At 41.4% G+C, this 58578-nt stretch overlaps 2 protein-coding genes across 3 annotated transcripts; one reads left to right on the top strand and one right to left on the bottom strand.

Moving 5' to 3' along the window:
- The first annotated feature begins 24856 nt into the window (after nt 1-24856).
- tmco4 (transmembrane and coiled-coil domains 4) lies at nt 24857-46023 on the top strand. 2 transcript variants are annotated; one of them, XM_010898801.5, is made up of 14 exons: nt 24857-25164; nt 25972-26122; nt 30324-30498; nt 30843-30870; nt 30958-31087; nt 33118-33215; nt 33315-33458; nt 33553-33672; nt 35936-36100; nt 40259-40395; nt 40833-40917; nt 41312-41429; nt 41964-42081; nt 45144-46023. In XM_010898801.5, the coding sequence occupies exons 1-14, from the start codon at nt 25119-25121 to the stop codon at nt 45897-45899; spliced, it is 2271 nt and encodes a 756-aa protein (XP_010897103.1). In that variant the 5' UTR covers nt 24857-25118; the 3' UTR covers nt 45900-46023. The 2 variants fall into 2 exon arrangements, with proteins under 2 accessions (XP_010897103.1, XP_019907670.1); XM_020052111.2 differs by lacking the exon at nt 24857-25164 and adding an exon at nt 25172-25278.
- An 87-nt stretch (nt 46024-46110) lies between these two features.
- htr6 (5-hydroxytryptamine (serotonin) receptor 6) lies at nt 46111-58143 on the bottom strand. Its single transcript, XM_020051531.2, has 4 exons — nt 57567-58143; nt 57250-57473; nt 56474-56590; nt 46111-46707 (listed from the first exon to the last, which is right to left on the bottom strand). Exons 1-4 carry the CDS (start codon nt 58141-58143, stop codon nt 46354-46356), a joined length of 1272 nt encoding a protein of 423 aa, XP_019907090.1. The 3' UTR covers nt 46111-46353.
- Between the last annotated feature and the right edge of the window lie 435 nt (nt 58144-58578).

The raw sequence follows: 58578 nt of genomic DNA, 5'->3' as shown, positions 1-58578 counted from the left end.
TAGCCTGCTCAGTGCATCCACATGTGAGCTAACAAACTCATTGACTATACACAGACACTACTTGCAATTTAAAAAGCCACAGGTGTGGGAAATTAAATGCCATTTTAACCTGTTTGTGTCAACTTGTGTGTCTGTAACAAGGCCAAACATTCAAGGGTATGTAAACTTTTGATCAGGGCCATTTGTGTGATTTCTGTTATCATGATTAAAAAAACAGCCAAACAACTATGTGATAATAAATGGCTTCATATGATCACCATCCTTAAATAAAATATTTTTGGTATGATCAGTCATATTTCCAACATCAATGCCAAAATCTCACAATTTCTGCCAGGGTATGCAGACTTATGAGTACAACTGTATTTGAAACAGTGACAGTAAAGAAGATGAGATACTTATCGAGTATCTGATCAGTAGAAGAAGGAATAAGTTAGTAACAGGAGAGATAAAGTTTCAATAGGGGAATCTGATTGCAACCGAAAAGCACATTAAAACAAAAAAAGATAAATAATTACATTATTTATCCGCCAATCTGCTGGATGTCATAAGCAAGCCCATCGCCCTCACACTCACAACTCTTGCATACAGAACCTAAAACGCAGGTCAGCTCATGCACTATATTTGATTTGGACACCAGCCATAAATACAACTATAAATATGTTTTGAGGGGGAAGTCAAAGGGATTTCCCATCACTGGGCTGTGTTGAAGTTTTTTATTGCCAAAAACTGGCCAAGGTCTTCCTGACACACCCAGACTATAGTGTTTCTGCTTCAATGGATGTTGCTACGGTAATGGTGTCTGTATCCTGTGCATTACCAATCATGCAAGACATGTTATTTCATTTGTGTTTCTTGTCCGGTCCGAAGTGTAACACATAGGATTTCCAAGCCAAACATGGATGCTATATAAATTGTTACTTTTTAAATTGTCTACTTTATTCAGAGTTTTCATTAAACATTTCATTTTATGAAAACATCTTAAGAAGCCCCCTCAGGAAAAAACAATTGCAGGATATCCCACTATCCTTTGGGAGCCAGCGGCCCGAACAGCCTTTGAGCTCACAGGGAAACGATACATCATAAGACATCCTAAACAAATATGAAAGGTGACATTAAACAAAGCATACCGAACAGTGGATTGGTACATTTGGCACATATGCCATGATCAAACAATGTATTTTGAACATATTTTTGTCATCCTTAACTTCTGTGCTATAGAATTAACTGCACCTTTACAATTTTCATGCAGCATTTCACATTTCTAGAGTGGAATTTTACAGTTTTACATATAGCCAAATTTGATATATTGGTGTTCTCTCTAAAGCTGTGTGGGCTTTTGATTGTGTCAGGGAATGGTGAAATGTCTATCCGCAAAGTTCAGATCCAATAAGGTCATAATAAAAAAAAAACATTTGAAGGAAAAAATAAAAACAATGGGGGTGTTTTGCACTGAAATGGGGATAACATAATAGCCAGTTGAGTGTTGACACCTAGCATGATAATCCTTTTTCCTTCACATTTTCCTTCACATATGGACAACAGACACAATACTGTCATTATCATTGATTTAAATTGCATTCCAGGATTTTTGGTCACTGGTTGTAAAGGTGGCATTTTCAAGGAAGGACTTTTTTTACTACATCATATGTGCCGAGGTGTTTAATGTAATCATCATCAAAACCCCTTCCTTCTTGGAATGTCATGTCTAACTAAAGTATCATAGTGATTCTACTTATAGATTATGTATACCATAAGTCTTCAACCCTCTCCTCAACCCCAATCCTCCCCCCAGCCAATCTATTTGATGTATCCCAGAGCACACCTGAAACAACTTATTAACTAATTAACAAGCCCTTACCTTTTGAATCAGGTGAGCTAGTTCAGGGCTAAAACTAAACTGTGAGATGGCTGGGGGGTCCCCTGGAGAGGGTTGAAGACCTATGATGTGTACTGTATCATATACAGTATAAACAACATATTACACACCAAGGCCAAAATGGGAGGTTTAAATTGTTTTATTGTTATAAATTTTAAGGTTAGGTAACATGTTTCTACTTACCAAACAATCCAGAGTGGTAAAAGACAGTAACTTTGTCATGATATAGTTGCATTTATCTCTAACAGATTTCTTATTAATTAGATTCCTTGGTAAAATATGTATTTGGTCACCAACAAACAAGCAAGATTGCTGGCTCTCACAGACCTGTAACTTCTTCTTTAAGAGGCTCCTCTGTCCTCCACTCGTTACCTGTATTAATGACACCTGTTTGAACTTGTTATCAGTATAAAAGACACCTGTCCAAAACCTCAAACAGTCAAATTCCAAACTCCACTATGGCCAAGACCAAAGAGCTGTCAAAGGACACCAGAAACAAAATTGTAGACCTGCACCAGGCTGGGAAGACTGAATCTGCAATAGGTAAGCAGCTTGGTGTGAAGAAATCAACTGTGGGAGCAATTATAAGAAAATGGAAGACATACAAGACCACTGATAATCTCCCTCGATCCGGGGCTCCACGCAAGATCTCACCCCGTGGGGTCAAAATTATCACAAGAATTGTGAGCAAAAATCCCAGAACCACACAGGGGGACCTAGTGAATGACCTGCAGAGAGCTGGGACCAAAGTAACAAAGGCTACCATCAGTAACACACAACGCCACCAGGGACTCAAATCCTGCAGTGCCAGACGTGTCCCCCTGCTTAAGCCAGTACATGTCCAGGCCCGTCTGAGGTTTGCTAGAGAGCATTTGGATGATCCAGAAGAGGATTGGGAGAATGTCATATGGTCAGATGAAACCAAAATATAACTTTTTGGTAAAAACTCAACTCGTCGTGTTTGGAGGAGAAAGAATGCTGAGTTGCATCCAAAGAACACCATACCTACTGTGAAGCATGGGGGTGGAAACATGCTTTGGGGCTGTTTTTCGGCAAAGGGACCAGGACGACTGATCCGTGTAAAGGAAAGAATGAATGGGGCCATGTATAGTGAGATTTTGAGCGAAAACCATCTTCCATCAATCAGCAAGGGCATTGAAGATGAAACGTGGCTGGGTCTTTCAGCATGACAATGATCCCAAACACACCTCCCGGGCAACGAAGGAGAGGCTTCGTAAGAAGCATTTCAAGGTCTTGGAGTGGCCTAGTCAGTCACCAGATCTCAACCCCATAGAAAATCTTTGGAGGGAGTTGAAAGTCAGCCCCAAAACATCACTGCTCTAGAGGAGATCTGCATGGAGGAATGGGCCAAAATACCAGCAACAGTGTGTGAAAATCTTGTGAAGACTTACAGAAAACGTTTGACCTCTGTCATTGCCAACAAAGGCTATATAACAAAGTATTGAGATTAACTTTTGTTATTGACCAAATACTTATTTTCCACCATTCCACCTCTCTCATCTTTTTAAGTGGGAAAACTTGCACAATTGGTGGCTGACTAAATACTTTTTTGCCCCACTGTATGGATATGTAATTTTCACTTCAACACTATTGACAGATAAAGGAACCTAATTTAACAAATGACACTGAAAAATTATATAATTTATTCGTAAAAACCAGAAATGGAACCAGGCAAGCCTATATACCGCCCACAATTAAACATTATAAATATGTTCCTACCCTCACTGGATTCAAACGTGGGTCTTCAACCACTACACCGCAGTGCTATACGATTGCTTGGTGTTGGTATAGCATTTCAACATTAGATAATTATTCCACACATTAACAACACACCAAGTTTGAATATTTCGCTAGACACCATTAAGCATCGTGTTAAACTTGACTAACGTTTCTTATTACGTTTAACTCCAACCTTAAATAGAATCTATATGGTTGAATCTGTATGGCTTTTGCCACTGGCTAGTAGGAGTAAAAAGAGTACTTGGTCTAAAAAGTACTTGAGCACAGTTACATATTTTGTTCAAGACATTAGGGCCATAGTAACAACAAGGATTTTTTTTAAAAAGAAAGTACAAACGCAAACTGCATTTTTAATGTTTGAACAGGCATTTATTTTCCAGAGTCTGCCTATAGTCATGCAGATTAGAAAACAAAATAAATTGCAAATTATTACTATTATTAATCTGTGTTGCAAATAAGATTCTTGCGAATGAAGGCCATCATACATGTTACTGGTAAAAAATATATATATATATTGTGTAGTAATGTTTAGTACATGTTGTCAATCAAATATTTGTTATTAGTAAATCAGGTTTTGGATGGAATGAATGACTGCATTGCAACTAAGCCAACTGGTTAGCAGCAATTGCTTTCAACTAAAATCTAGCTAGCTAGACAGGCTATGCTGCTAACTGAAGTGCATTACTAAATAAGTCAAGCCCAATGAACCACTTATACATAACAAGCTGTAGTGTTATTATATATGTTGTAAGTTAGCTAGAATATTACATTATGATTAGGATATATTACTGCATTTCGTTGTACTGTACTTGTACTTGTTGAATGACAAAAAAGCCAAGTAGCGCAAGACGGTTCACCAACCTTACCTCTATGTGCTTGCAGAGATATGATGAGTTTTTGAAAGCAGAGATGGTTGCGTCTTTTGGAATAAAAAGACAACATTTAATGATGACTGTGGTGCCTATTTAAATTTTTTATCGAAACATGTCATGCAACTGTGGCCAAGGATCGGAATTTCCCTCGTCAACGTCCTCCAATTGACAACTTTCCATCTCGGTGCTCGCATTCAGATGCAGATTTAAAGAAGCGGGAGGGAAAACCACCGTAAGTATTAAGTATAGTCACAAGAGTTGAGCAAGAGTTGAACAAGGGATTCAAACTTTACATATTGAGTCATCTGCACAACTACGAGGGTAAGTAGTTTACTGTGGTGTGCCGGCCGGCTATCGGCTAAGCTAGTTAGCGACCTGTTCCTTTTTAGTGTAGTATTAGGCAGGACAATAGAACGCATAAAAATTCACCCTAGCCTCAAAAACGGCAAAAGAACGCTGGCTGAGCTGGAACGCTAGCGCGTCCCCATAGCAAGTGAATTGAAACAAACCTTCGTTTAGCCTCTTCTAACATGAATTAAGCTTAAAATTCCATAGCCTCAAAAAAGTACCAAAACAGGTCTCCTCTTTTATTTTACTACTGTAACCTAATTTCACAAGGAAACTGAAAAATAACAACTGGCATAGGAAGTAAACATCTGGTCCTATATGGTATTAATTGCGCTTAAACCTGCGTTACGTGGAAGTATATAAAAAATCGCCTTTTCTGACTATTTCTAGTCTAGAGTTTGAAGTCATTGAATGGCGCAAGCCATATTTTATTAAAAAGAGGACATTCTCCTGATTAAAATGATGCCCCCCTTGTACCTTGAAACTTAACTGAGTCACGTACATTATATTTCTTTTTTTTCCGTACAACTGCATCACTCATCTTGTTGTGAGTTTAGGTGTTTACTAATGCGGATGAGTATTAGTAAGTAAATCGGAAACTGCAATACCGACTTCTAGACAAAAGCGGAAGTTCGTCACTACACTGGTGCACAGAGTCTATGGCTAGCAAGACTGAAAATGAACTTAACACAGCTAAAGCTTTTTCATGGCACAAAAACGTTAGTTTTTCTTTCATTCACAAATGACATTGATACAATAGCTACCAATATGATAACAGACTTTTTCGTCAAGTGAAAAGACAAAAGAATTGTGAAAAACCCTACTCTTTAAATGCCCAATGGGTTTTTATCTAACCTATATAACCCCAGAAATCATGCATGGATGCATACTTCGAAAATCCACCAGAAATAGTTGCAATATTACTGTGAATAATTTTATTTTAGGTTTACTATAACGCTACTGAATGTTGTAGCCTGCTACGTTTTTGCCTATCCTGAGTCAGTCTGTCAGTCACTCAATCGAGACTTTCGCTCTTCTTAGCCGGTTCTGCTTACGTGGCAAAAATTCAACAGAAATGCAATTTCATATTGAAGGAAAAAATTAAGAGACCACTGCACCTTTTTCTTTCATTTCCAAAAAAGTTGGAAAGGAAGGTTTTGAGTAAGGAACAGAAGGTTTAAAATAAAGAGACCACTGCAAATTGAACTCTTCTGTTCCTCACTCCAAACTTTCGTTTTCATCTTAGAAAAAGGTGCAGTGGTCTCTTATTTTTTTCAAGAGCTGTAAGTACATCTAGCTTTAATAGCTGGTGCTGCATCCTTTGGCTGAAATAACTAGCTGTTTCTTGTAACTTCTTGTCTGTCTCATACATGACTGAGAGGAATTTGTACCCGCTCCTCTTTGCCCACTCATCTTTACGGCCATTCAATACCCCTCCATTTCTTCTGTTTGAGCCATTCTGTTGTATTCTGTTGCTTGTGTGTTTTAGACCACTGTCCACTTTCAAGCTCCATGTTCGGTTCAGCTTCAGTTTTTTGACAGATGGCCTCACATTCTCCTCAAGAATTCCGTCATACAGTATGGAATTCATGGTTGACTCAATGATAGCATTATGTCAGGGCCTGAGGCAGCAAACCACCCCAAACCGTGTGTTACTATTTGTACATGATCCGTCAGGCAGCAGAATGATGTACTTTGTAACCCTTTCCAGACTCATGGGCATAATCTTTCTTCTTGAATAGGTCTTTTGATCTTGGCATGAGGTGATACCACACAACCATATGGTTAAGACCAAACCAGACCAAGCTTCTAATCTTTAAATTGAAGACTGGACCCTGATTTTGTAATCAGTTGCACACTTTTTGGTGCACCTGATTCTAATTTAAGCCATTTCATGTGATGGTAAATCTGGGCATTTACTGCCTATTTGCTTTTTCCACATGAGGAGATTCCATTTATGTACATTTTTATTGCAGAAATGGTTTAAAAGGTTTTTTGTTTGCGATTTGTTACACTGGGTTACCTTTATCAGTGAATGTGGTTGGAATTTGTTTATTAGTGAAGTGTTCTAATATGTTTAAAAAATACAGCTTTCTAGGGGGTGTACTTTTTCAAATGACTATGGAAGTTTCAATGATCTAAGAAACACTTTTTGCACATGTAAAATGTAAAATAAAAGTAATATAGCACAACGGAATATGGTGTATGGCCAATATACCACAACTAAGGGCTGTTCTTAGGCACAAGGTATCACAGAGTCTGAACACAGAATATCACCTGGACACACAACATACCACAACATTTTGAGATGCCTTATTGCTAGTTTAAACCAGTTACCAATGCAATTGGAGGCTAATAATCATTTATGTGATGTCATACCTGTGGTATACGGTCTCATATACCACATCTTTTCAGGATTAGAACCACCCACTTTGGACAGGCTAATTGCTTCTTACAAATACCTTGGGATTTCTTTTGATGAAAATCTGTCCTTTAAAACACAGTGATTGGATAAGCTAAGGATTAGGTTAGTTGGTTTCTTTTACAGGAATAAATCAGGTCTGTCACATCAGCATAGAAAAAAATATTTTATGTCACTACTACGTTGTGGTGATATACTACACTGGAAACCAAAATCACCAACCGATTGAGGCCTGGATTCAAACTCACACCGAAAACCAAAGTAAACAACTGAAATCACAGTCTGTTCCAACTTGCATGAATTTCATCATGGCAACTCATGTGACTCAATAGTGTGTATGGCCCCCACATGCCTGTATGCACTCCCGACAACGTCTGGGCATGCTCCTGATGAGACAGTGGATGGTGTCCTGGGGGATCTCCTCCCAGACCTGGATCAGGGCATCAAGGAGCTCCTGGACAGTCTGTGGCGCTACTTGGCAGCTTCAGCTGCACCAATACATAATGTCCTAGAGGTTCTAAATTCGATTCATGTCTGGGAACGTGAGAGACACTCAATGGCATCAATGCCTTTGTCATCCAGGAACCGCTTACACACTCTGGCCACATGAGGCCGGGGCATTGTCCTGCACCAGGAGGAACCCAGGGCCCACTGCACCAGCGTAAGGTCTAACGATGGATCTGAGGATTTCATCCCAGTACCTAACAGCAGTCAGGGTAACATTGGATAGCACGTGGAGGTCTTTGTGACCCTCCAGGGATATGCCTCCCCAGACCATCACTGACCCACCACCAAACCGGTCATTCTGGATGATGTTGCAGAAAGCATATTGGTCACCACGGCGTCTCCAGAGTCTTTCACATCTGTCACATGTGTTCAGTGTGAACCTGCTCTCATTTGTGAAGAGAACGGGGAGCCAATGGTAGACCTACCCATTTTGGTATTCTCTGGCGAATGCCAATTGAGCTAACATTATCACAGTTATGATGATAATGTAGTCCTTTCTTTTTTTTTTTACTTCCTTTCAATAGCTTGTCCTTAAACTGCAAGATTTTCATAAATGTAATATATGTAAGCCCAGTCTGTAACCATGGACTCAATGTCAGAGTTCCCTAAGCTAAACTGTTACTCACACATTCTTTCAAACGATCTGGAGAAATCGTTAAAATTTAACAGAAGTGCTCACAAACCTCCAGCTCTGTGCATATGTTTTTAATTGGGAGCTTGTCCGGAATCGTTTGGATATCCCATTATTACAGTGTTTATTACTGGTTTTGTGTTGCAGCATTTTGTAGATCATTATTGTTCACTTTATAATGATCCACGGCCATCCTCTTCTCCAGCCCCTCTATCTGTCGTTATCTCTCTGGCAAGCACCAATGTGTTCATCTACCTTAAACCTCTTGAGTCATTGTTGTCTCTGTCCCAATCAGAGGATTTTCCTTCCTTCTTGAAGTGCATTTCCCAGCATGTCTTGGCCTCGGTCAAATACAGCTGCATTCTCCATTACTTCCTCCTTTTGTAATATCTTCAAATCTCTCATACTCCCTGGATGTCACAGCTGCCTTCCACCCTTGAGATATCAAACTGATCTATTTAACATTGTCTTTGAAGGGAGTTTCAGATATTTTTAAAGAGGGGCCTGGCACTGATGGTGTACATCATCAAGGGGAAGCGTTGTAGTGCAAAAACTGAGACATGCCATTGACTAGTTTGTTAGAGCTGACCTCACATAGGGGGTGGATAACCAAGATATTGGAGGAGGCAAAGCGGAGCACTCAAGATGATATGTAGCATAGCCTGAAAGTAGGCTACCCCATAATCCACAAATATATCTGCTAAAATTATACCATTGTGTTCTCATATCCAGATAGAGTAGTCTGATCATAAAATATATCAAGATGTGTGTGTAAATTCAGTTTTTTTTGTGAGCGGATGCATGAATGGGTGGTTTACTTTATGATACCTTTGATTGGTTGCCATGTTCTCCAACTCTCCCTCTCTGAACTTGTCCTAACAGATTCCACTCCGGATGTAGTTTCTGTGAGCTTAACACAACTGTGTGTGTGTGAGCATCCTGTGAAGAGAGACAACAGTGCAAACCTGTACTTATTACACTCACCAGATGTGTTACCGAACCCTTTTCACACTTGGTGTGCCCATGTTATCAAGATTTTTTTGACTGTTGCAAAATGTTCCCCTTTCTCTTTCCCTGCTTTTCTCAGTGCCCTAGGGTCAGTCGGTGCCTGACATGGATTTCCTCTTCCTTTTGAGTGAAAAGAGGTATCATATTGTCTGTCTGACATAGTACCAGAAGGTTGTGTTGGAACTTGTCTGTAAGAGCACTGCTGTCTACTTGTCTGTGTTCAATTAGCAATCCATCATTCCTCTAAGGCTGATCTCACACAGAATTGAAGCATCCGTCACATAGCTCAGCCACTTGTGAAAATGTATGTTTTAAAAAATATGTTTGACCAAACAAACTTCTTAGTCTAGTAATTGGCTGTAAATCACGTTTTTTTACAACAACAAAAATTTTACCACTCTGCGGATAAGTTCGAGCCAAAGTATAGGAACTAATTAAATCCAGAATCAGAAAAAACATTTTTACCAATCACAAATGTTTGTTTGTGTCTAGAGTAATTAAAAGTATCTTAAATGTAAGCTAATTCTAATACTATGGAAATTCACAGTACAACTGTATCCATCTTCATAATTTAGCAGACACTCTTATGCACAACAACATACAGAAGGATCAATAACAGTGGTGAGGGGCTCTCCCATAGCAAACCTCCTCAAGTGTATACTTGACAGGTGAGATATCAGAGAATTTATAAATTGAGAGATGAGAGAATAAGACTGTAAATATGTATAGAACAGGTCATCCTAAAAACCTGGGCAAAAAGGGCACTAGTTGGGGAGGCCACCAAGAAGCCTAGGGCAAGAGCAAAGTAGTTGCAGTCATTCACAGCTGTGCTTGATAACTTTGCATAGTGCAAGAATGGCCTGGGTGCAAATAGTTCCTGAGAACACTATCCCTACCGTGAAGCACGGTGGCAATATCATGCTATGGGGATGCACCTCTGCATCAGGGCCTGTAAAGCTTGTGAAGAAAGAGGTCAAAATGGATGCAGTGAAGTACAGCAAAATCCAGGAAGAAAACCTGTTGATGTCTACAATAGACCTGGGACTTGCAAGAAGATTCATTTTCCAGCAGGGCTATGATCCGAAACATACAGCCAAAGACAATCTGGTGTAACTTAACTAAAACAAGAACATCAATGTACTGGAGTGGCCTAGTCAAAGGCCGGATCTCAAACCAAGTGAGAATATGTGAAGATATCCGGACTAAATGTATCAAGACATACCCTCTTCTCGCTCTTGTTGACTTTTACTAATTTTACTTACGCTAGCCATGGTTGGTCAACAAAAACACACCATGAGGTGAGTTAGAGATCGGAGTTAAGACGAGTGCAAGTGGCTGCAAGGTCTTCAACAAGGTTTGTTCGACATTATTGGCCTTTGGTGTTTATAGTGTGTGGCCGTCCCATCTGTGCTATAGAAAACCATAGGGTAATATGCAACACAAGGCATGTCCAGCTTGAATTACACTCTACACTGCACATAAGTGCAAGGCAATCATGACATTCTTGGTCCCAAAACTTCTTTATACACACTATGGTAATTCAAACCTCCAACCCAAGCTCAAATACTTCCAAATATCAGAGTAGTCAGGGTGGATGAGTTTCACTCGAAAAACATTCCACATGGCCACTATCATAGGTTTGTTATACTTACTTTTCCATTTCACTTGTAAAAGCAACCTATAATTTGTGCCTTTACTAAACATAGAAATGTTTATAATACAGACTCAAGAGTGTAAGCTAGTGTAAACAGGTTGCCTTACAGAGAGGTATTCTGTCTCCCAAATGGGACCCTGTTCTCTATGTAGTGCACTACTACAGAAGTGGTGGACTAAATAGGAGAACGGGTGTCATTTGGAACAGCCTCAATATATAGCATTGTAAGTTTGGGATTCCATACTTACACAGTTTCATATTATTGTGACATAGTACCCAGGCAGAAGGGGCCTGCTACGCCTACTGGTAGGCTCAGAAGGCTGTTATCATCCATTCGCATGGTAAATCATGGATAAATACATGAGAAGACTCCAGATCCAATCCCAGACAAATTCAGGTCGCTGCTACAGGTAAGACCATTAAAATGGGTTAATGTTAGGGTTAGGGTAAGTCTACAGGTAAGACCATTAAAATCGGTTAAGGTTAGGGTTAGGGTAAGTCTACAGGTAAGACCATTAAAATGAGAGCCTTTAAACTGTGATGATTTCGTCAATACTAAATTATCTAAATACTAAATTAACCATACCAATGGATGACAACAGCCTTCTGAGCCTACCAGTAGGCTAGCAGGCCCCTTCTGACCCATATCTATGAGGCTGATAACCACTGATAACGCCCATTCAATCCAATGATAACATTCGAACCGCCTGACCCAGGTTTTACTAACAATTTTACTATATAAAAGGCTTGCTCTCAATCCACCCACACACACTTTCCTGTCTTTGTATAGACCCCTGTCTTCTTGGAAAGAATAGTGTGTAAATTTGGCCAGGCCTGCAAATAGTGCCAGGTATTAACTGGTGAGTCAGAGAGAGCAAGGGAGTGAGCGAGCGAGATAGAGATAGAAAAAGTAAATATTTTATTACACATACAGAACATTCAAACATTTAGCAAAATCATGCACTGCAAAAAGTCATTCATTATATATACCTTTTGTGGAAACCAGTAATTAAAACTTCTTTCACTGTGTTTTATATTTTTATCTTCAAGAAGTTAACAAAGTAACCAAACCACTATTGTGTCCTATCCCATTCTATGGGGAAACACCCATTTTATTGTGACATCAGGGAAATAAACCAGACATTTTCTCTTTGCTGACACATTTGAAATCAATTAGATAAAAAAGAATGTGTTATTCAAAGTTGCCATTCTTCTTTTAAGAACCATTGTAGCATTAGACATTGTGGAGAAAGTCTTAGAAAAAGTCACAGTACACAATCTGACAAGGTGTGTCCGACACAGCTGGCCTTTGATGTTTAAAACATGCAGCCGTGTCCCATCTACACTTCAGAAAACTCACACATAAATGCAAGGCAAACATGACATTTGTCATTCCATAAATTCTTCATACCAACTATGGCAATTCTTATTTTATCCCCAGGCTCAGATGCTTCCAAATATCAGAGCAGGCTGAGTGGATGAGATTACAATTACCGTCAGATTCACTGGAAAATATTCCACATAACCGGTTTTGTAATTTGTTATACTTTCCTTATTTGTAAAGGCTACTTGTGATTTGTGTCTTTACTAAATATAGAAATGTTTGTCATGCATGACACGCGTAACAGTTTAAAGAGGATGGCTTAGAGACGTTCGGCATGTAGTGCACCATAACAGTAGTGAACTAAACAGGAACAGATGTGCCGTTTGGGATTCAGCCTCAATATACAGCACTTAGGCTGGGAATTCCACACTGACAGTTTCATGTTATTATTGTGACAGTGTAGCCAGGTTGTACTAACAGTTTTACTGTGTAAAGGCCTGGCTCTTAATCCACCCCCACCCATTTTCCTGTCTTTGTGTAGACCCCTAACTTATAGAAATAGTGTGTAAATTGAATGGGTTAGGTAGGTATTAACCAGGTATTAACTAGTTAATCAGATCGCGAGATAGATGGAAAAAGTAAATTCAAAATCATACACTAAACTTTCTTCTGCTAAGTCAATTCTTTGGTGGAAATCAGTTGCCTAAAATTATAAATGATAATCCAAAGTAATAAAGTGACATAAATACTTAAGTTATAAATATTTACTTTTTCTGTTGTTTTATTAACTTTCTGACACTAAATTCCATTGTCATTTAATTGTAATGACCAATCATATATTGACCATGATCAATCATCTTTGCTTCTCAGAGTGAAGAGAAGATTATTTAGTCAAATAAGAAACTGATTATAGAACTACCTTAAATCAATAACCAGCAATTGCAGTCCTTCTTGGTTTTCTTAGCATGTGACTACAGTGGATATAAAAAGTCTACACACCCCTGTTAAAATGCCAGGTTATTGTGATGTAAAAGAATGAGACAAAGATAAATCATGTCAGAACTTTTTCCACCTTTAATATGACCCAAAACGTGAACAATTCAATTGAAAAACAAACTCAAATCTTTGAGGGGGAAAAATGTAATATAAAAAACTCACAATAACCTGGTTGCACAAGTGTGCACACCCTTAAACTAATACTTTGTTGAACCACCTTTTGATATTATTACAGCACTCCGTCTTTTTAGGAAGGAGTCTATTAGCGTGGCACATCCTGACATGGCAATATTTGCCCACTCTTCTGTGCAATATTTGCCCACTCTTCGAATCTGTCTGATTGGGAGGACATCTCCTGTGCACAGCCCTCTTCAGATCACCTCACAGATGTTCAACTGGATTCTGGTCTGGGCCCTGGTGTGCCATTCCAAAACGTTAATCTTCTTCTGGTGAAGGCATGCTTTTGTGGATTTGGATGTGTGCTTTGGGTCGTTGTCATGCTGAAAGGTGAACTTCATCTTCTGCTTTCTAACGAACGCCTGAAGGTTTTGTGCCAAAATTGCCTGCTCTTTGGAACTTTTCATAATTCTGTCCACCCTGACTAAGGCCCTGGTTCCAGCTGAAGAAAAACTGCCCCAAAGCATGATGCTGCCATCACCATGTTTCACTGTGTGTATGGTGTTCTTTGGGTGATGTGCATTGTTGTTTTTGCGCCAAACATACCTTTTGGAATTATGACCAAAAGGTTCCACCTTGGTTTCATCAGACCATAACACATTTTCCCACATGCTTCTGGGGGACTTGATGTTTATTTTTGCAAACTTCAGCCAGGCTTGGATGTTTTTCTTTGTAAGAAAAGGCTTCCGTCTTGCCACCCTACCCCATTCATATGAAGAATATGGGAGATTGTTGTAACATGTAGCACACAGCCAGTACTTGCCAGAAATTCCTGCAGTTCCTTTAATGTTGTTGTAGGCCTCTTGGAAGCCTCCTTAACCAGTTTTCTTCTCGTCTTTTCATCAAATTTGGAGGGACGTCCATTTCATGGTTATATCTCTCTTGTGCCATATTTTCTTCACTTGATGATGACTGTCTTCACTGTGTTCCATTCTAATTCTTTGGAAATTATTTTGTACCCTTCTCCTGACTGATATCTTTTAACAATGAGATCCCTCTGATGCTTTGGAAGCTCTCTGCAGAGAGCTTTTGCTCTGAGATGCAACTGAGAAAATGTCAGAATAATCCTATAAGAACAGCTGAACTTTATTTGTGATTAATCAGAGTCACTTTAAATGATGGCAGGTGTGTAATGATTTCTATTTAACATGAGTTTGAATGTGATTGGTTAATTCTGAACACAGCCACATGTGCATCAAGCCAATAAGGTTATTGTAAGGTTTTTATTTTCCCCCTCGAAGATTTCAGTTTGTTTTTCAATTGAAGTGTTCACATTATAGGTCACATTAAAAGTGCAAAATGTTCTGACATGATTTATCTATGTTTCATTCTTTTACATCACAAAAACCTGGCATTTTAACAAGGGTGTGTAGACTTTTTATATCCACTGTATATCCACTTGCTCTATTAAAACAGATGAACTTGAGAATAACTTTATAGAAACTAGCTATACAACAACCTTGCATACTAGCTAATATTCTGCTGGCAGCACTATTGATGACGTCACAATCTTATGGTTATGCCGAAACCTTCAATATAAGGTGCCCAAGTCAGTGCAATTTAATGGTTATAGTTAATTCTAAAGATAATGAATTGTACCCAAAGGCAATAGTAAGTTATTTTATAACAATGCAAACAGTAATTAAAGGTGTAGTCCTGTCACATGACCATTAATCCACGATCTCTTTTCAGCTAAAAAGTACCACCCTGCAAACCAATAATTGTTTCATAAGACAATTATGAGTAAAAGCAACTTTTAACCTATTAAAACAGAGAGAAGTGCATCCACCTCCCCAAACAACCTGCTGCAAACCAGAACTTCATTTGGACTGATAGTGATCTAAGACAAGGTGAGGTCACTCAGACTTCGATTTAGAAATGCGTTTTTACCAGAGCTTGATACTTTCAATGGGGTGATAATATGAATGGAGTGCACCTTTAATGTAAAATAATATTTATTTTTAAATATATTTTTAGAGCAATATTAAAACATACAATATAAACACTAGCATGTGTAAAATCCATATAAAGTGGCAATACAGTTGGTATAGTGATGAAGTTCAACCAACATTGTGCCCTATGTTGAGGGTCGAGTCTAAACACCAGTAAACACAAAAACTGTACAAACCAAGAATTGGTCTTTTTCCCTTAACTCCAGAGTTTCATTACAAGCTTGCAGGCAATAGTTCATACCAACATCGAGAAGCATTGCAAAGGACAGTAAAACAAACATCCACATTCATTGCTACCATTCAAAAGCTATGCCACTATTCATAAGCGTATTACACTCATATGTATCTAATATTTCAATAACTCTATCAATTGCTGCTAGATCTCACTGTTATGTATATTACTGCCATACTTGCCATATCTAAATGTTCAATAACGCAACCCCAGATTGCTGCTCTGTACTTAATTACTGTTGGGAATGTAACTATCTTTCCTTCATCTGCAAATGCGATCGAAGATGTGCTGTATTAAAGGATGTACTCACTAAACAATAAAGAATGTGTAACTACTGCTAATAAATGCTTTAGAATCTGATTGACAGCTGTATATTTGGTATTATATAGCCTTAGTAAGCCATGCATGCTAAAATCATTTACTCTACATCCCTTGTGCTGAAGTTACTATTCTACATTGGTTAGTAGGATAAACATGCACGCCCATGGAAATCAAGTCCCTGTCCAACACGTTTGTTCTAACACCCCGCCTGTCTCCATTCATCCAACATATTCTGTAAGTTTCTTCTTGGCCATGACGTAACCCTGTGTCCTTGGGTGCTTCATCACTCCCGTGCAGCTGCAACTGTTAGAGACTGGCAAAAGTGAAAACTATCTAACTTGAAAAACTCAGTTATCATGCAGACATAGCCTGCTACCCCTCGCTCTGTCTAGTAATTTTCCATTTATGAAAAAAGGCATTTACTTCGCTTGTCTCCTACTCACGAGGGTAGAGTGCGTGCCGAGTCTGTCCTTGGACTTCCCATCTGTCTTATCTTGCATCCTTCCTTCTCAAACAATTGACCCTATAACATCAATGCTGCAAAACATTACAAACACTTTCTCAGTTACTATTTTCTCACAATGGTACAATGTATCCAATGCAGTCTTCAATCGTTACCCAGCTAACACGTTACGTAACCACAACCGGGACGTTATGGATTGGTAATGTCATGACATTATCCGAAGGTAATTGCATGACCACATAATTGGTTATCTTCCTTACCTCCTCAGCACGTCGCAGGAGCGTAATTACACGACGTACTGACAAGGTAAATAGTTACGTACCGGTTTGGTAAAGATCCTACGTAAACATTATTTGAAGGAAATTAATGACCACATAATTGGTAATCTTCCTAATCTGCTCAGGATGTAGCAGAAACGTAATTACAGGACGTACTGACAATGTAACAACTTTCGTACCAGTTTGGTAACGATCATACGTAACTAACTCATATTTTCGTTGCTACAACGTCCTTTGCTTACAATGTCATTGCTGCCACAACATCGGAAACCACGTATTCCAAGTATTTAAAAGTTCACCTCAAGATCTTTAGTCACAAGAATTCCCCAATCACCGCAATTCAGACCAATTCAAATAGTTCTATATTATCTCCCACAACACAGACGGAATGTGTACACACATTGTAAACCGTGCACGCGCAGATGTGCCACAGCTCGAGCGTCCCGCCATTTCTTGTTAGTTATAGTTTGTACTAGCATGTTTATTTAACTCCAGTTTAAGATCATTCTGATTTATGTTCTGATATCTGTGGGTTTTCACCAGCGCTCTTCTGTTACTGTTGTTAGACTATATTAGTAGTTATTGCTATTTAGAAATGTTATAATAATTGATGCTGTTGGGTTCAATTCACCAAACTTCTATATAGTCTATTTTGTCTAATGAGAAAGAACCACACCAAGAGTCAGAAAGACGTTTTAGAAGTCACTTCTGCAGAAGGGAGAGAGCCGTTGATCTCCACTGAGCCAGGAACGAGCCTGCATGTAGGATTCAACTCAGCAACTCACACTTCTCCATGGGTGGACTCGTTTTTATTTAGAAGCACAGCGTTCAGTAGTCATAACACACATGTCCTTTTCCTCTTGGTTATCTCTAGTTGTTATTGCATACTGGAACATCTTGTTATTACTCAAAGGTTGTACTGTCTCTGAGCGTTATAGGTAGGAAGCATGTGGACAGTAATGAAAACCACATAACTGTTTCAATTGGAACATGTTATTCTAGGCTTATACTGAATGTAATTTAGATAGACTGGTGAAAGCTTTCACAATGATTGAGACAGATCCTATATGAAACATTAACTTCTTACATTTCCCTCCTGTTGTTCCCATTGAAATCAGATGATGCACCTCTCCGGGTTAAGGTTTTCAGTGCAACCTTCATAAAAGGAAAACAGGATAGAAATGCACCAGACAGCACTCTGGGGGAGGCGAAAACCCGAAAGCATATGGGCAAAAATTCCTCCTCCGGCCCTCAGAAGGAGCGACCACCCTAATTTTGGTCAGGCACCGTCTGGTTATTTACATTTTTACACAGTCTGAACAACGTCCTACGGTCTGTCCTACATTTCTTGTCCATTGAGTTGTTGGTAATGTATCTCTGCATACTGGATCATAGACCCAGTCATAGTGCGCTTAACCATAACTTGAATGATGGGAATACAGCAGCAGAAAACAAACATACAAACAACCAGCATAATCCCTAACGGGGCCAAACATTTTAACAATACCATAGCCCATGACCCTGACGTGAACCAGTCCAACCAACCCTCAGGAGGGTGGTTTTTCCCTGTGGCTGGTGAGTGAGTGTCTGTTGGTTTCTTCGGCGGACAAGGGTTTTGATACCGTCCGTCTTCCCACTTACTCAAGGGCAGCGTCTGGTGTCAACTTCTTGCACTGGGACTGATGTATCCAGGTGCTTTGTTCTGCGATTTTTACCGCAGTTGGGGTGGTAATAAGTACTCGGAACGGTCCTTCCCACTTGGGTGTCGCCCAGGACTTCCTTTTGATGACCTTTATCAGGATTTCGTCACCCGGTTTCAGGAGAGCCTTACTCTCGTTTAATCTAGCAATGTTTCAATTTAGTACTTTTAGTACAAAAAATGTAGTCGTGTAGCCTACATTATAGTACTATAATGTTGTACCTAGATAACTACTGCTGGTAGCGCAAGTTTTCTTTTAAGACATACAGGTGCTGGTCATAAAATTTGAATATCATCAAAAAGTTGATTTATTTCAGTAATTCCATTCAAAAAGTGAAACTTGTATAATGTATACATTCATTCCACACAGACTGATATATTTCAAGTGTTTATTTCTTTTAATATTGATGATTATAACTGACAACTAATGAAGAACTCAAATTCAGTATCTCAGAAAATTTGAATATTGTGAAAAGGTTCAATATTGAAGACACCTAGTGCCACACTCTAATCAGCTAATTAACCCAAAACACCTGCAAAGGCCTTTAAATGGTCTCTCAGTCTAGTTCTGTAGGCAACACAATCATTGGGAAGACTGCTGACTTGACAGCTGTCCAAAAGACGACCATTGACACCTTGCTCAAGGAGGGCAAGACACAAAAGGTCATAGCTAAAGAGGCTGGCTGTTCACAGAGCTCTGTGTCGAAGCACATTAATAGAGAGGCGAAGGGAAGGGAAAGATGTGGTAGAAAAAAGTGTACAAGCAATAGGGATAACCACACCCTGGAGAGGATTGTGAAACAAACCCCATTCAAAAATGTGGGGGAGATTCACAAAGAGTGGACTGCAGCTGGAGTGGACTGCTTCAAGAACCACCACGCACAGACGTATGCAAGACATGGGTTTCAGCTGTCGCATTCCTTGTGTCAAGCCACTCTTGAACAAGACACAGCACCAGAAGCGTCTTGCCTGGACTAACGACAAAAAGGACTGGACTGCTGCTTAGTTATGTTCTCTGATGAAAGTACATTTCCTTTGGAAATCAAGGTCCCAGAGTCTGGAGGAAGAGAGGAGAGGCACAGAATCCACATTGCTTGAAGTCCAGTGTAAAGTTTCCACAGTCAGTGATGGTTTGGGGTGCCATGTCATCTGCTGGTGTTGGCTACTGTGTTTTCTGAGGTCCAAGGTCAACGCAGCCATCTACCAGGAAGTTTTAGAGCACTTCATGCTTCCTGCTGCTGACCAACTTTATGGAGATGCAGATTTCATTTTCCAACAGGGCTTGGCACCTGCACACAGTGCCAAAGCTACCAGTACCTGGTTTAAGGACCATGGTATCCCTGTTCTTAATTGGCCAGCAAACTCGCCTGACCTTAACCCTATAGAAAATCTATGGGGCATTGTGAAGAGGAAGATGCGATACGCCAGACCCAACAATGCAGAAGAGCTGACGGCCACTATCAGAGCAACCTGGGCTCTCCTAACACCTGAGCAGTGCCACAGACTGATCGACAGTAATTCAGGCAAAAGGAGCCCCAACTAAGTATTGAGTGCTGTACATGCTCATACTTTTCATGTTCATACTTTTCAGTTGGCCAACATTTAAAAAAATCAATTTTTTGTATTGGTCTTAAGTAACATTCAAATTTTCTGAGATACTGAATTTGGGATTTTCTTTAGTTGTCAGTTATAATCATCACAAATAAAAGAAATAAACATTAGAAATATCAGTCTGTGTGTAATGAATTAATATAATATCCAAGTTTCACTTATTGAATGGAATTACTGAAATAAATAAACTTTTTGATGATATTCCATGGGGCCCGGCCAGGCTCAGCCCGAACGAGCGACGTGGGGCCGCCTTCCCGTGGGCTCACCACCCACAGGAGGGACCATAAGGGGTCGGTGCAGAGAGGATCGGGCGGCAGTCGAAGGCGGGGGCCTAGACGACCCGATCCCTGGACACGGAAACTAGCTCTAGGGACGTGGAACGTCAACTCGCTGGCGGGGAAGGAGCCTGAGATCGTGCGTGAGGTTGAGAGGTTCCGACTAGAGGTAGTCGGGATCACCTCTATGCACGGCTTGGGCTCTGGAACCACACTCCTTGAGAGAGGATGGACTCTTCACCACTCTGGAGTTGCCCATGGTGAGAGGCGGCGGCTGGTGTGGGTTTGCTTATAGCTCCCCAGCTCTGCCGCCATGTGTTGGAGTTTACCCCGGTGAACGAGAGGGTCGTCTCCCTGCGCCTACGGGTCGTGGATAGGTCTCTCACTGTTGTTTGTGCCTACGGGCCGAACCGCAGTGCAGAGTACCCGACCTTCTTGGAGTCTCTGGGAGGGGTGCTGGAAAGTGCTCCGACTGGGGACTCTATCGTTCTACTGGGGGACTTCAACGCCCACGTGGGCAACGACAGTGACACCTGGAGGGGTGTGATTGGGAGGAACGGCCCCCCTGATCTGAACCCGAGCGGTGTTCAGTTATTGGACTTCTGTGCTAGTCACAGTTTGTCCATAACAAACACCATGTTCAAGCATAAGGGTGTCCATCAGTGCACATGGCACCAGGACACCCTAGGCCGCAGGTCGATGATCGTCTTTGTTGTCGTTTCATCTGACCTGCGGCCGTATGTCTTGGACACTCGGGTGAAGAGAGGGGTGGAGCTGTCAACTGATCACCACCTGGTGGTGAGTTGGATCCGATGGCGGGGGAGGAAGCTGGACAGACTCGGCAGGCCCAAGCGTACTGTAAGGGTCTGCTGGGAACGTCTGGCCGAGTCTCCTGTCAGAGAGATCTTTAACTCCCACCTCCGGCAGAGCTTCAACTGGATCCCGAGGGAGGCTGGAGATATTGAGTCCGAGTGGACCATGTTCTCCACCGCCATTGTCGAAGCGGCCGCTCGGAGCTGTGGCCGCAAGGTCTCCGGTGCCTGTCGAGGCGGCAATCCCAGAACCCGGTGGTGGACACCGGAAGTAAGGGATGCCGTCAAGCTGAAGAAGGAGTCCTATCAGGCCTGGTTGGCTTGTGGGATTCCTGAGGCGGCTGACAGGTACCGACAGGCCAAGCGGACTGCAGCCCGGGTGGTTGTGGAGGCAAAAACTCGGGCCTGGGAGGAGTTTGGTGAGGCCATGGAGAAGGACTATCGGCTGGCCTCGAAGAGATTCTGGCAAACCGTCCGGCGCCTCAGGAGAGGGAAACAGTGCCCTACCAACGCTGTTTACAGTAGAGGTGGGCAGCTGTTGACCTCAAATGGGGATGTCGTCGGGCGGTGGAAGGAGTACTTCGAGGATCTCCTCAATCCCGCAGTCACGTCTTCCATTGAGGAAGCAGAGGATGATGGCTCAGAGGTGGACTCGTCCATCACCCGGGCTGAAGTCACTGAGGTGGTCAAGAAACTCCTCGGTGGCAAGGCACCGGGGGTGGATCTGCCCTGAGTACCTCAAGTCTCTGGATGTTGTGGGGCTGTCTTGGTTGACACGCCTGTGCAACATCGCGTGGCGGTCGGGGACAGTGCCTTTGGGATGGCAGACCGGGGTGGTGGTCCCTCTTTTTAAGAAGGGGGACCGGAGGGTGTGTTCCAACTATAGGGGGATCACACTTCTCAGCCTCCCCGGGAAAGTCTATGCCAGGTTTCTGGAGAGGAGAATACGGCCGATAGTAGAGCCTCGGATTCAGGAGGAACAGTGTGGTTTTCGTCCGGGCCGTGGAACACTGGACCAGCTCTATACCCTCTACGGGGTGTTGGAGGGTTCATGGGAGTTTGCCCAACCAGTCCACATGTGTTTTGTGGATTTGGAGAAGGCATTCGACTGTGTCCCTCGCGGCGTCCTGTGGAGGGTGCTTCGGGAATATGGGGTCCTGGGTCCTTTGCTAAGGGCTGTCAGGTCCCTATACGACCGAAGCAGGAGCTTGGTCCGCATTGCCGGCAGTAAGTCAGACTTGTTCCCAGTGCATGTTGGACTCCGGCAGGGCTGCCCTTTGTCACCGGTTCTGTTCATAATTTTTATGGACAGAATTTCTAGGCGCAGCCAGGGGCCGGAGGGTGTCAGGTTTGGGGACCACACGATTTCGTCTTTGCTCTTTGCGGATGATGTTGTCGTGTTGGCCCCTTCAAACCAGGACCTTCAGCATGCACTGGGACGGTTTGCAGCCGAGTGTGAAGCGGTGGGGATGAGAATCAGTACCTCCAAATCCGAGGCCATGGTCCTCAGTCGGAAAAGGGTGGCTTGGCTTGCCCACTTCAGGTTGGTGGAGAGTGCTTGCCTTAAGTGGAGGAGTTTAAGTATCTAGGGATCTTGTTCACGAGTGAGGGAAGGATGGAACGGGAGATTGACAGACGGATCGGTGCAGCTTCTGCAGTAATGCGGTCGATGTATCGGTCTGTCGTGGTGAAGAAAGCTCTCGATTTACCGGTCAATCTACGTTCCTACTCTCACCTATGGTCATGAGCTTTGGGTCATGACCGAAAGGACAAGATCCCGGATACAGGCGGCCGAAATGAGCTTTCTCCGCAGGGTGGCTGGGCGATCCCTTAGAGATGGGGTGAGAAGCTCGGTCACCCGGGAGGAGCTTGGAGTAGAGCCGCTGCTCCTCCACATCGAGAGGGGTCAGCTGAGGTGGCTTGGGCATCTGTTTCGGATGCCTCCGGAACGCCTTCCTGGGAAGGTGTTCCGGTCCCGTCCCACCGGGAGGAGACCCCAGGGAAGACCTAAGACATGCTGGAGGGACTATGTCTCCCGGCTGGCCTGGGAACGCCTTGGTGTCCCCCCGGAAGAGCTGGAGGAAGTGTCTGGGGAGAGGGAAGTCTGGGCATCTCTGCTTAGACTGCTGCCCCCGCGACCCGGCCCCGGATGAAGCGGAAGAAGATGAATGAATGAATGATATTCTAATTTTATGACCAGCACCTGTATACCTGGCTAACTAGCTACTGCAGCTAGCAAACGGAACTGTACGACTATGTTAAACAGTTTAGTTCATTAAGACGTCATCATTTCTGGACAAAGAATCTCAGTAAGCGTAATTAACTTCTTTACAAACCAGATAAATAACTATCTGTCATATAGCTAAAATCACTTTGGTAGTTCCCATCGAATTACAGTACTGTCTAGCAAGCCAACTAACGTTAGCTCAAACGTTAGCAAGCAACTGTATAGTACAGTAAGCCAACTACTAACTAGCTTGGTTGGTAAAGTTTTTCAAACATAGATGCACATCGAGTCACCTCACAAGTACTCAAATTTACATATTTTTACTATAAGTTCCACAAGTAATGATTCAACAAGATATTTGACGAAATTGTAAAAGAGATATAAATAAATTATGAAATAATTTAATCAAATGATTGACGCTCTGTTTTATAGTGGTTTTAAACTGGTTTTCATTGTCCATGTCCAGGTGCAGCAACGGGTCCAACGGCAGAGGAAGGGAGGAAGGTGAAGATAGAATCGAAGACCACTCAGACTCATTTCTTATCTTCATGATTTCACAAGTCTTCATCATTTGAAAAGAAAATAACCAATTGAAGAGTAAAGCATTCATATTGTTTTGATAATATTTCTACATTTGATCAGTTGATACTGTAGCTGGAACAAAAATGTCAATGATTGGAGAAGGATATAACTCTACTAGTGGAAAAAAAATACTGTTTATCATGGCTATTGTCATTGAAGACCTTTCATTGGAGTTAACTAGATGGGATTTGCTAATTTATCCTTCCTGATGGTTATGAAGTCCCACACAGTTCTGGTTATAATTTCTGGCTGTTGACCAACTTGGGAGTGTGAGGTGGTGGGTGATAAGTAACATATTTTAAAAAATTACATAAATGTTTTGGTTTGTTTGTAAATTTCTATAGGTTTTTGTTACATATGGGGCTCTTGTATATTTCAGGATATGTCATGTAATTTGTTATGAGAAAATATCTGGACTGATGAACAGCATTGCAATTATTATATCTGGGAAGGGGTTGATAAAGTAAATGTATAATATTTATACATAATACATACGTCAGTGTAGAACCCTGCTGAAATGTGTTGTGCACATTTAAGATTTCATGGAACAGTTGGAGCAGGAAAACACAAGGTTGGAGAAAACTTTCAAGATGTTGACTGGACAGAAATGAACTTAGCTGTACATATTCTAGATGTACGTATGATTACGTCAATTAGTTACGTTATAGGGACAACAAGAAAACTTTAACTTTTCCGGTTGTGACAACGTAGCGGACAACGTTGCTACTACCTAATTTCGGTCGCCAGATAACGTAACAACATTGTGACAACGGACAATTGTTAGCTGGGTATACTGTATTTCGTTCGTCGAGAACCGATGTGTGATTCATTCATTCTCCAATTTTTTTGAGCAGTGTGTTTAAGTACATTTCAGATACATTTTGTGTTGAAGTCGAACAGTATATTACCCACACAGTAGGTGGCGGTATATTCATTTTATTGAACTGGTGTGATCCGCAAATAAATGTCTAAAGAAGAATGACGAGGGTTGGACGCGTCAGCGCTTGGTCAGAAGTTTGAGAAAGTTCATTGAACTTTCATCACAAGTTTCAAAGCAACAACAACTTAGCTACCATGCTATCAACGTGAAATGGAGGACGAAAGAACCAAACACAAATTTTCTACAGTGTTGACAGGTAGTCAAATGTTTTGCATTTGTGAAGCCACTTCTACGTGTCAACCTGGCTAAAATGCGAGGTGTCCGACAGTTGTTTCCAACGGAACTTGTTAACTAGCTAACTTTAACAAATGTAAGCCAATTCATGCGTTAACTGCGAATATATGCAACTTCTTTAGCAACTATATAGTTATTTATCTAGCTTAGCGGATGCATCGCCAACGCAGTGAACTTGGCTGTCTTAAGCTGCTACAGTTAATTTTGCTAGTTACTTTCGTATAGTAGTTAGCAAGTTTGTATCAGTGCGCAAGTAACGCGTCTAAATACACCCATCATCTATAAAAACTGCCATATTGTTGAGATTCGGTGACCCCTTGCTAGTTATCTCACCGAAACCCATTGTTGTATTTGTGTTTGGCCGTAGAATATTTTTTGTGAGCAGCTACTGATTTTCTGGCCAGCGCTTGAAAAAGTGGGTTTGCTGCGTAGTGACATACAATAAGTGATTGTGTAACCACTTAAATAAAATCATGGACATGGTCAATAATTAAGTGATGTGATATCATATTCGATAGATAAGGTCAATAAGCTTATTATTAACACGCAAAAAACAAAAAGTAGTTTTATAATTTCTATGGGTCGTCCATCATGCTGGCTTGGTGGGGTTCTGCAACCATGATGCACGCGCATCGCCCTCTTGAAGCAATGTTTGTAAACATAAAAAGGTTCTAAAGGGGTATTGACTGTAGTAATTTTAGTGACTGGTAAATATTTGTAAACTGTTATTAAATTAATCTTTTTAAATGTGTAACTGATTTTTGTCAAGATCCACAGGGGGAGAAGCCTCATCAAGATGGGCCAAATGAATCTATCAATGTAGTGTTGATTGGCAAGCAATTGACTGAAACAGGACGCTTCGCTTATGCTGGGCTCTGTGGAGTGTCCTTGGGCCAGTTGTTCCCTGGACTAGAGAACAGGTACTGTGTCTTCAGAATAACTCTTGTAAATTATTTGTGAGTCTGAAACCTATTTTAGACACTATTAACATCATATCAATGTGCAAATCATTTAAACCCCAACTGCAGTTGAAAATAGTACAAAGATAACATCAAATGTTGATATTGAGAAATGTTATGGTTTCCTGAAAAATATTAGCCCACCTTGAATTTGATGCCAGCAACACGTTTCAAAAAGTTATGACAGAGGAAACAAAAGACTGGAAAAGTTGTGTAATGCTAAAAAACTAAACCTGGTGGAATATTACACAATTAATTAGGTCCATTTGCAACAGGTCAGTAACGTGATTGGTTATTAAAAGATCATTCCAGAGAGGATGGGTCTGTCAGAAATGAGGATGGGTAGGGGTTCACCACTCTGTGAAAGACTGCGCAGGCAACAATTTAAGAATAACATTTCTCAACATAAAATTGTTTCTCAATGTAAAATTGCTGTAAAGAGTTTGGGGATCTCAACCTATGGTACATAAAATATTTAAAAGATTCAGAGAATCCGGAGAAATCTCTGTATGCAAGGGACAAGGCTGAAAACCAATATTGGATGCCGGTGAACTTCGGTCCCTCAAGCGGCACTGCATTAAAAACAGACACGATTCTTTAGTGGAAATCACTGCATGGGTCCAGAAACACTTTGGAAAACAATTGTCCGTGAACACAGTGTCGATAGACACCATATACAGTACAGGCCAAAAGTTTGGACACACCTTCTCATTCAATGCGTTTCCTTTATTTTCATGACTATTTACATTTTAGATTCTCACTGAAGGCATCAAAACTATGAATGAACATGGACTTATGTACTTAACAAAAAAGTGTGAAATAATTGAAAACATGTCTTATATTCTAGTTTCTTCAAAGTAGCCACCCTTTGCTCTGATGACTGCTTTGCGCACTCTTGGTATTCTCTTGATTAGCTTCAAGAGGTAGTCACCTGAAATGGTTTTCCAACAGTCTTGAAGGAGTTCCCAGAGATGCTTAGCACTTGTTGGCCCTTTTGCCTTCACTCTGCGGTCCAGCTCACCCCAAACCATCTCGATTGGGTTCAGGTCCGGTGACTGTGGAGGCCAGGTCATCTGGCGCAGCACTCCATCCCTCTCCTTCTTGGTCAAATAGCCCTTACACAGCCGGGAGGTGTGTTTGGGGTCATTGTCCTGTTGAAAAATAAATGAAGGTCGAACTAAACACAAACCGGATGGGATGGCATGTCGCTGCAGGATGCTGAGGTAGCCATGCTGGTTAAGTATGCCTTCAATTTTGAATAAATCCCCAACAATGTCACCAGCAAAGCACCATCACACCTCCTCCTCCATGCTTCACGGTGGGAACCAGGCATGTAGAATCCATCCGTTCACCTTTTCTGCGTCGCACAAAGACACGGCGGTTGGAACCAAAGATCTCAAATTTGAACTCATTAGACCAAAGCACAGATTTCCACTGGTCTAATGTCCATTCCTTGTGTTTCTTGGCCCAAACAAATCTCTTCTGCTTGTTGCCTCTCCTTAGCAGTGGTTTCCTAGCAGTTACTTGACCATGAAGGCCTGATTCGCGCAGTCTCCTCTTAACAGTTGCTCCAGAGATGTCTGCTGCTAGAACTCTGTGTGGCATTCAGCTGGTCTCTAATCTGAGCTGCTGTTAACCTGCGATTTCTGAGGCTGGTGACTCGGATGAACTTATCCTCTGCAGCAGAGGTGACTCTTTGTCTTCCTTTCCTGGGGCGGTCCTCATGTGAGCCAGTTTCGTTGTAGTGCTTGATGGTTTTTGCGACTTCACTTGGGGACACATTCAAAGTTTTTGCAAATTTCCGGACTGACTGACATTAATTTGTTAAAGTAATGATGGCCTCTCGTTTCTCTTTACTTAGCTGATTGGTTCTTGCCATAATATGATTTCTAACACTTGTCCAATAGGGCTGTCGGCTATGTATCAACCTGACTTCTGCACAACACAACTGATGGTCCCAACCCTTATTAAAAAAAATCCACTAACTAACCCTGACAAGGCAAACCTGTGAAGTGAAAACCATTTCAGGTGACTACCTCATGAAGCTCATTGAGAGAACACCAAGGGTTTGCAGCGCTATTAAAAAAAGCAAAGGGTGGCTACTTTGAGGAATCTAAAATATAAGACATGTTTTCAGTTATTTCACACTTTTTTGTCAAGTACAGCATTCCATATGTGTTCATTCATAGTTTTGATGCCTTCAGTGAGAATCTACAATGTAAATAGTCATGAAAATAAAGAAAACGCATTAAATGAGAAGGTGTATCCAAACTTTTGGCCTGTACTGTATAAACAAGAAATGCCGCCGCCTTCTCTGAGCCGGAGCTCATTTAAGATGGGCTGAGGTGATATGGAGAATTGTCCTGTGGTCTGACAAACCAAATTGGGAATTATTGATGTGAATCATGGATGCCGTGTCTTCCAGGCGAAAGAGGTGAGGAATCATCCTGCTTCTTATCAGTGCACAGTTCAAAAGCCAGCATCTGTGATGTTATGGGGGTGCATTAGTGCACATGGCATGGGTGACTTGCACCTCTGTGAAGTCACCATTAATGCTAAACAATATATACATGTTTTGGAGCAGCTTAGGCTGCCATCCAGACAGTGTATTTTTCAGGGAAAGCCTTGCTCATTTCAGCAAGACAAGGCCAAACCACATTCTGCACATAGTACAACAGCATGGGTCTGTAGTAAGAGTCTGGGTGCTAAACTGACCTGCCTGCAGTCCAGACCTGTCACCCATTGAAAACATTTGCCGCATTATGAAATTAAAAATATGACAAAGGAAACCCTGAACTGTTAAGCAGCTGAAATCCTATATCAAGCAAGAATGAGAAACCGTTTCACTTTCAAAACTGTTAGTCTGTTTCCTCAGTTCCCAAATGCTTACAGAGTATTGTTAAAAGAAGAGGTGATACAACACATTGGTAAACATCCCCCTGTCCCAACTTTTTTTAAATGTGTTGCTGGCATCAAATTCAAAATGGGCATGTATCTTTCCAAAAACAATAGCATTTCTCAGTTTCAATATTTGATATGTTGTCTTTGTACTATATTCAATTACATATAGGGATACATTATTTGCACATCATTGCATTGTGTGTTTATTTGCATTTTACACAGCTTCCTAACTTTTTTGTAAATGGGGTTGTATTAATGTAATCAATAGTCTGTCATCATCCTGAGAAAACACCATCCCTTGTGTAAAGCATGGTGGCGTCATGCTATGGGGATGCTTCTCAGCAGCAGGGACTGGGAGACTGGTCAGGCTTGAGGGAAGGATGTACATAGCAAAATACTGGGAGGTCCTTGAAGAATCCTGATCCAGAGCGCACAGGACATTAGACTGAAGGGATGATTTAATCTTTCAGCACAACAACAACCCGAAGTACACAGCCACGACACGGCTGTAGTGGCTTCAGGCGTAGTCTGTGAATGTCCAGTCTAAGTGAGGACCTCACAATTCAATTGAGAATATGTTGAAAGAGTTCACGGAAAGTTCCCATCCAATTTGAAAGACCTTTAGCAATTTTGCAAATATGAATGGGTAAACATTTCTGTATCCAGATGTACCCATGGCTGTGATTGCTGCCAAAGATGCCTCTACCAAATGTTGACTGAAGGGAGCAAATACTTATGCAATCAAAGATTTTTGCATTTTTAATTAATTTAGAAAGATTTGTAGATAAGATTTTTTACTTTGACATTATGAATGTTGTGTTGATCAATGACCAAACCCCATAATTATATACATTTTGATGTAATTTTGTAACACTTTACATTTTCTCCACGAGGGTGGCACGAGCCGATGTTTCTAAAAGTCCACGAGCACTCCTCTGGCAACTGCTTGTGTATGAAATGAATTACTGACAGCGCTTTTTTGTTAAAACAATGAATAATTTTTTTTATATGATTTCTACTTCCCTAATAAACTGAATTGTTAACATAGTCATAACATTTATTTTCTGTTTTAAAACACCTTGGAGCTATTGGAAACATATATTTAATTAAAAAAGATGGGGAAAATCGTGAAAATGTCAGGCAAGATTTTATGATATTGAAATGTAAAATAAGAAGAGACATTAGTTTACATTTTTATTGCTTTACATTTTTAACATTTTACCTGGCTTTGCCTAATCTACATCCTCTAATTGTTGTACAGGTGTTTCCGGGAGCAGTACCTGGAAGGCCTAGTCCATTGGCTGGGACTGGATGAGTCTGTCATGCCTGTCATGAGGGCCTTTCTGGCTGGCCTGGGATTTGAAGGCAGTGACACTTTCCTCTCCATCCTCCAGGCTGAGCCACTACTGTCTACAGGGGCCGCTCCCATTACTCAGGTGGGTTCGGCCACTGCACTGCTTGTATCTAATTACAGTGGCTCTCAAAGGAGTGTCTCCCTTGTTGGGCTTTTTGTGTTAGAACATGAAATCAAAATCATTTTGATATGGTGTTTATGCCACCAATCAACACACAGACCATAATGTCAAAGTGAATATCTACAAGTTGTTCTAAATTAATTATTTCTTTTAAATACATATTAATTACAAATACAAAACAGAAATTTGTTTGAATCTAAATGTAACTTATTGTTTGTTTTTAATGTTGGGCCATTAAGTGGGCTTTGACCCAACTGGCATTCTAACATAATTTACAAGTTTGTGTTATTCTCTCTTACCTACAGGACCTTGTGACTTTCTCTGTAAAAGATGGTAAGTACTTTACTAGTTTTGAGAGTTAGACTTCATCCTTACTGGAAATGTAAAAATGAACTAACAGTATTTCTGAAATGTGGCCAGGGCTATACGATTCCAGATCACGAGTCCTAATACGCCATATCTGCAGTCTACTGCGAGTATCCCCTCAGCAACTGGAGGAGTTTGAGGCAACGCTGGGAGAACGACTGAGAGAGGGAGAGGTGGAGACCGAGTAAGGGTTTGGGGGGGTAGCGGATAATATTTTATCTTCAGTTGCTACAGTCTACACTTGGGTAATGTTTTTATTTTAGTTTAAGAACTAGACACATGCAGCCCAATTCTGGCAGCACACAACTGTGCACTGGGTAACCAACAGGGCAGCAAATGACTTGTTCCCCAAAAAGGCTATTCTTAATTCACCATAGACTAAATATTCAATATTTAGACTATTAACATAATGCAAGAAACTAATGTAGTTTGTAGTACGAGCAGAGTGCCAATGGATGTTGTGCCAGAGGTCACAGGGGCGTCTCCTCTTTCCTCTCTGTCGGATGATGATTATTCATTGCAGCAACTCAGCTGACACTCCTTGGATTGCCATATTCAGGGCCTCAAACTTACTTTGGCATTAGTTTAGTCTACTAGTTTCTCACAAGGTCTACCAGTGTCTCACAAGGCTCCAGACTTACATTTTTCACTGGTGCCGCTGAATCTTTGAGTTGGTTGCGCTAGCACATGATTTAATAATAATGCATTGGATTTAAGAAACCCAAGGACACTGCAATATAGATTTGGTTGCGCTCCCCTGTAATTCTCATTAATTAATAAGAACTAGTGATGGTAAGCTCAACTATTTTTACTCAGTTGGATTTTTTAGTTGTTAAATGAAAGAAAAGAACAAACCTTTCATTAATTTGAGTCAATGATTCCCATGTCATGCAGGACCCGCTTCTGATGAACAGTAAACTGACAACCCAATTAATGATTCTACACACAATTCTCTTGTTCAATGCAGGGTATTTCTGAAAACAACAAATTGTTTACAAACTGCACATTACTAATAAGGACATTGATAGGTTTACCCTCACGATTTGTGTGTAAACTAATTCAAATTCCCGCTTGGAGAGATGTTTATGTCGCCATCGGTCATGAATGGGGGAAGAGGCAAATTGACCCTCAGTATGTGTCATTATGTCCACCAATAGATCGGGCTCATACTCTTTAGCATAGGTTGGAATTGGTGTGAAACGATTGATTATGACCTCTCTCTGAACACATGCAGAAAGCTGGGAAGTCTTTCAGACTGCATACGTTTTACTACAGAGCCTATGGTTGGCACTGTTATAGCTTTATGTTCATGTACAATGAGGGAAAAAAGTATTTGATCCCCTGCTGATTTTGTAAGTTTGCCCACTGACAAAGAAATGATCAGTCTATAATTTTAATGGTAGGTTTATTTGAACAGTGGGACAGAATAACAACAAAAAAAATCCAGAAAAACTCATGTCAAATAATGTATACATTTATTTGCATTTTAATTGCATTTTAATCATTTTTTGATTAATATTTTCCATGATTTCTTTATAATTTTAGTGTTGTTTACGTTGTGTAGTTATTTCAAGTATAAAAATAGCATTTATGTTTTTAGTGGAAAACACTGGAAATGGTCATTCCAATTTTTTTTTTGTAATGTGAAAGATGGTGTCCTTTACTCTTAAAACACAAATATGAATAAGACTTCAGGTTGGCATTTGCGTTTCAGCAAACAAAGAGAAGGAGGTTTGCTGAACAACAGTGACAAAAATGATATGTATGTATGATTTTGGATGAAACTGTCTTTGGTTTCACAAACAACACCCAGGTACATACTTGTTCTTGATTTAGTATTGACCAGGAACTCTGAAATTATATTATTATTGTTATTATTCTGAGTTTAAATATGTCTTGAACTTTGTCATTTTTCGAATGTAAAAACTTGTCTCTAACATGGTAGAAATATCTCATGGTCTTGTGTGAACATTCCTCCTTCATTTATCAAGATTTAAATGCTTGAATAGGACCAATGTGGTTTTTTTCTCACAGTGAAACATGACCTTTTTCTGAGAAAACATTGAGAATATAAGAAACATTGAGAATATGTATTTAATTTTTTGCTAAAATATTGATATCCAAATTACCACACACTGTAGGATATATTGTCATAAACCATGAAGTATCTTGCTGCATAATCATATACTATTCTTTTTAAACTTTATCTCTAAGAGAGGACTTATCTCGGCGACAGACGAGGGAGAGAGGACGCAAATTACGACGCTACCTCCTTATTGGCCTGGCCACTGTTGGCGGAGGAGCTGTCATTGGTCTGTGCCTTTTTCTTAGTGCAGTTGCTAAGAAATTCCACTGAAAATACATTACTCCCTTACTAGTAAATTCTCATATTATGCTGCTGTTTAATCTAGGTGTGACTGGTGGGTTGGCGGCCCCATTAGTGGCAGCAGGGGCATCGGCCATTCTAGGGGCAGGAGGGGCAGCTGCTTTGGGCTCAGCCACTGGCATCGCCATCATGGCCTCCCTGTTTGGAGCAGCAGGGGCTGGCTTAACTGGTGAGATCTCTGGCTGCTGATGCTCATTGGGAGTGTGAAGTGTCTCTTTTTTTCCCACAAATGTATCTTATTTCACTTTTTCCTATGTATCCAGGTTATAAGATGAATAAGCGGGTGGGCGCGATAGAGGAGTTTGAGTTCCTGCCACTGAGCTCTGGAAAGCACCTTCATTTGACTGTGGCTGTGACCGGCTGGCTGTGCACTGGAAAATACAGTAAGCATGCCCTCTCCCCAGGTTAACATTAGAATCTGCGTTCCAGGCTAAGATTAAGGCCTGTCATTATGTACTGATGGCATGGCTTGGAACTAAGGGTTTTTCTTTGCTCTGGGGATTGAAAACAAATCTGAGTGTTTGGGATCTGTAGTCTGCTCATACCAAAAGATCTGGTTCTTTTTCAACTATAGGCAAAATGCACAGATCAACTATGCTACAGGTTTAATAACACTATCTGCTTTAAAAAGTGTATCTGCTTAAAATGCATATACAGTGGATATAAAAAGTCTACACACCCCTGTTAAAATGCCAGGTTTTTGTGATGAGACAAATCATGTCAGAACTTTTTTCCACTCTTAATGTGACCTATAATGTGAACAATTTAATTGAAAAACAAACTGAAATCTTTGAGGATGTAAAATAAAAAATAAAAACTGTACCATAAACTGGTTGTATAAGTGTGCACACCCTCTTATAACTGGGGATGTGGCTGTGTTCACAATTAACCAATCACATTCAAACTCCTGTTAAATAGAAGTCATTACACACCTGCCATCATTTAACGTGACAGCTTAGTTGCATCTCAGAGCAAAAGCCATGGTCCACAGAGAGCTTCCAACGCATCAGAGGGATCTATTTGTTGAAAGATATCAGTCAGTAGCATTAGATATACCATGGAACACAGTGAAGACAGCCATTATCAAGTGCAGAAAATATGGCTCAACAGAGACATTAACTGGACGTCCCTCCAAATTGATGAAATGACGAGGAGAAAACTGGTCAGGGAGGCTTCCAAGAGGCCTACAGCAACATTAAAGGAACTGCAGGAATTTCTGGCAAGTACTGGCTTTGTGCTACATGTGACAACAATATCCTGTATTCTTCATATGAATGTGCTATGGGGTAGGGTGGCAAGACGGAAGACTTTTCTTACAAAGAAAAACATCCAAGCCCGGCTGAAGTTTGCAAGAACAAACATCAAGTCCCCCAAAAGCACGTGGGAAAATGTGTTATGGTCTGCTGAAACCAAGGTTGAACTTTTTGGCCATAATTCCAAAAGGTATGTTTGGCGCAAAAACAACACCTCACATCACCCAAAGACCACCATACCCACAGTGAAGCATGGTGGTGGCAGCTTTTCTTCAGCTGGAACCAGGGCCTTAGTCAGGGTGGAGGGAATTATGAAAAGTTCCAAATACCAGGCAATTTTGGCACAAAACCTTCAGGCGTCCGTTAGAAAGCTCAAGATGAAGAGGAAGTTCACCTTTCAGCACGACAACGACCCAAAGCACAAAAGCATGGCTTCACCAGAAGATTAATGTTTTGGAATGGCCCAGCCAGAGCCCAGACCTGAATCCAATTGAACATCTGTGAGGTGATCTGAAGAGGGCTGTGCACAGATGTCCTTGCAATCTGACAGATTTGGAGTGCTTTTGCAAAGAAGGGTGTGTAAATATTGCCACGTCAAGATGTGCCATGCTAATAGACTCCTACCCAAAAAGACTGAGTGCTGTAATAGAATCAAAAGGTGCTTCAAAAAAATATTAGTTTAAGGGTGTGCACTTATGCAACCAGGCTATTGTGAGTGTTTTTTTATTGTTTATTTTTCCCCCTCAAACATTTTTGTTTTTCAATTGAATTGTTCACGTTATAGGTCACATTAAAGGTGGAAAACATTCTGACATGATTTATCTTTCTCATTCTTTTACATCACAAGAACCTGGCATTTTACCTGGGTGTGTAGATTTTTTATATCCACTGTACCATGAATTGGAAACTTTTTGATTGAGATCAAACGCATAAAACCTCACACCATTCATTAAAACCCATCAGAGCAATGTTCATGCAGCGTCATTGTACACCAATACACAATTTAGTATGGCCAAGCCAGTTCGCTGGAATAATGGTGTAATTGCCTTTAGTTTTCTTGCCATTTCATTGTAATTAGTGTTCATTATTTAATTAACTTGTAATGATAAAGGTATTACAAAATGTATTCATCTCTATTAAACATGGTTTCATGGGATTTACAGTATATAATCTATAAACTTTGTAAACATTTACATGCAAGTCATTTTCAGTTCTGTTATTCCAAACAACTTTTAGTAGTAAATACATGATCATCCATTTTTCCTATAGGCCCCCAGTGGGAATGAAGCCTAAAACCCACATTTATCAACTGAACTACTTGACACCTGTGTAATTCATTGAACTGAATACTGTACACTTTTCCTTGTTGCTGTGTCCTGTCCCCCACTTGCAGGTTCATTCCAGGCTCCTTGGTGCAGTTTGGGTGCATGTGGGGAGCAGTATTGTTTGGTGTGGGAGTCTCGTTTCCTCAGGGACCTTGGCTCAACCATGGCTGCTCTTCTTGATGGCCTGGTCAGCATGGTGGCCCAGGAAGCCCTTAAGTACACCGTGCTATCTGGTAGGTAATCTGTTCCATCACACTGTGTCCCCCCCATCAGGACATGGCTAGTTCTTTATTTTCTTTGGGGCTTGCAACTAAATCTGTGTTTTTATTTAATTTATTTTAAAAGAAATTGGTTTGAAATCAGAGGGAACTGGCGTTTGGAATTTGTATACATAGTACCCACATTTAAGGGGGACAAAAGTAATTGGACATACAACACAATCTTGAATAACTTGCTATATTTAGTACTTGGTTGCGAGTCTTTTACTTTCAACCACTGCCTGAAGACTGCGACCCTCAGACCCATACCCTGAAGACTGCGACCCTCAGACCCATACCCTGAAGACTGCGACCCTCAGACCCATACCCTGAAGACCGCGACCCTCAGACCCATACCCTGAAGACTGCGACCCTCAGACCCATACCCTGAAGACCGCGACCCTCAGACCCATACCCTGAAGACCGCGACCCTCAGACCCATACCCTGAAGACCGCGACCCTCAGACCCATACCCTGAAGACCGCGACCCTCAGACCCATACCTTGAAGACTGCGACCCTCAGACCCATACCCTGAAGACCGCGACCCTCAGACCCATACCCTGAAGACCGCGACCCTCAGAGCCATACCCTGAAGACCGCGACCCTCAGAGCCATACCCTGAAGACCGCGACCCTCAGAGCCATACCCTGAAGACCGCGACCCTCAGAGCCATACCCTGAAGACCGCGACCCTCAGAGCCATACCCTGAAGACCGCGACCCTCAGAGCCATACCCTGAAGACCGCGACCCTCAGAGCCATACCCTGAAGACCGCGACCCTCAGAGCCATACCCTGAAGACCGCGACCCTCAGAGCCATACCCTGAAGACCGCGACCCTCAGAGCCATACCCTGAAGACCGCGACCCTCAGAGCCATACCCTGAAGACCGCGACCCTCAGAGCCATACCCTGAAGACCGCGACCCCCAGAGCCATACCCTGAAGACCGCGACCCCCAGAGCCATACCCTGAAGACCGCGACCCCCAGAGCCATACCCTGAAGACCGCGACCCCCAGAGCCATACCCTGAAGACCGCGACCCCCTTTAATACTTTAAAACAAGGTTCGATAAGTCTCACAACAGAATGTCAAATTTTTCTTATGGTTAAATCATTTTGAAATGTTGATTGCCTTACAGGATGTAAGGTAGATAATGAGCAGTGCCTAATACAACAGGCACTAGCCTTCAGTCTCCACTTTGATCTGAACAAACGTGTACATTGATTATGTTGATAGAATTAAGCCTTTTGAAGTTAATGGTAATTACAAAAACTGGAATGTCAGTTTATGTAATGGAGTTTCATTCAAGTGTTGCTACATTATAAGGTGTCTCACTTCTATCAGGATCAGAGTGAATATTAGGTAGAGTGGATATCTAGTTGGCTATGCATATCAACCAATATCCTGACATTTATACTAATTTAAAAGTAGCCAAAGTTACTGAGGGAAGGAGGTTGTTGGCCAAGATCTCACGATACATGGCCCCATCCATCCCCTCCTCAATACAGTGCAGTCATCCTGTCCCCTTTGCGGAAAAGCATCCCCAAAGAATGATGTTTCCACCTCCATGCTTCACGGTTGGGAAGGTGTTCTTGGGGTTGTACTCATCCTTCTTCTTCCTCCAAACACGGTGAGTGGAGTTTAGACCAAAAAACTCTGTGTCTCATCAGATCACTTGACCTTCTCCCATTCCTCCTCTGGATCATCCAGATGGTCATTGGCAAACTTCAGACGGGCCTGGACAAGTGCTGGCTTGAGCAGGGGGACCTTGCGTGCCCTGCAGGATTTTAATCCATGACGGCTTAGTGTGTTACTAATGGTTTTCTTTGAAACTGTGGTCCCAGCTCTCTTCAGGTCATTGACCAGGTCCTGCCGTGTAGTTCTGGGCTGATCCCTCACCTTCCTCATGATCATTGATGCCCCACGAAATGAGATCTTGCATGGAGCTCCAGAATGAGGGAGATTGACCGTCATCTTGAACTTCTTCCATTTTCTAATAATTGTGCCAACAGTTGTTGCCTTCTCACCAAGCTGCTTGCCTATTGTCCTGTAGCCCATCTCAGCCTTGTGCAGGTCTACAATTTTATCCCGATGTCCTTACACAGCTCTCTGGTCTTGGCCATTGTGGAGAGGTTGGAGTCTGTTTGATTGAGTGTGTGGACAGGTGTCTTTTATACAGGTAACAAGTTCAAACAGGTGCAGTTATTACAGGTAATGAGTGGAGAATAAGAGGGCTTCTTAAAGAAAAACTAACAGGTCTGTGAGAGCCGGAATTCTTACTGGTTGGTAGGTGATCAAATACTTATGTCATGCAATAAAATGCTAATCCCACTTTGCTCACTGGGATATCCAAACACTTGGATATTTTGTGTCCTTTTTTGTAATCTATGCATGTGTTGTACATGATCCTCAACTTGTGTAAAATGTTTTTTGGTCTTGATGTTACATCAGATTCACGGCCTGACCAATGATCCTTCAACAGTGGGGTTTTACCCAGGAAATGTGACAGCTACTTAGATTTTCAATGGGAGAGAACAATGAAAATATCAGAGAATTTGTCTGGGGCTTGAATACTTTTGCAAGACACTGTGTATAAAAGAGCAGCAAACTGCTCTTTAAATAATTATTTAATTCCTTATGCTGAAAGACAAACTAGGAACCTCTGTCAGTAAGAACATGAGCACCCGCATCACAGCTCTCACCTGATTTTTCTGTCCAGGTGTGTCTCAACATTTTTATAACATCTCTTGTTCTCTGATGAAAGCATAATGAAATTAAATAAATGGACAGCTCTGAATACTAAACTGTTGGGAATGACATGCGTATTGCCTTGTAAAAGATAACTTAACAAGAAATGTAGGCAATGTAATAAGAACGTTTTCTTTTTAGAAACACTAAGACAGAAGATTTCATATCTTATGTAAGCGGATCTTGAAATATTTTTTTGGACGCACGTGGCTTGCCCACTTCAGGTTGGTGGAGAGTGCCTGCCTCAAGTGGAGGAGTTTTAGTATCTAGGGGTCTTGTTCACGAGTGAGGGAAGGATGGAACGGGAGATTGACAGATGGATCGGTGCAGCTTCTGCAGTAATGCGGTCGATGTATCGGTCTGTCGTGGTGAAGAAAGAGCTGAGTCGCAAGGCGAAGCTCTCGATTTACCGGTCAATCTACACTCACCTAAAGGATTATTAGGAACACCTGTTCAATTTCCCATGAATGCAATTATCTAATCAACCAATCACATGGCAGTTGCTTCAATGCATTTTGGGGTTTTAGATTCCGTCTCTCATGAACGCCTTCCCGGGAAGGTGTTCCAAGCCCGTCCCACCGGGAGGAGACCCTGGGGAAGACCTAGGACACGCTGGAGGGACTATGTCTCCCGGCTGGCCTGGGAACACCTCAGTATCCCCCCGGAATAGCTAGAGGAAGTGTCTAGGGAGAGGGAAGTCTGGGCATCTCTGCTTAGACTGCTGCCCCCCGCGACCCGGCCCCAGATAAGCGGAAGAAGATGGATGGGGCCCTTGGAGGCAAAAAGATTAAGAACCACTGGTTTAAGCAATATTGTCGTCTGGGCCCCATAACTTGACCAAATCCCTTAAATTCTGTTGAATGACTTATTGAAACAGAAATGGACACAAATGGCTGTGATCCCTGATTGAAGAGATCTTTGGCCAGTTAGTATTGTGAAAAGGGGAGAAACAATGTCATGCTTTGCTGACTGGTGTCTGTGGACATTTTATAAATATTATCATTTAAGATTTATACAATGTCTCCCTTGGAGAGTTTGCATTTAATTTCCTCCATATACATTTTTTTTGTTTGCAAAATTTAGTAAATTGCATCCCGCCAATGTTGACAGCAGTGGTATAATAATGGAACAGAGCAATGTTCTTCCCAGGCACTTCTGAAGCACACCTGACCACCACGTAATGGTTTCCATATGGGTACCTTGTGGGAGCCGCTGAAATGTAACATATAGTATCACATTAATCAACTTTGCTATACAGATCAGACATTATAAATGTATGCTTTTGCTAATGGTTTGAAATATGGACCCAACATTTAGATTTTTGAATTCCAAGCAGTACCTGAATTGAAATATTTAAACTGTCTTTCCCTTGGTTGTCCCTGTCTAGGTATTGTAACTGCACTGACATGGCCTGCCTCTCTGCTTGCGGTGGCCAGCATTATAGACAATCCCTGGTCAGTGTGTCTCAGTCGCTCAGCTGAGGTTGGAAAACACCTAGCCCATGTGTTGAGGACTAGGCAGCAGGTAAACTTCCCCTTTCTGAGAACTGTAACCACTACAAATCAGGATTCAGTAGAATGATGTCCTGTTGAAACATGGATCTCTTGTTAATGAAATTCGTTAGCAAAGATTTGTTCAAGAATAGGTCATCTGTATCTCTAGCTCAACCTGAATGTTTTGAAATTAACATGTCTTTAAACAACAAAAGTTAATTCAAGATTTGTTAACAGTTGGGTTTGGGGTTTAATTGGTATTTTTCTTTTATCCTGACAGACTAATATCTGTCTTTGTACAGTATGTAGTAGTCACAAAACATTACAATTAAACTCATTTCAATCCTGAGTTGCAACGCAACCAAATGTGGAATTAACTCCAAGGGTGCTGTATACTTGTATGTTGTTAACAAACCTACAGTGGTGATACAATTAAATGTGTTAATGGTCCTCTGTCCATTTTTAAAGGGGAAGCGTCCGGTCAGTCTCATTGGCTTCAGTCTTGGAGCGAGGGTTATCTACTTCTGCCTTCAAGAACTAGCCAATGACCAAGGTATGACAGGCTCATTAAACCCTTGCCTAAATTCACATACTGGAGCAAAGGGGCACTCAAGAACTAGTTGAGCAGGTCCAATTACCCATATTTCTTAGGTGGCACTGGCATTAATGGATGTCGATACATCATCGATGTTGCAATTCCCTATCTTCCAACTAATTCCCCAAACTGTTCACAACTCTCTTGTTTGCAGAGAGTTCAGCAGTTTTTTTTTAGCAGTTTTAACATTTAACAGTTTTAATGCTGATTTCCTGCAAACCTCAACTGAATACCCCTCCCTCAACTAAAAAATAACATTAAAATGTTGGGATAGTGTCATTTTTCACCATGCAGAACTTTTCACATTAACCAAATCTGTCTCTGTCCATCCTTTTGTTGAACATGGTCCCAGGTTGTGAGGGTGTGGTGGAGGATGTTGTCCTTTTGGGTGCCCCAGTAGATGGCAATGCCCAAGCCTGGGAGAGAATGTCCAAGGTGGTGGCGGGGAAGATAGTGAATGGATACTGCAGGTGAGAACGAAATCCTATCACCTCTTACCTTGAATGGGGAGATTGGTATCTGTTTCATTTTTGTAAGGAATGCAAAAAAATATATATGGAATTGTTTTGCTTTGGCTTTTGGCCAAAAGATGTTAACATACGGTGTATACTGACGGGTGACAAATGAAAGGAAATAAAGAATGCAGATGCTTCCCCACAGGTGTGCTGCATGCTTCACCAATATGAGGCATCAACTTTTGGAAGAATGGTGTTCCATTCCACCAGCAGAGTTCCAGAGACTATAGAATCTATAGAAATGTATATGCCATGGCACATTAAAGCTCTTCTGGTGGCTCATGGAGACTTAACATCTTACTTAAACTTTTTTTTTACTTTCATTTGTCACTAGTCTGTATTTGGATGTTGAAGATATTTATATTAAATATTTTGTCGTTATCCACTTGGAAAAGGATGAATAATGCATGAATAAGCATAGGAATGATAAAGGTAGCATATTCATGATATGAAGGTGCAGTTGTTTTTATTAACCAGTCTACCTGCCAGAGGGGACTGGCTACTAGGATATGTTTACAGGGGTTCATCGGCACAGCTCTCTGTCGCAGGGCTTCAGCCAATAAGCTTGAATGATCACCGCATATTCAACGTGGATTTATCTTCTGTGGTGAGTTTAATACTATACCTGAAATAAACTAATTTGCAACATAGGTGGTAGCTAGCTAAATTTTAGGTTCAAGCTTGACCAAAATGTTGTCATGTGCTTTGTGTTGTCTATCCACCATTGTGTTATTTTATACACTGACTTAAGTTGTTTAGCACATGCTGCCAAATAACCATCTCAAGGTAAATGACTACCAGAAGTCAACAGAGGGAGAATTAACACATCCCTGTTTAGTACCAATTCGTTTACAGATGCTTTTTGTCCTTTAAACCTCCATTGTAGCTTTATGATGCTATAGGCTTTAATCTCTCCATAGCCTTCAGAATGGAGTTGAAGGCCAAGCTACTTAGATTTGAAGACTAAAAAGCTGCTTACAGGCATTTATTGCTTGGTTTATTTACAAAAAGAGTACAAAATGTATTTCAATGCACTTTTTAAAATTATTTTTTTACATATATATATTAAAATGTTATTCTTTATTTATCCACTAAGAAAATGTGAATATATAATATATATTGTATATATTTTTCAGAGGAAAAACAATGTGAAAATGCTTAAAAGACTGAAAACAATTTAAATAACCTCTTTAATTGAACTTCAACCCTGTTTCCAAAAAAGTTGGGACATTGCATAAAATGTAAACAAAATCAGAATTCAATGATGTGGAAATCCTTTAAACCCTATATTCAATAGAAAATAGTACTAGGACAACATATCAAATGTTAAAACAGACATTTTGTTTCTTGAAAAATATATGCCCACTTTGAATTTTATACTAACAAGGGACATGACAGAGACATGTTTACCACTGTGTTGCATCACCTCTTCTTTTAAAAATACTCTTAAGTGTTTTTTGAAATTATTTTTGGGAATCATGGACACCGCTTCCTCCAGACTAAAGATAAAGAGGGACCATCCGGCTTCTTATCAGTGCACAGGTCAAAAGCCAGCATCCGTGATGGTATAGGGGTGCATTAATGCACATGTGAAGGCACCATTAATGCTGAACAATGTATACAGGTTTTGGATTACATGTATTACAATAGCATGGCTCTGAAGTAAAAGAGTCCAGGTGCTAAACTGGCCTGCCTGCAGTCCAGACCTGTCACCCATTGAAAACATTTGGCACAATATTGAAATGAAAATACAACAATGGAGACCTTGAACTGTTGAGCAGCTGAATTCCTATATCAAGCAAGAATCGAAAAACATGCCCTTGTCCCAACTTTTTTTAAACGTATTGCTGGCATCAAATTCAATTTATTTTCTCCACAAAAAAAAAGTCTCAGTTTCAACATTTGATATGTTGTCTTTGTTCTATTTTCAATGAAATATTCGAATAAATAATTTGCACATCATTGCATTCTGTTTTCATTAGCATTTTACCCAGTGTCCCAACTTTTTTGGAAACAGGGTTGAATGTTGACCGTACATTTGACTGCTTTCTTACACCATGGCTTTGTGTCCTATTGTATATCTTAATTGGTGTCTTTACAATACTGTCACTACAACCTTTATTTCCACACTAAAACATGCATGGATTCACTGTAACCCATGTATTTAAAGGAAATGAGTTCTACTGCATGTTCCAGTTTGGGTTCCAGCAGGGTTAAGCTATTCAGCTACCACCTCCATATACCTTTTGTAATATGATAAGACCATGTGACTGTACTGTGCAGCTTGTACTATGCGGGTCTGTTCACATTAACAAAAGTTATTAGGTGACATTTCAGTATACATAAGTAGTTATTTACATTTGCAGGGGAAAGATATTGCATCTACTGAGTGCTTTGCGTTGCCAAAATATGTTGTTTTTCCATGAAAGTGGATACAGTAATAAATAAGAACCAGTCCAAACAATTGTACATTTTCAGGGCAAATATTGCAATTACAGTTGGCTCGTGTCCAAACCAGTGACACAGGTGATAAACTGATCCTGAAAAACCTAATTCAAAAAAATTAGTTGATGAATAACTCACTGTTAATAGGGAAATACACGGTCAAATATGATGTATATTTTACCTTTTGGTGGGATAGGGTCTCAAACCTGTGAACGTTGGTTCTGCAGGCAAATGCAGTAACCACAGTCCCATTTGGAGGGGGTTTTAGTGACATCATCAAGGTCCAGTGTATAAATGGCTATCAATGCTGTTGCCTTTTGTAATCATTAGTCTATAAAGCTGATAAACAACTAATTACATGTTCTGTTTCTAAATAGGATTTTTCTAAATTGAGTAAAAAAATATGCAGTTATTACTTCTCAGAATGCAAGTCTAAAATTATACATTTCAACACACCATTTCTAATAAGTGCTCCCTTTAATATAAACATGTTATGTTCAAAACACAACCGAACACATTGCATTTGAAACATGCAGGGATTTGTTACAATGGTCTGTTCTGGCGGAATAATTTAATGGAGCAAAATCACCCATGTACCAATGGGAGCACCCTTAATATGAATGTGCAACACTAAAGAAACACTCAAACAACCATATGCGCTGCCAAATGAAGATGCTTAAATGCAGTTTCTATACAGTTTATTGTGGAAGAGTGCAATGTCGCATGGCAATATAAGACCAACATACTGACATTTCACAATTTTGTTGTAGCCTGGCCATGCACACTTTATTTACTAATCGAGGGCTTCATGATTAGCTGATCAGGTGTGCTAGCTCTTGAATAGAATACATGGAATGGATGGGTGTCCTTGAGGAGAGCGTTGAATACCTCTGATTTAAATGAACACTGACTACAGTCTAGTCTGAGCCAGCCACAACACTTCTTCATAATAACCTTGACACTTGTTGAATTGAATTTATGGACCTCTACTGCATTGTTCTACTCGTTTTTTTGATATTATAAAGCACCTTTTGGGATATTTTTTTTTTTTTTTCATAACTTCAGTTACCTCACTGAAAATCAAACATGAAAGAAAAAAACTAAAGTACAAGGTTCCCAAATATGTAGTTCCCATAACTTAACTAGTTGAAAATGGGTCCAGAACAGCCCTCTTTTCTTACTAACATTCAATATAATTTTTTCCCACTCATTTTCACTGTTAAGGTGAAAGGTCACTTGGACTACATGCGTCAGATGGACACCATCCTTGTTGCAGTGGGCGTGCCCACCAGAGAAGTTCCAGGAGCTGGGGGTGGACCTCTTCAACCACTCACTATGACCGAGGAAAAACTGGACTTAAACATAGGCCAATCAACACATGGAGAAGCTGCAAAAGATCAAAACCTGGACAGTCCTTCATCGGGAGCAGATGAGACTTTCGAGGATGTGGGTGAAGTAGGAAGAAAGGGAGAGCAGACAAAGGAAGAGGAGAATATGGGAGATGGTTGGGATATCCCAGACATATCAGACCTGCTGGACTCTCTAAATGAGACAGATGTTGATTCATTTGACAACAGTGTTCATTGTAACCCGCAACAGAGTTCAGAGCGGAATTCCACCCATAAGAAAAACAGTACAGCTTCCCATCTTGAGTTTGAGGCATGGGGAAAAGAGGAAGAGGATTGGGACGAGGGAGTGGAGGGAACGGAGTCTCACACAAAACACACATCTTGGAGTTGGAGGGACAAAGGCTGGCCTCCTGATTACAAACAAATGAAGACACGGGACCAAGAAGTTGCACATAGGTGGTTACAGGACAAACTGCCTCACTGCAGTTCATCTTCCTCTTTTCAACTTGAATCACCATCGACATCAAAGTTAGATGTGAAAAATGTTTCTTTACCTTCTAAACCTAGTCAGGTGCCAGAACACTCAGCTAAGGCATCAGTGGACACAAATGGCAACTTTCAGAGAAAATAGTGTAAACTATGTAATCGTGAACATGTTAAAAACCCTTAAGGGATTTTAGGTGTATTTTACTATGGTAGCTCATGCTGTCAATTATTACATTTTTAAATTAATTTATTAAACATTTGCAAAAATATTCAGACTGCTTTCATTTTGTAGGTTGTATGTATGCACTAAATAGTGTTAAAGTACTGTGGATTTTATGTAGGGAGGATATAATACTAACTATAGACTAAGCCTTCTACTTATGGAAAAGCAATACAATGACATTCAAATGAAGTCATCCCATGCCATCAGTCAGTGATTTTCAGCACCTAACTCTTCCTCATCCACTGGTGCCTGTATATGCACTAAATTACAACAGTGCCACATTGATGTGTTCAATTATACACATTTTCCTCCAACCAACCATATATTACACTTACAGCATCACAATCATTCTCTTCTCTATGTCCAATTCTCCCTTTCAGTCCAGCGTGTCTACCTGATTGGGCAGCAGAAGGGGCAACTCAATTCCAGCATGTTCTGCATCAAACAGGTTGACTGCGTCTGTGGCGGTGGCGAGGGGCTGTGGGGGGTCAGACGCCAGAGAGGGGGGTTCTGAGGCCAGGTTGGGCTCCCCGGAATTGCGGAGAGAGAGGGATAGTGCCGGTGAGGGTCTGCGTGGTGAATGGGTAGGGCAGCAGGGCAGCAGTTGCCCCAGGGCCCGTTTGAAATCACGCATGAACAGCGGGTAGATGATAGGGTTCATGGTGCTGTTACAGTAGCCCAGCCAGGTGATGGCATCAAAGAGCGCCGGGGAAACGCAATCGCATATTGCCTGAGGGGGGAGAGAGAGCAAAAAGCCAGCGTCATGGTTGTGTTCAGTATATACGCAACAGTCAAGACGTGGAGTCATATCGGTTGGAAATATGTAGCCATCAGAAGTGTGTTACCAGTATAAAAAGGTACAACAGGAAAGGATGTTAGAAATTTAATTTTCATCCACGTACACGGCACTTACAGTGTGAACAGACATGTAAATCAGGGACGTACCCCATAGAAGTCAGGGAGGTCAGACTTAATATGGCATAATCAGAGAGAGAGAGAGAGGAGGCAGTTGTTTGAGGGTTTCCTGTTAGGAGTGAGGCAGTATGTGAGAAAAAGAAGTGGGAGGGTTGTTCACATACCACATTGAATGTGAAGGAAAGGCAGACACTTGAGCCCTCAATCTGCTATACTCTGGAGGAGTGAAGTGAGGGACACAGATGGGAAATTAAATGACTCGATCATGGAAAGCCTGAAAGCAGGACAACCATAATTACAAATTTTGATTATAGCCTTTTATGTTACATACTTAATCCTGGAGATTAGTACGTTTGCTTGATTTCAGTTAATGGGCATGGTGGAGGGGGCTCATTATATACTTTTGCCTAATTGAATATCTGATCGCTTTTAACTCAGCAGCTACACTTCAATTACAATGTCACCAGAATAGTGAAAAGGAGACTCAATCTAATCCCCTGACCTATGCACATTCACCCTCCTATGAAGTTAATGAAATCTATAGCTTGAAAATGCATAATTTATTGCTTTCGTAAGTCCCAGTGAGATGACCATAGGACATAAACATTGTGTAACTCCATATGTAATTCAATATTAGTTTGGATGCCTTGCAATCCATTTTATTACATGGCCAAAATCCTTTACCTGCTGGCAAACAATTTGTTGTGGAGTTCTGATTTTTCAGTACATTTCTCTAAAGAAATCTTTAAATAAGGCATACTTTTAATAAGAATTTCTTACATACTCACTAAAGATCAGAATATTAGCGATGATAGTAGTCTTAAACTTTTGCCACATTTCTGGTAGATAAAACAATACCGCTCTTGTATATTGAGGTTAGTAAAGTATTTGATGGATAAATTGTTCGTAGAGAATTTACACATTGATGGTGAAAGAAATGAATTGCATCATTAAAAACCTTGCCACATTCAGTCATTCAAACCACTGTAATTTTGGATTGTGTTAGGACTCACCAACCAATTCAGGGCAGGATTCAAACAATTGAAAATTGTAAACAATTGAAATCACAGGCTGCTCCAATTTGTGTGAATTTCATCATGGGAACTCATAATGTGACTCAGTAGTGTGTATGGCCCCCACGTGCCTGTATGCACTCCTGACAATGTCTGGGAATGCTCCTGATGAGACGGTGTCCAGGAGGATCTCGTCCCAGACCTGGATTAGGTCATCAGGGAGCTCCTGGGCAGTTTGTGGTGCTACTTGGCCGGGGCGAGTTCCCCGACACATAACGTCCCAGAGGTTCTCAATTGGATTCAGGTCTGGGGAACATGAGGGCCAGTCAATTTCATCAATACCTTTGTTATTCAGGAACTGTCTACACACGAGGCTAAGCTTTGCCCTAGACCAGGAGGAACCCAGGGCCCACTGCACCAGTGTAAGGTCTGAGGATTTAATCCTGGTACCTAACAGTAATCGGTACCATTGGCTAGGACGTGGAGATCTGTGCAACCCTCCATGGATATGCCTCCCTAGACCATCACTGACCCACCGCCAAACCACTCATGGTGGACGATGTTGCAGGCAGCATAACATTCACCACAGCGTTTTCAGACACTTTCATGTCTGTCGCATGTGCTCAGTGTGAACCTGCTCATCTGTGAAGAAAACGGGATGCCAATGGTGGACCTGCCAATTCTAGTGTTCTCTGGTGAATGCCAATTGAGCTGCATGGTGCTGGGCTGTTAGCACAGGTCCCAATAGAGGATGTCTGGCCCTCGTGCTACCTTCATAAAGTCTGTTTTTGACAATTTGGTCAGAAACATGCATAACAAAAGCCGACTGGAGGTTATTTTGTTGGGCTCTGGCAGTGCTCCTCCAGTTCCTCCTTGCACAAAGGAGCAACTGGTCCTACTTCTGGGTTGATGCCTTTCTTACAGCCCTGTCCAGTTCTCCTCGTGTAACGGCCCATCTCCTAATGTCTCCTCCATGCTCTTGAGATTGTGCTGGGAGACAGATACATTTTAACAGTTTAGTTTGTGTTCGTTTGAGTAGTCTTGGCTAAATCGTTTACCAATTTACATAATGTTTTAGCTATACAGGTGCTGGTCATAAAATTTGAATATCATCAAAAAGTTGATTTATTTCAGTAATTCCATTCAAAAAGTGAAACTTTATATATTATATTCATTCATTACACACAGACTGATATTTCAAATGTTTATTTCTTTTAATTGTGATGATTATAACTGACAACTAATGAAAATCCCAAATTCAGTATCTCTGAAAATTTGAATATTACTTAAGACCAATACAAAAAAAGGATTTTTAGAAATGTTGGCCAACTGAAAAGTATGAACATGAAAAGTATGAGCATGTACAGCACTCAATACTTAGTTGGGGCTCCTTTTGCCTGAATTACTGCAGCAATGCGGCGTGGCATGGAGTCGATCAGTCTGTGGCACTGCTCAGGTGTTATGAGAGCCCAGGTTGCTCTGATAGTGGCCTTCAGCTCTTCTGCATTGTTTTGGGTTAATTAGCTGATTAGAGTGTGGCACCAGGTGTCTTCAATATTGAACCTTTTCACAATATTCTAATTTTCTGAGATACTGAATTTGGGGTTTTCATTAGTTATAATCATCAAAATTAAATGAAATAAACACTTGAAATATATCAGTCTGTGGGGAATGAATGTATACATTATACAAGTTTCCCTTTTTGAATGGTATTACTGAAATCAACTTTTTGATGATATTCAAATTTTATGACCAGCACCTGTATATTTGACCAGAGTTGAAGCCCTCACATTTAATGTTAGCTTGCTACTTTCAGCTTATGTTAAGTTTTCATAAGTTTTGCACGAAGATACGTGATTGTACCCTTATTGAACTAGCTGTGTAGTAGGATCATGATTTTCGATGAATGACTGCCTCACACAATTTATTATATTTATGATAATTTCTTAGAAACTAGTTGCTATGAATAAAAGATGCCATCAGTTCTTATGAATGACTTGTTTGTCACTGTGTCAGTATTGTTGATGCAAAGTAGGCCCTTCATTAGAAAACACCAAGTAACTAAATTAGGAAACCATTATGAGTCATTATTAAACTGTTAGTTAAGCATTACACCGTTGGTTACTTTAAAATGAACCTTCTTCTGGGTCATCACACGGATATGTAAATATTTGATCTGTTAACTGGTTGCATATGTCAGATTTATCACATCACTTGTTAAGCAGAGTAAATCTGTTGCAATCAAATATTGTCACTGAGTCAGTGTACTGGCGAAGGGATAGATCAAATAGGCCAATAGATGGAAGGTTTGCCTAGTGATTTCTTGCTCCCTTGTAAAAGTATTTTTTAAATGCAGTTGTTTATTTTGTTACATAGTGTGGCTGCTTTATTGTCTAGTTTATTTTTGATACACTTAAAATTAAGATAGTTGGTAACTTATTTTAAAAATAAATTCAGATGTATCTTTGCCCATCTCTGGATGTGCCATCTATGAGGAGCTGGACTACCTGTGCAACCTGAATGGGCAGCAGGTACTGCCTCATGCTACCAGTAATGACAAGGACTCTAGCAAAACAAAACAAAAACAGAAGAATCAGTCAGGAAGATTAAGGAGAGGGCAATTGTCTGGGGCCACCACCTGCAAAACCATACCATTTATGGGGGTTGTCTTGCTGTTGCCTCACCAGTGTACCTGTTGTCACTTTCATTTGCACCAAAACAGATGACATTGATTCATAATCACATACAGTGGGGAGAACAAGTATTAGATACACTGCCGATTTTGCAGGTTATCCTACTTACAAAGCATGTCAAATTTTTATCATAGGTACTCTTCAACTGTGAGAGACGGAATCTAAAACAAAAATCCAGAAAATCACATTGCATGATTTTTAAATAATTAATTTGCATTTTATTGCATGACATAAGTATTTGATCACCGACCAACCAGTAAGAATTCCGGCTCTCACAGACCTGTTAGTTTTTCTTTAAGAAGCCCTCCTGTTTTCCACTCATTACCTGTATTAACTGCACCTGTTTGAACTTGTTACCTGTATAAAAGACATATGTCCACACACAATCAAACAGACTCCAGCCTCTTCACAATGGCCAAGACCAGAGAGCTGTGTAAGGACATCAGGGATGAAATTGTAGACCTGCACAAGGCTGGGATGGGCTACACAACAATAGGCAAGCAGCTTGGTGAGAAGGCAACAACTGTTGGCGCAATTATTAGAAAATGGAAGAAGTTCAAGATGACGGTCAATCTCCCTCATTCTGGAGCTCCATGCAAGATCTCATTTCGTGGGGCATCAATGATCATGAGGAAGGTGAGGGATCAGCCCAGAACTACACGGCAGGACCTGGTCAATGACCTGAAGAGAGCTGGGACCACAGTTTCAAAGAAAACCATTAGTAACACACTAAGCCGTCATGGATTAAAATCCTGCAGGGCACGCAAGGTCCCCCTGCTCAAGCCAGCACTTGTCCAGGCCCGTCTGAAGTTTGCCAATGACCATCTGGATGATCCAGAGGAGGAATGGGAGAAGGTCATGTGGTCTGATGAGACACAAATAGAGCTTTTTGGTCTAAACTCCACTCGCTGTGTTTGGAGGAAGAAGAAGAATGAGTACAACCCCAAGAACATCATCCCAACCGTGAAGCATGGAGGTGGAAACATCAATCTTTGGGGATGCTTTTCCGCAAAGGGGACAGGATGACTGCACCGTATTGAGGGGAGGATGGAGCATGTATCGTGAGATCAACAAACCTCATTCCCTCAGTAAGAGCAATGAAGATGGGTCGTGGCAGGGTCTTCCAGCATGACAACGACCCGAAACACACAGACAGGGCAACTAAGGAGTGGTTCCGTAAGAAGCATCTCAAGGTCCTGGAGTGGCCTAGCCAGTCTCCAGACCTGAACCCAATAGAAAATCTTTGGAGGGAGCTGAAAGTCTGTATTGCCCAGCAACAGCCCCGAAACCTGAAGGATCTGGAGAAGGTCTGTATGGAAGAGTGTGCCAAATTCCCTGCTGCAGTGTGTGCAAACCTGGTTGATCTCTGTAATTGCAAAGAAAGGTTTCTGTACAAAATATTGAGTTCTACTTTTCTGATGTATCAAATACTTGTCATGCAAAAAAAATTCTAATTAATTACTTAAAAATCATACAATGTGATTTTCTGGATTTTAGATTCCGTCACTCACAGTTGAAGAGTACTTATGATAACAATTACAGACTTCTACATGGTTTGTAAATGGGAAAACCTGCACAATCGGCAGTGTATCAAATACTTGTTCTCCCCACTGTATGCTTCCTAACTGGATAGATATTTCTAATGTTTAAATGACTTGGGGTTATACTGTGATGATTACATGTTCCCTTATTTTTTTTGAGCAGTGCATATGGGAAGAATAATATTCTTGCCTGTGTTGGTGATAATGGAATTGTGAGATATGGTCAAGGATGACACAGTCAAGTATTGGTAAATGTGTCAAGCAAGGTTCAAACTCTTTGGCATGAACTCTCCATTAGCCTACATGCCAATGACATCCGACCGAACACAATGGAATACTAGTAACTTACCTACAGCATGTCTTATATATCTTATCAATTTGTAAGTTACAGTGCATGGATAATTGGGTCATTCTTATAGACACACATAATAGTATTAACTACCTTTAAATTTTATTGGGTGGAAAAGTGGTGGAATTATATTAAGGTCAGGTGACAGCCTGTAGACAAGTGGCAATTCTAGGATTTTCTAAATGGTGGGGCCATATGGGGGCAGTATTTATTAAAAAGGGGCCAACATCTGCAGAGTGGTAAAGGTCCAGTGGTAGATTTTTGGGGAGGGGTGTGGTTGTTACCATTTGTTTGTGATTCTTTTAAAAGTAAATAAGAAAAACACATGTATTCTATAAACCAAGTGTTTCATTACAATATATTCCTCCAATGTAAAGGATATCAGTGAAGACAATTGTGTCCTCTTAAATATAATTTGACAAGAGTTTCACTGTGTTTGATATGAAGATCTTAAAAAAATAGATGGTGAAAGACTTTCTTAGGTAAATTGAGGTATTTTCATGCATACATTGTCTTGCATACAATGGTAATCAGATTTTGAATGATCTTGAACACTACTATCATTACACAAGGCTTTTTTCTAATTACAGCACCCTGACTTAGATGCAAAACAGAGTACCACTCTGGCCAGGGATTATCTCTGAACCAACAGGCAATAAATGCCCTGCCCGTTTCCCAACAGTTTTCTAGGGAAAATCATTTGGTGAGCAAGACCACCCGCTTTTGATTCTGAAATTTGTGGACCTGTTGCTTTTCATTTCCAATGTCAGAAAATAACATGACCCTAAATGTCCTAACATGACCCTAAATGTCCTAGTTGACTATGTGCATAGTGGATTTACACACACACCAAGAGTTGCTCTGACCCTGACCTTCAGGTCCACAAAATGTTGAACCTGTGGCATCACCAGACACTCATGTCAGACACGTGCTACACTGGACGTTAGCCCCAGCTACCGTGGAGGGTAGCCTACACCTTAGCGCATAATAACATTAACACAATTCCGTTTCCAAAAAAGTTGGGACGCTGCGTAAAATGCAAATAAAAACAGAATACAACGTTGTGCAAATAATGTAGGCCTATCCATATATTTAAATGAAAATAATACCAAGACCACATATCAAATGTGCAGGAGCGACGGTTCATTAGGGGCAGGTAGGGCACAGCCCCGCCTGTTGTCAACAGAAAAACTGCAACAAAACATTTTTCTTTCTCGAAGATTACTTCCTATAATCCATGAATATAGCATTTTCCTAAATTGCATATCATTTGTATTTTATTTCATGTTAATTTGTCCCTGTCTTGCTGCTTCAGACTGCGTTCTGCTGATTTGAGTTCGCAGTAGTAGGCTTGTAGGCTAAGCGTGAATGTGGGCCTAGCCCCTCTCTCACAATGCAATTGAAAATATTAATACGCATGCTCAGAATGTTAGTGTGATCAATGTAGATCACACAAATTTGATGCCAAGCGGGGCTGACAGTCATTTCGTATTTCTAACATGATTGGCTGTCTATCTGGCGCCAACATTAGTCGGCAAGAACAGCAAGTAGGGTAGATTGTCCTAGCTAGCTTGTTAGCTTCACAAACGCCAGATAACTTGAGAAAATGATTCGTGGATTTCATACTCGAGCACTGGTTTGAAGCCCTTAATTTGGAGGAGAAACTTGAACTGGACTGGACTGATGCCCATCAGCCACGGGATATTGTCATCACTCAAACGGCTGGTAAAAGTAACCGCGGGTTTAACGTGGAGTGGTTTTTGAAGAAAAAGTGGCTAACGGTTAGCATACAAAAGAAGGCACTTCTGTTTTCCATGTCTGCTATTTGGTGGAAATGGTACTTGGTCGAGGACGGATTACAAAGATTTGACAATGCTGTGAAATTGGGTTTACTTGGAAGGGTAAATGTCGCAGTCCAAGTTGACAGTGCATACAGGCATAACAAACAGGTGGAGGAAAACATGTACGTTCTCAGTCGGATCATAACGTATTAAACTGTGAAAAAATTTAAAACTGCACTGCAGGGGCACGACGAGTCGGTGGACTCCCTGAATCCTGGAATATTCAGATGCATTTTTGAGACTGTGTGAGGGCGATTCGAGACTTTAGAGGCACTATGACGCTCAGTCCATCTTTAAAGGGACATCTAGAACTGTACAAAACAAACTGTTAGACTGTATGTATGAAGTGTACAGGGACGAGATAGCCAAGCAAGTGGACAATACTTTATTTGTTGCCATACAAGTAGATGAGACAACTGATGTCTCCTGTAAATCACAAATGGAGGTTGTGTTGCGATACATGTTGCCTGACAATACAGTGACAGAGAGGTTTTTGGAGTTTGTGGAAGTCAAAGATAAAACTGGTCTGATCGCTCAGACTTATGATGGCAAGGCTGTAATGAGTGGAAACGTCCGAGGGGTACAGACGCTAATGAAAGAGACATGCCCAGTTTGTTCACTGTTATGCTCACCAACTGAACCTGACCTTGCAGCAACTTTGTTCAGCAAGGATGAGCATCCTAAAGGTGTTTTTTTCAGATTTAACTGCTTTTGCCACCTTTTTCTCTGGTGCTCCAAAACGTGTTGCGGCACTTGCTGAGGCAACATAGAGACGCATTCCAAGGCCACTGTACAATGGAACTTTAAAAGTAGAACTGTCAATGCAGTTTGGGAAAACTGTGCTGCGCTGCTCCTGTGTATGGAGAACATAGGCACACAACCAGGATGGGATGAGGCCACCATAAGTGAGGCATACGGCCTGTCAACAAAGTGACCACCTGATTGCTGCCAAGCTGGTTGACAGCTCGCTCTTCCCACAATTTGTCCTGTCATTCCCTACATCTGAGCTTGACTGTGCGGTGAAACTATGGTTCTAGGAAACTAGGAAAAGTTGAAGTCTGAGCTGACCACTCTGTACCGCCACAATGGGCTTCACACTGGTAAGACGGCCCTGTCTCTGTTAAGATCCATCCATGAGAACAAACTAGAGGAGGCTTTTGCTGAGACCGTCATAACAACACCTATGACGACATCCGAGTCAGAGAGGTACTTTTCCACCTTGAAGAGGGTAAAAACCTTCACTCCATGGGACAGCCGCGACTCAACACATTGGCCATGTTGTCCATCGAAAGCCAGCTGATTCACCAGTTACATGACTTCATTCCCAAAGTCACCGAAAAGTTTGTGCCACCTTTCTCTTCAAGTGAGCCCTCAGCCTTGGTGAGGGAAAGCATATTTTATCACCATGCCTTTGTGGTGCTGGTCCGTGCATTGGATATATTTTTGTGCTGGATGGATTGATATAGTTGGTGACCAGTGTCAGTGTGTCCATGCTTATCTATTAAAGTTGTTGTCATTGAATGGATCTATATCCCTAAAAAGTTGTCTTTCCGCTTCGTTGTGGCCTTCAGTGGTGTTGAGCTCATTGCTGTTCGTGTATGGCCCTGTAGGCACATTGGTTCTGAGCTTGGTTGCATTCCTAATTTAGGTTTGTAAATGTGACAGTGGTAATTTTACATGTGTGTGAGAGAGAAGGAGAGCCATTACACAAGAAGGTCTGTCTCTCACTCCTGTATGTGTACTACAACACCTGGTAGAAGCAAGCCACTCTGTCGTTAAGTGTTTCGTGGAGCCACGCTGTTTGTTGATGTGTTAAATAAACACATCAGTAGCAAAAGGGAGTTTTGTAGCTTTAATGGTATGCATCCTATATTTTGAAATGGTTTGTGCCCCACCAATTTTTTAAATATAAAAACGCCACTGCAAATGTGGAAACTGAGAAAAGTTACTGTTCTTGGAAAAGTACATGCCCATTTCGAATTTGATGCCAGCAACACGTATATATTTTTTCTGGGTTTGAATAACCTGCACATTATTGCAACATGTTTTTATTTATATTTGACGCATCATCCCATGTTTTTTGGGAAAATGTGTTGTAGATAAACGCATAAAAAAACAAAGGCAACACAGACCGAGCCACTGACCTGGGCCATGTTGGTGATGAAAAAGGGTAGCCAAGCACTGAAGAAGAGACCTAGCAGGACTCCCAAAGTCAGACTCGCCTTTGCTGCCCTCCGGCCCTGCCTGTGGGCCAGTCGCCGCTCACTGTTCATTGACCACTGAAGACCGAGGAACATACAGGGCAGTCAGATACAACAACAGCATATAATTGTGCATTTCAGTGCTCACATTTAAAGGGATGCAAAGTTTTGATGAATACATCAAATAACATTGTCACGAATTACCTGAATGTCCTAAGTGTATAGGTGCAGGCCATTGAATACATAAATAAAATAAAAGGTATGTGCCTCATTTTTAACCTGCGGCCACCTCTTGAACTGATGCCGTTGCTCAGTTCCAATAATCAAAGAATTTCTGAATTTCAAAAAAACGTTTCATCCTTTTCTGAAAATATTTTTTTACTGTTTTCAGTTCATGAAAAAAGCTGTATTCAGTGTGTCAATTCAGGTGCTCACCTAATTTTTATAGAATGGAGATCAAGTAGTGCAAAGTGGCAAGATTAACTCACACACTTACCTACTGTAACCTACCAACAACTAATCAGAGTGGGCATAAGGCTGAGAAGGCATCATGGTGGATAACTATACAAGTACACTAATCATCCACGAACGGATTATACAGCATTTGGATGTGGCGTCCTAGTATCTCACATCATACCTATACCACCCCTCTTTCTCACCGGTATGTTGCCTGACACAGGGCGCTCCTGATGACTGTAGTCGTCTCTGTCACGGTGAACTTGTCCTGTGGCGCCCCCACCTGGTGAGGGAGGGTGAGAAGGCTGCCCGGGTGAATGGTGTGGGTGTGGAGGGTGACTTAGCGCTGCCACGCGCCTTGCTTGTCTCCGCGCCACTAGAAGAATTCGACAGTAAGTGAAGCAAATGGCACAAGATGGCAGGAAGAAGGTGAGGGCAGATGCCACCAGGGCAAAAGGCAAGGTCACCCGCAGACGACACTGGAAGGACGGGCCACCGGAGGGCACCAGAAGGAAGTTTGAGGCAGCGTACTGCGAGCTCAGCTCTGGGTGTGTGCTGATATTGGTAGTGCCAGCCCCGTGCAGTGGGGAATGGCCTCTCCCGTGGCCCAAGCTGTGCCAGTTCATCTTGATGGGTAAGAAGGAGGTGAGAGCGGCCAGTCCCCAGGCCCCTCCCACCAGAAGTAGGGCCCGGGGGTGGGTCATCCTCTGCTTGTAGAGGAGAGGGGAGATAATGAGGAGGTAGCGGTCCAGGCTGATCACACACAGGTTGAGAATGGAGGCACTGCAGCACATGACGTCGAAGCAGAGCCAGACGGGGCAGAAGCCCGGCCGCAGCACCCAGGCCCCGCATAGCACATTCAGCATTGCCGGCGGCATCACCACCAGCGCCACCATCAGGTCTGACAGAAAGAGAGATACTAGGAAACAGTTCGAGGTGTTGCGTAAGGAGCGCCGGGCGAACACCAGAGCGATCAGCAATGTGTTGCCACAAGCCGTCATCAGGATGATGAGGGTCAGCATGCACGCCAAAAGCCACGGACCACTGCCACTGATTCCCCAAGCACTGCTCTTGGACAAGCTGCCGTTGGAGCTTCCAAAATGGTGAACAGTCTCCACACCTGCTGCCTCTAAGCCAGGTAAGGCGGAGTCACCCATGGCAGTGGTTGATATTGGTTAATATTAACCTCCCAGTCTGTGAATGCCAATAGTTGCTGTGAAAAACACAGTTAGTGACTTCTGGTGCTTGTGTGTGTTGTCAAAGCTTTGCTGCCACCTGCGAAGAAAAAAGAAAAGCCCCTGCAGCCTTGTTTTGATAATCCATTCCCCACATCCTTCAAGGTTAACATTTCTCATTCCTAGGCGTGAAAATGTCCTCATGCCACTGCAATCAGAAGTGCCAGCACCGTCTCCATCTCTCTATAGTGTCAAATAGTCCTGCTTCTCATCGGCGTTGGAGCCAGAGTGAGCAATTATGTGGCTGTCAGTGTGTTTCAAAGCTGCGTTTCATGATGACACTCGCTGGGGGAGGGCAAATTAAGAGGTGGGCTACAACGTGTGAGAGCAAAGGCAGATTAAGTAGAATGTCAAGAA

This window comes from Esox lucius, chromosome 12 (genome assembly GCF_011004845.1).
Source record: "Esox lucius isolate fEsoLuc1 chromosome 12, fEsoLuc1.pri, whole genome shotgun sequence".
NCBI classification, from domain to species: Eukaryota; Metazoa; Chordata; class Actinopteri; order Esociformes; family Esocidae; genus Esox; species Esox lucius.
This window is presented reverse-complemented; position numbering and strand designations above follow the sequence as displayed.

Coding starts and splice junctions, on each gene's coding strand:
- tmco4 (XM_010898801.5), top strand. CDS start 25,119: ATGGAGGACGAAAGAACCAAACACAAATTTTCTACAGTGTTGACAG. Junction 33,216..33,314: donor TGGCGGAGGAGCTGTCATTG/GTCTGTGCCTTT, acceptor TGTTTAATCTAG/GTGTGACTGGTGGGTTGGCG. Junction 42,082..45,143: donor ACGTGGATTTATCTTCTGTG/GTGAGTTTAATA, acceptor TTCACTGTTAAG/GTGAAAGGTCACTTGGACTA.
- htr6 (XM_020051531.2), bottom strand. CDS start 58,143: ATGGGTGACTCCGCCTTACCTGGCTTAGAGGCAGCAGGTGTGGAGACT. Junction 57,474..57,566: donor GAGAGGCCATTCCCCACTGC/ACGGGGCTGGCA, acceptor CCGGTGGCCCGT/CCTTCCAGTGTCGTCTGCGG. Junction 46,708..56,473: donor TCATCACCAACATGGCCCAG/GTCAGTGGCTCG, acceptor CTCCCCCCTCAG/GCAATATGCGATTGCGTTTC.